Here is a 72,089-nt window from a genome sequence, read left to right as displayed (position 1 = left end):
TTTTTGTCTAGATCAGTGTTTCCCAACCTTGGCAACTTGAAGATATTTGGACTTCAACTCCCAGAATTCCCCAGCCAGCATTCGCTGGCTGGGGAATTCTGGGAGTTGAAGTCCAAATATCTTCAAGTTGCCAAGGTTAGGAAACACTGGTCTAGATGCAACTTGCTCAAACTCAGAGCAGCTGCTGCCAAAACTGAGCCAGGGAGTGTAAATTTTCCTCAAGAGTTTACAAGGGTTGTTGTCGGAGCGAGTGTTACATGTGCTTTCTTGAGTTGTACAAATCTGTGTGTAGTTCATGCCAGAATGAGGAATATAGCAAGACTAATAGCTGTAACAGAAGACTTATTCTCCTGGGGGATAATGAACAAGAAGCTATTGTAAAAAGTGAATTTGGAGAATTACAACAACTAAACTACGGAACTACTCCTTCACCCAAGGAGTGAAATAAGGATTTGTGGTATCTCCATGCCTCTTTAGACTTGGAGTAGTCCTTGACTTATAACTAGTGATGGGCGAACCCAACGGTGTTTGGGTTTGGCAAGTACAGACGAACTTTAGGCAAAATTTGGCTGAACCCGAACCGAACCTGAACCTGAACGGGGAATCCCACTAACAGATTCTGGGGGCGGAGCTTTGATGTCACGTATATCGGCAGGTTGCTAAGGACGCCAAGGTGATCACTTCCTGGATTCCATGGAATCCAGGAAGTGATCACCTTGGCGTCCTTAGCAACCTGCCGGTGACGTCAAGGCTTCGCCCCCAGAATCTCTTCGTGGGAGGGATTCCCCAGCTCCTTCAAGGAGAGGTCTTCACGTAAAAATAAACATTGTTATTTTTACGAAAAGGACACCACAGCGGCACTGCAAGCAAAGGGCGGTCCTTTCACGTAAAAATAAACATGGTGTTAATGTCTGAGATGCGGTATGGGTTCCAAACAGATGAGCTATATTCGAGGATGGGTCAGAAGGCGGTCCCATAAGTAACCTGGTCCTAAGCCATGTAGGGCTTTATAGATCATAACCAACACTTTAAATTGCATCCGGAGAGCAATCGGCAACCAATGTAGCTCACGGAGTGATGGTGAGATACATACATGCCTTGGAAGGCCCATAACAGCTCGCACGCCTGCATTTTACACTAACTGCACTCTCTGAACGTTCTTTAAAGGTAGCCCCATGTAGAAGGCATGGGGAGGTTTATATGTAATGTTCTCTGCCTGTCCAGTTGGTCCAGCAGGATGAGCCTAATAGTATGACTTTTCTATTAGGAATGACTTTGGAAGATGTAGGAAGAGCTGCAGACAAATCAACTTTCATGTTAAAGTCCACAGAAAGAGACAGGGAACTTACTTACTTACTTACTTACTTACTTACTTACTTACTTACTTACTTACTTACTTACTTACTTACTTATTTTGTCCAATACACAATGAGGGTTTTAGTGGGTATATATCTATATACACATAGTAAAATACATGATGAAGGTTATAGAGGAAATACTCATAGTAAAATATATCTAAGAAATAATAGAAAAAACATATAGTAATAGAACATATCAATGAAAGAATAGAAGAAGAGATATAGGAATAGAAGAAAGGTATAGGAGATATAGGAGAGCAATAGGACAGGGGACGGAAGGCACTCTAGTGCACTTGTACTCGCCCCTTACTGACCTGTTAGGAATCTGGATAGGTCAACCGTAGATAATCTAAGGGTAAAGTGTTGGTGATTTGGGGATGACACTATGGAGTCCGGTAATGAGTTCCACGCTTCGTCAACTCGGTTACTGAAGTCATATTTTTTGCAGTCAAGTTTGGAGCGGTTAATATTAAGTTTAAATCTGTTGTGTGCTCTTGTGTTGTTGTGGTTGAAGCTGAAGTAGTCGCCAACAGGCAGGACATTGCAGCATATGATCTTGTGGGCAATACTTAGATCTTGTTTAAGGCGTCTTAGTTCTAAACTTTCTAGGCCCAGGATTGAAAGTCTAGTCTCGTAGGGTATTCTATTTTGAGTGGAGGAGTGAAGGGCTCTTCTGGTGAAGTATCTTTGGACATTTTCAAGGGTGTTAATGTCTGAGATGCAATATGGGTTCCAAACAGATGAGCTGTATTCGAGGATGGGTCTGGCAAAAGTTTTGTAAGCTCTGGTAAGTAGTGTGAGATTGCCAGAGCAGAAGCTAAACTTGTGAAAAGCATTTCAGAAGGGGCCATCAATCCCTAATTTTCAAGGAAGTAAAAGGAGAGGAGGAGAGAAAAAATTTCAGACAAGCAAAATGCCGTTAATGTGACCTTACACTAAAGACAGAACTAGCCTTTATTGTCCTGCTTCTTCTCAATGAGGCCGTGCTGCCCAGATATTCTGACACAAACTTAAAAAAAAACAACCCTGTTCCATTCCCCCCCCTAAAAATATCAGTGGGCAGGTTTTGTATAACGACAGCTTTTAATTGCAACTTTGACAGGAATCCAAACGTCTCTAATTCCCTCCTCCCGACAGGCACACAATTTAAAAGCCACCTCTACCAGGAGAACTCTTTAGCGTGACCTCGCTTCACATTAGCTTATTTGTGGTTTTCTCTGCCTTCCAGCTTCTGTCCAACTTTAGCAGCCCACACTAGAATAGCTTCTGTTGAAGCCTTCCCAAAAACAATAATAATAACAGGGGAAAAAAAATTCCCCTGATATTCTTCCAAGCGCTACTCAGATTGAAATACTCTGGATTCTGCGTCTCTCTCTAATTTTTCCTGTCCAGGCAATCTATCCAAGGAGTCCCGACCAATGAAGGCTGAAGGCTGACTCCTATATAAACCTGCTGTTGTGCTCAACCTAGGATCTTTCCAGCTCAGCAAAGCAACTCAGCTTAGAAGTTCTTCCCCAGAGGTCCAGAGAGAAGCTTTCTGATCCACACGCCCCCACCCCCTAAAAAAAGACCTCCTGGAGCAATGACAGGACTCAAACTGGCCCTTGTCTTCATTCCTTTCGTCTTCATCGGCGTCTTGGCTCAAGGTATTGGTACACTCTAGATGTATGCATGTATTTAAGCATAAAACTTATCAGGAAAGACTTAATGAACTCAATCTGTATAGTCTGGAGGACAGTAGGGAAAAGGGGGACATGATCGAAACATTTAAATATGTGAAAGGGTTAAATAATTCCCTCAACACTGTCAGACTTTCTACTAAATCTGCACTTCTATTCTACTAGTTTTTCTCATCATTCTTTTCGCCCATTTCCTCCCATGTTGACTGTATGACTGTAACTTGTTGCTTATATCCTAAGAGTTTTATTAATATTGCTTCTTCATTGCTTATTTGACCCCTATGACAATCATTAAGTGTCGTACCACATGATTCTTGACAAATGTATATTTTATTTTATGTACGTTGAGAGTATATGCACCAAGACAAATTCCTTGTGTGTCCAATCACACTTGGTCAATAAAATTCTATTCTATTCTATTCTATTCTATTCTATAAGGTTCAGGAGGGAAGTGTTTTTCATAGAAAAGTGAACACAGGAACAAGGGGGCACAATCTGAGGTTAGTTGGGGGAAAGATCAGAAGCAATGTGAGAAAATATTTTACTGAAAGAGTAATAGTTGCTTGGAACAAACTTCCAGCAGAGGTGGTTGGTAAATCCACAGTAACTGAATCTAAACATGCCTGGGATAAACATATATCCATCCTAAGATAAAATACTGGAAATAGTATAAGGGCAGACAAGATGGACCATGAGGTCTTTTTCTGATGTCAATCTTGCATGTTTCTATTTGTGTGTATGAGGGTAGAGAAAAAGAGAGATCCCCCCCCCATATAACGTAACAGCCTTTTTAGAGATTTGCATAGCTACCTAGTGTACTAACACCTAGGAATTAAAATGGCAACAAGGTCCACAAATCTTCAAGGACAGGTGGAGGACGGGACTTAATTAATTTCTTTGTCTTCTGTCCCCAAGACAGCATATCTCACTCCATTGCTCCTATCTCCCCCACCCCACCTACAGCTACAATCCTGTGATGTAGGTTGGGCTTGCAAGAGGGCTGAGGCTAAATTACCATGCAGCTGCAATTAATGGAGAGTTGATAATTGTCCATAATTGCTAAATGATATGCTGCTGAGATCCAAGAGAGAGAAAGAATGGGAACGAATCTTTTCTTCTTTTCTAATGAGATCACAATTTTGAGGCTATAAAAGGAAAAGTCCTCTTCCTATGATTTGTGACCAGAACGACTATGGTAAGAGATAATGAGAGTGAGCTATTGTGTAGACAAAAGGCAAAGGATGGTCTTTAAGGCAAGTTGTAGCTCACTTGGAATGGTGACTGGCTTTTTCTATGGTGGAGAAAGATCTAATAACACAGTGATTAAGCATGGCCTTGATAGAGACAGATAATTATTGAAGGTGGGACAAGGAGAATGTTCTATTGAACTTTGATGAAAAACCATTGTGTTGCCCAGTCTTCATGAACTCAGATTGCTAGAGAGGACAGCTGTCCTGATCTTTTCTATGCAGATCGCCTCCTGTACAGATCATTGCACACCAAGACAACTAGACACAAGAATGTTTTTCCCCCGAGCGCCATCACTCTGCTAAACAAATAATTATCTCAACACTGACAAACTATTTACTAAATCTGCACTATTATTACTACTAGTTTTTTCTCATCATTCCTATCACCCATTTCTTCCCACTTATGACTGTATGACTGTAACTTGTTGCTTGTATCCTTACGGTTTTTATTAATATTGTTTCCTGATTGCCTATTTGTACCTTATGACAATCATGAAGTGTTGTACCTCATGATTCTTGACAAATGTATATTTTCTTTTATGTACGCTGAGAGCATACGCACCAATCATACTTGGCCAATAAAGAATTCTATTCTATTCTGTTCTGTCTTTTCCAATACTCCTCAGTCTGAGTGTTGTATTGGCAGTTCTGTGTTAGCAAATACTTCAAAAGAAAAGGATTTAGGGGTAATGATTTCTGACAGTCTCAAAATGGGTGAATAGTGCAGTCAGGCGGTAGGGAAAGCAAGTAGGATGCTTGGCTGCATAGCTAGAGGTATAACAAGCAGGAAGAGGGAGATTATGATCCCGCTATATAGAATGCTGGTGAGACCACATTTGGAATACTGTGTTCAGTTCTGGAGACCTCACCTACAAAAAGATATTGATAAAATTGAACGGGTCCAAAGATGGGCTACAAGAATGGTGGAAGGTCTTAAGCATAAAACGTATCAGGAAAGACTTAATGAACTCAATCAGTATAGTCTGGAGGACAGAAGGAAAAGGGGGGACATGATTGAAACATTTAAATATATTAAAGGGTTAAATAAGGTTCAGGAGGGAAGTGTTTTTAATAGGATAGTGAACACAAGAACAAGGGGACACAATCTGAAGTTAGTTGGGGGAAAGATCAAAAGCAACATGAGAAAATATTATTTTACTGAAAGAGTAGTAGATCCTTGGAACAAACTTCCAGCAGACGTGGTAGATAAATCCACAGTAACTGAATTTAAACATGCCTGGGATAAACATATATCCATCCTAAGATAAAATACAGAAAATAGTATAAGGGCAGACTAGATGGACCATGAGGTCTTTTTCTGCCGTCAGACTTCTATGTTTCTATGTTTCCTTTCCTGTCCTGTCCTGTCCTGTCCTGTCCTACCCTACCCTACCCTACCTTATCCTATCCTATCCTATCCTATTCTTTTTAGATCTATCCATATTTAGACCTATTTATTATAAACAAAGGGAGAGATGGAACCCTATTCATTTCAACAGTTCACTTCCCAATCAGTCCCTTGATACCAAAACTCAGACGTACCCTCCATGGGAAAAGGTGGTCTAGTTCCAAATTTTAAATACCGCAATGAAAACCACATATTTATTTATTTATTTTATTTATTTTATTTATTTTATTTATTTTATTTATTTTATTTATTTTATTTATTTTATTTATTTTATTTATTTTATTTATTTTATTTATTTTATTTATTTTATTTATTTTATTTATTTTATTTATTTTATTTATTTTATTTATTTTATTTATTTTATTTATTTATTTTATTTATTTTATTTATTTTATTTATTTTATTTATTTTATTTATTTATTTTATTTATTTTATTTATTTTATTTATTTTATTTATTTTATTTATTTTATTTATTTTATTTATTTTATTTATTTTATTTATTTTATTTATTTTATTTATTTTATTTATTTTATTTTATTTATTTTATTTATTTTATTTATTTTATTTATTTTATTTATTTTATTTATTTTATTTATTTTATTTATTTTATTTATTTTATTTATTTTATTTATTTTATTTATTTATTGGATTTGTATGCCGCCCCTCTCCGTAGACTCGGGGCGGCTAACAACAGTGATAAAAAACAGCATTCATTCATTCATTCATTCATTCATTCATTCGATGTTTATGCTGCCCTTCTCCTTAGACTCAGGGTGGCTTACAACATGTTAGCAGTAGCACTTTCTCACAAAGCTAGCATATTGCCCCCACAATCTGGGTCCCCATTTTACCCACCTCGGAAGGATGGAAGGCTGAGTCAACCTTGAGCCAGTGATGAGATTTGAGCTGCTGACCTACAGATCTACAATCAGCGATATATCCTGGTCCAGAAGAGACGCCAATTCAGACAGGCTCATAATCTGGCCCAGTCACTTTTAATGTTCTCACAACATGTAGTTTTCCGTCATGGTTTTAATGTAGGTGATTGTTTAGTAAAGCTAAGCAAAGGGAGGGGGCATTGAGGCAGAGGCTGATGACTTCTTAAACTGCTTCCAATCCATGAAACAGCAAACAACTATGCTGGCATGAGTTGCATTGCCTTCCTCTTCTATCCCTTGAATCGCAGCCGATGGATAGTGTTGCCTTTGCTGTTTCAATGTGGAAGATGTTAAGGAAGAAACAATTGGTGGGTATTTCAGGCTTCTCCTTTCCTGCTGAGTGTCATCCGCTGACAGGAAAAACAACCACCAGTCAATCTCTTTAACGTGTGGTGGGTCAGGCAAATGCAAGCTGGTATTTAGACGAAATGGTTTAACCACCTAGTCAAGTTGCCTAAGTAATCTGGGCCTAATGCTCGACACATTTAAATATGTTAAAGGGTTAAATAAGGTCCAGGAGGGAAGTGTTTTTAATAGGAAAGTGAACACAAGAACAAGGGGGCACAATCTGAGGTTAGTTGGGGGAAAGATCAGAAGCAACGTGAGAAAATATTATTTCACTTAAAGAGTAGTAGATCCTTGGAACAAACTTCCAGCAGACGTGGTTGGTAAATCCACAGTAACTGAATTTAAACATGCCTCCATTGTAAGATAAAATACAGGAAATAGTATAAGGGCAGACTAGATGGACCATGAGGTCTTTTTCTGCCGTCAGTCTTCTATGTTTCTATGTTTCTAAAAGAAACCCATCTCTAAAACTAGCCCAGCTGCAGAGGTACTTAGCTCTGGCTTTTGGGAGGAAAGTTGAGGGGAAGTCGATAAAACCCTAGCAAAACATTGCTACAGAGCACTGCACATCAAGACAACTAGACACAAGAACAGTTTTTCTCCAAACGCCATCACTCTGCTAAACAAATAATTCTCTCAACACTGTCAAACCTTTTACTAAGTCTGCACTTCTATTTCTACTAGATTTTTCTCATCAATCCTATCATCCTTTTCCTCCCACTTAGGACTGTATGACTGTAACTTGTTACTTGTATCCTAAGATTTTTGTTAATATTGATTGTTTCTTCATTGCTTATTTGACCCCTATATGACAATCATTAAGTGTTGTACCACATAATTCTTGACAAATGTATCTTTTTCTTTTATGTACACTGAGAGCATATACACCAAGACAAATTCCTTGTGGGTCCAATCATATTTGGCCAATAAAGAATTCTATTCTATTCTATTCTATTCTATTTTTTTTTAATTTTTTATAAATTTTATTTACAAATATAATACATAGTACATAGAATACATAAAACATTACATTACATTACATCCAGTAAGAAAAATAAGAAACACTGAAAACAAAAAACAAAAGAATACAAAACAGAACAAAAAACCCCAATGAAACCTATATATTAAAATAAAGGCGTGTACAGGATCAGTATCTATATTCTTCTGAAACTATGTAAATTTTCTTCAGATTCAGTAACAGTTTTTATCGAAAAAGAAAGAAAAGAAACAGACAGTTTGATTTTTTTAGACATTCAGCTCATTTGGTAAATCATAACATTATCTTACTTGCTCTTTTTGTTTTCATCAGGGATATATATATATATATATAAATTTTACATGTTCATATTGTAATTAGAGAGGATTTTTTCTTTTTTCTAGCCAGTGGTAGAGTAAATTCCAACAATCATAAAATTGTGAGTCATCTCTACCTTTAATTTTTAGGGTCAGTTTAGACATTTCTGCACATTGAGTTATTTTTTCTAATACCAATTCGTCTTGGGGGATTTCTACTTTTTTCCACATTTGAGCAAAAGCTAGTCTTGCTGCAGTAGTGATGTGAATAATCAAATAAATATAATGTTGGTTAAGTTGTTGGCTTATAATCCCTAGTAGAAAACATTCTGGACTTTTTTCTATGGTTATCTCTATTCTATTCTATTCTATTCTATTCTAATAACCTTGCATGATATTGTCCTTAGCAAAATGACAGACTTTGAAGATACCCTATAATAAAGTAGCATGCCTGGAGTCCCTCTGGCGTAAGTTTCTTGACCTGGCCTACCTTGAAAGACTGATGTGGCTTCTGTAGCGGTAGTGCTAGTGTAGGAGATGACCAGATGCTAGTGGGTTCCGACCATATTTTTCAGAGTATAAGACTCACCTAGACTTTAGAGGTTGAAAACAAGGAAAAAAGTATTCTGAACCAAATGGCGTAGTAATATATTATTTAATAATATAAAGGTGTAGCAGAATACTTTTTACAACCATGTACACCTTTTACAAACTTCAAACTTGCCAGCTTTAAGACTAGTGGACTTCAGCTCCCAGAATTCCTCTTCCAGTCATGCTAAACGGGGTAACCAGAAGCCAAAAACAGCCCCATTTTTGCCAAAAACAGGCCATTTTCCACCTATTTTTCCCGCAAAAATTGGATAGGCAAAGAGTCTGGGGAGCCTGCAAACAGCTCTTGGCTGCTGGAGGATGGCAAAAATGCCCCAATTTTTTGTGAAAAATGGGCCGTTTCCCCCTGTTTTTTCACCAAAATTGAGGCATTTTTTCCTTTCCTCAGTCCCGAGGAGCTGTCTTCAGGCTCCCCGAACCCTTTCCCCACCCCATTTTTGGGGAAAAAAAAAAAACACAGGTGAAATACAGCCCATTTTCTGCAAAAACAGAGGCATTTTTGCTTTTCCCCATCACCCAAGAGCTCTCTGCAGGTGGGGGGCAGGGCTTTGGGACGGCAAAAGTGGCTGCATTCAGTGTATAAGACACACTGACATTTCCACCCTCTTTGGGGGGAAAAGATGTATCTTATACTCCAAAAATACAGTACCTTGCTGCCAGTTTGCTTCCTCCCGTGGCATGTGGCTGCACCTCATGGGCGTGTGTGAGCTTTGGCATGTACGCAAGCGCGCATGTGCAGTGGCAAAAAAATTAAAAAGCAAACAACAAAAAACCTGAAAACAAGATGGCGACTGCATGCACAGTGCTGGAAACGCAGCTTCTGTACATGCTCAGAACAAAAATAAAATAAAATAAAATTTGAATAAAATAAAAAAAAATTTTTTAAAGATGGTGCCCACCACTGTTTTCTCTAATGTGCGCAGCGCGCTGGGGCGCAGACAAATATCAAACATGTCAAAGCGTTTTCCAAGCCCGCGCAGTGGAACCAGCGCTGTTTCTCCCCGCCCGACAGTTGATCTGCCCCTCCCAAGCTGTCGGCGGGGGAGAAACCCCCGGCTTCTCCGGCTCTGTCTGCGTGCCCACCTCCTCTGCGACCTCCCATGTCCTGAGGTCACATGTCTCCCTTTTGTTTCTAACTGATCCACGCCCAGGCATGAAAATGTGCTGCTCAGATACAGTAGTACCTCTAGATACGAGCTGCTCCACATGCGAGTATTCCAAGTTACGAGCCACGAGGGGAGAGAAATTTCTGTTCCAGACCCGAGCTCAAATTCGGGATACGAGCCGAGCGTCCACTAGGTGGCGCAAGAATCCTTGCTTCTGGTTATCTCGGAGAGGAAAAACAAAGTCTAAAGCCATTTGTTCCAGATACGAGTTGTTCGACATACAAGCTCACTTCTGGAACGAATTAAACTCGTATCTAGAGGTACTACTGTATTATACTTTTTCGCCCACACTGAAAAAAAATTAGAGGGAACCTTGGTGCCCACAGACCAGCACTGACCGAAGTGGATCAGCAACATCATTGTGATGTCACTAGCGGGTCGCTACTGGTTCACCTGAACTGTGAGGAACCCATCCCTGGAGTGGACTAGACTGAACCTGAAGGAGGGGTCTCACATGTCATCAGTCTAGACTCACTTCGCGCCCACATCAGGGATGAAATTTAAAAATTTTCCCTATTGGGTCTGTGGGCGTGGTTTGGTGGGCGTGGCAGGGGAAGGATACTACAAAATCTCCATTCCCATGTCACTCTGGGGCCAGCCAAAGGCGGTATTTGTCAGTTCTTCAGAGCCTGCAGAATTTTACCCAGGCTCACATGAGATCTAACTCCAGCCCGCCTTGAATTCCATTGATTCTTATATATATTTTATCATATATCATATCAAGATACTTGTTCTTCTTTTTAAATATAATAGGTTTTTTTTAAAAAAAATTGAGCAAGTGTGATTGGACACAAGGAATTTGTCTCAGTGTACATAAAAGATAAGTTTGTCAAGAATCATAAGGTACAAAATAATAATCCAGGTACAAATAAGCCTATGATTTATTTATTTTATTTATTTATTGTTAGAGTTGAAAGGGACCATGCAGGTCATCAAGTCCAACCCCCTGCCTGAGCAGGAATCCTAAAGCACCCCAGCCAAGTGGCAGTCCAATCTCCTCTTGAAAGTGTCCAGAGTTGGGGAGTTCACAAACTCCACAGGCAGGTTGTTCCACTGGTTGATTGCTCTGACCGTCAGGAAGTTCTTCCTTACTTCTAGGTTGAATCTCTCCTTGGTCAGCTTCCAGCCCTTGTTCCTCGTTCGGCCCTCTGGTGCTCTCGTGAATAGAGTGACCCCCTCCTCTCTGTGGCAACCCCTCATATACCTGTATACAGCTATCATGTCCCCTCTGGCCCTCCTTTTCTCAAGGCTATCCATGCCCAGTTCCCACAATCTCTCTTCGTAAGTTTTGGTTTCAAGTCCCCTAATCAGTTTGGTTGCTCTTTTCTGCACCTTCTCCAGAGTTTCAATGTCTCTTTTGAAGTATGGTGACCAGAACTGGATGCAGTACTCCAGATGTGGTCTGACCAGGGCATAGTAGAGTGGTATTAATACTTCCCTGGTCTTGGAGTGTATCCCTCTGTTGATGCAGCTTAGGATGGTGTTGGCTTTTTTGGCCGCTGCTGCACATTGCTGGCTCATGTTTAGTTGAGCATGTCTTGGTGCACATGCTCTCAGTGTACATAAAAGAAAAGATACGTTTGTCACAAATCATAAGGTACAAAATAATAATCCAGGTACAAATAAGCCCATGATGGCAAACCTATGGCACGTGTGCCACATGTGGCACATAGTGCCATATCTGAGAGTACACGAGGCATTGCCCTACGTCAGCTCCATTGTGTATGTGCCTGCTGGCCAGCTGTGTATGTGCCTGTGTGTATGTGCCTGTGGCCTTCCAGAGGGTGGGAGGAGGCTGCTTTTGCCCTCCTCAAACTTCAGGAAAGCCTCCAGAGCCTGTGGATGGCGAAAAACAGCCCAGTGGGCCTACGGAAAGTTGAACTACTGATAGGCCCATTGGGCTGTTTTTCGCCATCCAAAAGCTCCAGAGGCTTTCTTAAAACCTGCGGAGGGTTAAAAAACGGCCCAATGGGCCTACTGGAAGTTCTGAGGCTTCAGTGAGGTCTGTGTGCATGCGTGAGGGGGGGGGGGGCAGTGCGGGGTGGGGGGTTGTGCATGATTGCACAGAGGGAAGGCATTGCATTATGGATGTGAGCACATGTGTGCACACCGTCACAAATGTGTGTGCCCTTTTGGCACCCGAGCAAAAAAAGATTAGCCATCACTGAAATAAGCAATAAAATTGTATTAGGAAACAGTCAATATAAATTGTAAGGGTACAAGCAACAAAGTTAGTCATACACACATATAAATCTAATAAACAAACAAATAAATAAATAAATTTGTGGGAGGAGATGAGTGATGGGAACGATGAGAAGATTAATAGTGGTGCAGACTTAGTAAATAGTTTGACAGTGTTGAGGGAATTATTTGTTTAGCAGAGTGATGGCGTTTGGGGAAAAAACTGTTTTTGTGTCTAGTTGTTCTGGTGTGCAGTGCTCTATAGAGTCATTTTGAGGGTAGGAGTTGAAACAGTTTGTGTCCAGGATATGAAGGGTCTGTAAATGTTTTCACAGCCCTCTTTTTGACTTGTGCAATATACAGGCCCTCAATAGAAGGCAGGTTGGTAGCAATTGTTTTTTTTTTACCTGCAGTTCTGATTATCCTCTGAAGTCTGTGTCAGTCTTGTTGGGTTGCACACCCAAACCAGACAGTTAAAGAGGTGCAGATGACAGACTCAATGATTCTTCTAGTGCAGTGTTTCCCAACCTTGGCAACTTGAAGATATTTGGATTTCAACTCCCAGAATTCCCCAGCCAGCTGGCTGGGGAATTCTGGGAGTTGAAGTCCAAATATCTTCAAGTTGCCAAGGTTGGGAAACACTGCTCTAGAGAACTATATCAGCACTCCTTGGGCAGTTTGAGTTTCCTGAGTTGGTGCAGAAAGAACATTCTTTGTTGTGCTTTTTTGATGATGATTTCGATGTTAGGTGTTTATAAAATAACATTTGGAAACGTAACAGCACCCACAGGAGTCCAAAAAAAAGACAGAACAACAGCTTTAAAAATGTGGACCTAGCCACCATTGTGATTTTCCTGAACTTATTATTTATTTATTATTTATACATTAGTTATACTTATAGGCCGCCCAGCTCCTTCCGGAATCTATTTATTTATTAACTCCCCAGGGATGCTCCTTTTGGATGAGTAGAGAAGACAAAATTAAAAAAAAATATAGGACATTGAGGGGAAAAAGCGACATCTGCTTTTTTCTTTTTCTGGAAAGGGTCTTTTTTTAAAAGAAAAAAATTCATTCTTTCTTCCCTCTGCTGACATTTGCTCAGTTTATATCTCTGAATTGTGTGACCTTCAAGGTGAGGTAAATTTCAAATTCCCAGCATGAGGTTTAGCTGGTTCCGGAAGATTCCCAGCATGGCTGCACAGCAGGGAAAAGCTGTCTGATATATGTAGGGCAGGAGCTCTGTTGCTCTGCTCGGCAGTCGTCCCTGCCACTGGATTCATGTCCTTTCCTTCTTCCTTTTAATAATCAATACTGTCTGGGAAAGGAATATAAAAGAAACCAACATTTAGCCTTTTAAAGCAGGGTTTTCTCAAGCTTGCAATTTAAAAGCGTGTGGATTTCAATTCTTACAATTCCCCAGCCAGCTGAGAGAAACACGGTTTTAAATAATTATGGAATAAGCGAAGTAACTTTCTTCAGCCATTTAGTTTAAATGTCAGATATCTTTGCTGAGATCACTTTTTTCCATGATATCCTTTTTTAAAAAAAATAATAAAAAATAATTAAGGATTTAAAAAATAACATTCCATAAATAATTTCTACATTGACACCTTCCAACAACAAGCCCTTTAAATTGTCAGTATATCCTGCAGAGTTTTCATTTTAATCTATTATGAAATAGATATTGTTCTGTCAATCTAAATCTAAATTTAAAAAATCCTTTCTTTCTTTCTTTTTTGAGCAAATGGATTTTGTCAGAGACAAAAGATTATAAACTTTTTACTATTTTATTTTATTTGTTTATTTTGTCAAGTACGTATTGGTAATATACATACCAGTAGATATAACGTTGTTTATATACATGAGATGGATCCTGATAAGAGGGAACATTAGGACAGGGACGGTAGGCACGCTGCTGCATTTATGCACACCCCTTAAGTAAGTAATAAATAAGATATTAATATGTAATAACAAGCAGGAAGAGGGAGATTGTGATCCCCTTATATAGAGCGCTGGTGAGACCACATTTGGAATACTGTGTTCAGTTCTGGAGACCTCACCTACAAAAAGATATTGACAAAATTCGACGGGTCCAAAGACAGGCTACAAGAATGGTGGAAGGTCTTAAGCATAAAACGTATCAGGAAAGACTTCATGAACTCAATCTGTATAGTCTGGAGGACAGAAGGAAAAGGGGGGACATGATCGAAACATTTAAATATGTTAAAGGGTTAAATAAGGTCCAGGAGGGAATTGTTTTTAATAGGAAAGTGAACACAAGAATAAGGGGACACAATTTGAGGTCAGTTGGGGGAAAGATCAAAAGCAACATGAGGAAATATTATTTTACTGAAAGAGTAGTAGATGCTTGGAACAAACTTCCAGCAGACGTGGTTGGTAAATCCACAGTAACTGAAGTTAAACATGCCTGGGATAAACACATATCCATTGTAAGATAGAATACAGGAAATAGTATAAGGGCAGAATAGATGGACCATGAGGTCTTTTTCTGCCGTCAGACTTCTATGTTTCTATGTTTCTAAGACATTATCCAAATATTTCCACTGATGTCCATGCTGGCATCTTTGCCAAAAGGTAGATAATAATTTGCTGTAAAGTTAATATAGCAACACAGAAGCCGGATCGCATTATTTTGACTTTGTAATTAGGCTCTATGATTTCAGCTGATGGGAATTGTAGTTCGACAGTATAGAAGGGGACAAGGCTAGAGGTATACATAACTTAAGGTGACCCAACATCCCGCTTTTGGTGGGACAGTCCCGCTTTTGGGCAATTTGTCCCACATCTCGCAACGTTTTTAAAAAGTCCCAATTTTTTAAAAACGCGATGTTTGGTCACCTTAAGCAAAGGGGAAGGGTCAGGGCAATCCACGACGGGCTTGGGCTTGGAGATGTTGGCCGGGAGGAGCACCACCTCCCACGTCCGACATCCGAAGATCTGGCTGCGAGGAGGCAGCTCCGGGCTCCGCTGGTGACCGAGCGTGTTGCTCCCCCCTCAAGTAGTAGAAGAGCATAGCCAAGGGGTGGAGGGTGCAGAATACCTCAAGCAGGTGGCAAACCTTCGGCAGCAAAGAGCCGGGCAGCTCCATCCTGGAGAGCGAACTTTTTTTTACTCAGCCGAGTCACGTGGAGACGCCTCATGGCTGCATCTGGGAGCAAGGCACGGCAGAGCTACAGCCCTGCAAAGGCAACGCTCGCCTACCAGCTGCTTGCAGCCTACTCGCCGGGGGGAAAGGAGGAAAGTTGGGGGAAAGATCAAAAGCAACATGAGAAAATATTATTTTACTGAAAGAGTAGTAGATCCTTGGAACAAACTTCCAGCAGACGTAGATAAATCCACAGTAGCTGAATTTAAACATGCCTGGAATAAACATAGATCCATTCTAAGATAAAATACAGGAAATAGTATAAGGACAGACTAGATGGACCATGAGGTCCTTTTCTGCGGTCAGTCTTCTATGTTTCTATGTTTCTATAATGTCAGGCTGAGGCTCTTCATCCTCCTCTTCCTCAGCTGCTACTGTTGGGGTGAAAGTTGTGCCCAATTGAGTCCCATCCGATCCTGCTGGCGATGCAGCCCCTCGGCTCCCAAGCTCGGCGGGATATAAGGTGCATTGAAGGGTTAACATACACAGATCAGTATGGGCCCCTATGCACTTTTGCCGCCACATCTGATTGACTCTTGGATTGAGAGTTAGGGACTAGCCCAAAATCAGCCAATGAGCTTCCAAGACTGAGGGGGCGAGGACTCCTAGCAAATGAGTTTCTCTGTTTCTTATCCAGCATCTTCTTCGATGCAGCTGGTGAAATTCCATTTCAGTCTGGCCATTGGGCGCTGTTATTATTTTTAATGGCAGTGCTGTGATATAATGAATCTTAAATGGCTGAGTTTTATGGTCTTCAATTTATCCGACAGATACCACTTGGGAGTTCTGTCTGGTAGTAAGAGAGTATTCTGGTTTAATAAATCAAGTCTCCACTGATGAAGCAGACATCCTGTTAAAGGGTGGCCAATTTGTTTTACATGTACAGTGAGACCTCGTCTTACAAACCCCTCATCATACAAACTTTTCGAGATACAAACCCGGGGTTTAAGATTTTTTTGCCGCTTCTTCCAAACTATTTTCACCTTACAAACCCAAGCTTCCGCCACTGGGATGCTCCACCTCTGGACTTCTGTTGCCAGCGAAGCGCCCGTTTTTACGCTGCTGGGATTTCCTTGAGGCTCCCCTCCATGGGAAACACCACCTCCGGACTTCCGTGTTTTTGCAATGCTGCAGGGGAATCCCAGCAGCGCAAAAATGGGTGCTTCACTGGCAACGGAAGTCCGGAGGTGGGGTTTCCCAGTGAGGGGAGCCTCAGCGAAATCGCAGCATCACAACAACACGGAAGTCCGGAGGTGGGGTTTCAAGGACATCCGTGTTTTTGCGATGCTGCAATTTTGCTGAGGCTCCCCTCGCTGGGAAACCCCACCTCCAGACTTCCGTTGCCAGCGAAGCGGCCGTTTTTGCGCTGCTGGGATTCCCCTGCTGGCATTCCCATGCAGCATCACAAAAACACAGAAGTCCAGAGGTGTGTTTCCCCATGGAGGGGAGCCTCAGGGGAATCCCAGCAGCGCAAAAACGGGCGCTTCAGCTGGCAAAAGTTTGGGTTTGCACGCATTAATCACTTTTCCATTGATTCCTATGGGAAACATTGTTTCATCTTACAAACCTTTCACCTTACAAACCTCGTCCTGGAACCAATTAAGTTTGTAAGACGAGGTATCATTGTATATGTATTTGACATACACTTTATATAGTAGATAATGTATATTTTTGTGTGTCTGTGTGTAATATGTATGCACACATCTGGCATATATACATAGAATTAAATAGTATATTTTGGATGTTCAGTAATAATAAGGGAAATTGTATCTCTTTCAGGCGAGGAGAGGCCAGGCACCCTAACCAAAACCCAAACCTAAACCCTTGATGTGAGTGACATCAAGTTGGCCACCTTTAAGCCAGTCACATAACCTTTAAGCCACCACCACCCCATCGCATGATCGTCAAGCCACTCCCACCTGGTCACATGGCTGGCAAGCCACACCCACAAAATAAGCCACACCCACAGTGCGGTTGTAAACAATTTTTGCAGCCCTTCACTGATACTACATAAATTTGTGGTCCCATAGTCAGCTTTGGTTGTTTCCCTGAGGAAAAATTAGGAGCTTTCAGAGGATTCCTTTTTAATTTCATTTGCATTTCGGGATGTATGGCTCCTTACCTATTATATCTGCCCGTCAAAAATTGTATAGGTATTTAATAAATAATGCAGCTGGATTTCCAACAAGAACTGGATGGGTTAGTTGAATAAATAAACCCAGTCAGAATATACTTGGCCTAGGAGTGTTGTCTAGAGCCAGTGAGGTATATATTATTCAGTAAGCCACTGCTTAACCACAAAGTATAAAAATATTATTTTTTATTTGAACTTGTGGCTTTCTTCACAGATCCGCAGATGAAAAATGACTCCGAGGCAGCCAAGACAAAACGACTGAATAAACATAGAAAAGGGATAAAAGCCAGGATACGTCTTGATGAAAAAACAGTCGGTGGGTCATCTTTTTTAAAAAATATGAAGGCTAATTCATGATTTGAAGAAATTACTATATACAGGTCTGCTCACAAGGACAGCAAAGAGTTAATATGGTGTCTGTGAACAGCCAAGCAAAGCCCCACCTGTTTTTAATGTATGTGATGTCATATACTGTATCTATAAAGGGGCAAGGTTTTGATTGCAGTTCTGGGCACCAAGTTGACTTTTTTGACCACCCTGGTGGACACTCTTGGTATTGCAAGCTACACTTCATGCCTAGCATTCCATTCTATTGACTTGTCTTTTGTTTAGTTCTTCTTAATTCTGCTTTGATTTCTTCTTAATTGTGCTTAGATTAGAAAAGAACATAAATAATTTCAAAATTGGAATCGATAGCTTTCTGTGCTTTGCTTTTTTTGTTTTTACAACTCTCCTCCTTCTCTTAGAAAACGACTCTGAAATCATTAAAAGATGAAGCTTTATTTTCAAGAAAAGTTTTACTTTTCTTGAAAATAAAGTTTTAGGAGTAGGAAAAATTTCATTCCAGGTAGTCCTCAATTTACAATCTCAACTGAGCCCCAAATTTCATTTGCTAAGCAAAACAACTGGTGAGTGAGTTTTGCCCCATTTTATGACAGTTGTTCAATGGATTATTCCAGTTGTTAAGTTACTAACATGGTTGTTATAACCATGTTTCCCTTTGACTTCGGTTGCCAGAAAGCCACAAAAGGTGATCACATGACCACTGGACACTACAACCGTCATAAATATGGGCCAGTTGTCAGGTGTGTAAATTTTGAACACGTGACCGTGGGGATGCTACAATGGCTGTAAGTGTGAAAAACGGTAAAAGGTCACTTTTTTCAGCTGCTTTATAACCACAGGTGGGTTCCACTTACCTTTGCCACCAGTTCGCATTGCAACATTTTGCGCATGCATCCACTTATGCAATTTGGCTTCCGTGCATGCTCAGTAGCAGCACTCAGCCTGAAACACAGCTGAGGAGTTGATCAGCTGTGCTTCGGGCGAAAAATAAAGATCGGTATTTTTCAAGCAGCGGAAGAGGAGAAGCTATCCGAATGGGAAAAGTCAGTAAAAATTTCCCCAAAAAAAGATGGCGGCACCCACATACTGGCACCGACTATGACATCACCACTGGGTCGCTTCCAGCAATCTGGTCCGCACTGGGAGTCAAGCACCCCTGGTTATAACCTTGAACGGTCACTAGATGAATGGTTGTAAATTGAGGACTACGTGTACAGTAAGAATCTTCGTTAACAATTGCTGTGTTTGTATAATATATGCCTGAAGCACAAGAATCCTTAGTCTATACCAGTGATGGCGAACCTTTTTTTCCTTGGGTGCCGAAGGACTGTGGACGCATGCTATCGCAGATGTGTGAGTGCCCACACCCATAATTCAATGCCTAGGGAGGATGAAAACAGCTTCCCCTGCCTCCTGGAGGCCATTTGGAGGCCGGAAATGGCCTGTTTCCCAACTTCTGCTGGGCCCTGTAGGCTCGTGTTTCGCCCTCCCCAGGCTTCAAAGGCTTCCCTGGAGCTGGGGGGGGGGAAACGCCCTCCCACATCCCCCCAGAGTCAAAACTCCCCTCCCAAAGCCTCTGTGTGAGCCAAAAGTCAGCTGGGCAGTACACACATGCACACTGGAGCTGAGCTAGGGCAATAGCTCGCGTGCCAGCAGATATGGCTCCGCGTGCCACCTGTGGCACCCGTGCCATAGGTTCACCATCATTGGCCTGTACAATTGATTTATTCTGACATTGTTGCTTATTATTATATTTTCTTTATTTTTGTTGTTGTGTAGGGGAATTGGGGCATCATATAAATTTGAAAGAGAAATGAAGTGGAGAAAGCTCATTGGAATACTGCCTTTCTTATGTAGATTATGAATTATTTTTTCCTCCCTTGTTTTGACACCCTGAAATCCATGTCCTAATAAATGGGGATTCTTGATTTCGTCATGTACCCATCAGGCAAGGGTTCCTCATCTCCAGTGCTACTGGTACGCTCCCGGAGACTGGCGCAGGCATGCAGGCATCCAGCGCACGGGCGTGTGGGCGTCGGCCCAAGGTTTGGCTTCTGCGCATGCACCAAAAGCATAATCTTGCACAAGGATGCCCATGTGTGTGAAATTTCACTGCTTTTTGGCTATTTCTTTGCTTCCGTGCATGTGTGGAAGCAAAAAACTGCCAAAAATCGGTGAAATCTCGCGCACACAAGCTTCCTCGCACAAATTTTGGTTTTGGTGCATGCACAGAAGCTGAATCTTGCGCAGGCATGCATGTGCACATGTCAGGGATGCGGAGATGCATGCACATTTCCATTTCTGCTACCATACTATAGTGTGGCCTGTACCAGATGCACCTCATTACTGGTACCCAGTAATGGGCAGCCAAAATTTTTACTGCCACACTGTGGGTGTGGCTTATTTTGTGGGTGTGGCTTAATGGTCATGTGACTGGGTAGGAGTGGCTTGCCGGCCATGTAATCAGATGGGAGTGGCTTGAACAATCATCGTTCAAGTGAACTGTTAAGTCCTCGACTTACAACCTCACCAGTGTTGCTCACTGCATTGACAATTTGCTTCGTATTTCCCGCGCTCTCCTTCCTGGGTCACCCCACCTGCCTTAGGCTGGGTAGCTAGGCGAACGGGTGCTGCCAGAAGCATAAATGCTGCCAGCGCCGCTACCACCCACACCTTCTGCTTGCACCTCAGGCGGGAGGTGGCTGCGTGAGGCTGGAGGGGATCCGGGCAGGAGAGAGAGAAGCTTGTCCAAGGCCAGGAAGGAGGAAAGAGGAAAAAAGCAAGGAGCGCAGACGCAGCAGCAGCAGAAGGAGAAAAAAGGAGAGCTGAACTCAGACCAGTAATCCAGGAAGTGACAGCTGCCGATCATCTGGAACTGCACAAGCATCTTCATTTCCGCCAGTGGAACTGCGTTCCACCCCATCCTGCCTTCTGCCCACCCCTGCTGGTACTCATCTGTGAAATGGCCCTCTTTCTGGATGGCCTGGTGTGGAAAGCCTCGTTGTAGAGTAGCAGCCCTCCGCATCAGTAGTAGGTTCTAAAATCCTTTTACTATCAGTTCACTCGTGGTCGTGCATGCGCAGAAGCGTTCCAGGCAAGTGGGCGGAGCCTCCTACAATCCGCTGTACCAGTTCTAAGAACCACGCCGAACTGGGAGCAACCCACTGCTGCTATGCACACCACAAAGAGTTTTATTTATTTATTTATTGTTAGAGTTGGAAGGGACCATGCAGGTCATCAAGTCCAACCTCCTGCCTGAGCAGGAATCCTATAGCACCCCAGCCAAATGGCAGTCCTCTTAAAAATGTCCAGAGTATTGGAGTTCACAACATCCGCTGGAAGGTTGTTCCACTGGTTGATCGCTCTGACCGTCAGGAAGTACTTCCTTATTTCCAGGCTGAATCTCTCCTTGGTCAGTTTTCATCCGTTGTTCCTCGTCCGGCCCTCTGGTGCCCTGGAGAATAAAGTGACCCCCTCCTCTCTGTGGCAACCCCTCGTATACCTGTAGACTGCTATCATGTCCGCTCTGGCCCTCCTTTTCTCTAGGCTATCCATGCCCAGTTCCCGCAATCTCTCTTTGTAAGTCTTGGTTTCTAGTCCCCTAATCATTTTGGTTGGTCTTTTCTGCATCTTCTCCAGAGTTTCAATGTCTTTTTTGAAGTGTGGTGACCAGTGTTCCCTCTAATTTTTTTTTGGGGTGGGCAGAAAAGTATAGTGTCTGAGCGGCAGTCCCTTTGGGACTGGCCGGCACAGAAATTGTTGAGTCCTATGTAAATAGTTGCTCCTATGTAAAGAAATGCTGTCTCTATGCAAGCTGTGTAAAAATAGAAGTCGCGCCTGATTGGCTCAGACGCTGACAGTTCTCTTTTGGCGGGAGCCGCAAAAGTATAAAAGGAGCGCTTGTTCTCTGTTAAAGTCAGACGCGTTCCAGCTGAATGTCACTTGTCTTAAAGAGCTGAATAAAGGAACCGTCTTGTTAGCCTCCTGTCTCTGGACTCTTCACTGGCGACGTCGGACGGAAGAACCACGCTCTCACCATGAACAACCTTCCAGTCGGCCGGGCTCCTGAGTTCTTCGATCCGGAGAAAACCTCCTGGGACGCCTACATGGCCAAGTTCGAGATCTTCCTCGAAGCTGCCGGGATGAGGGACGCCGACACCGAACGGAAGCGGGCAATCTTCCTGAACTACTGCGGCTCAGAGATATTCGATCTCGCCCAGACTCTAACCGATCCGCTACCGGCCAACTCCGTCGCTTGGGACGTCCTGAAAACCAAGCTCGCCGCCCACTTCAAGCCCATGAAGCCAGCCGTCGTGTTCCGGCACCAGTTTTCCAGAATGGGCCAGCTCGAATCCGAGTCAATAAACCAGTACGCTACACGACTTCGTACGGTGCTGTCAAAATGTAAATTTGACAACCCAGAAGCTCGCCTCACCGATGCCCTCATTTTCGGCATGAAAAATGCTACGGTCCGCAACAAGCTCCTCACAGAAGACGAGCCTTCTCTCCAAGCAGTAATCAAGCTGGCACAAACCGCAGAAGTCGCCGACGCTGCTGCCAAGGAGTTGAAGAAACATGACAAGCAGGAAGTCGTCGCCCAGATCGACTCCAAAGCTTCCCGCGCCGAGGCCCCAGACGACCTCAGCCCACCTGCCTTCTCCGAGGACAGCTGTTTCCTGCTGCAACAGGACCAGTCAAGACAACCCAGATACCCTCGCCCCGTCGCCCCCTGCTCCGGCTGCCGAGGGAACCATCCGCGCCAACGCTGCCCTTTTCGGGACGCCATCTGCCACCGCTGCAATCGCCGGGGCCACATCGCCGAAGCCTGCAGAGCCCCCATGCCAGAAGACTCTTTTTCCACCCTGCGGCCTCCTCGGTTCCAGACTCAAACAGCTCAACCGTGCGAAAACCGACTTCCTCGGTTTTCCGGCCGCAGAAACTACTCAACCGTCAACCGCGACTACGCAAGAGGTAAAAAACATTTTTCCGTAAATAGCACGGCAACAACAAACAGGAGCAAAATCATAATTTCGCTGCTCCTAAACAACAAGCCGTGCAACATGGAACTGGACACTGGGTCTAAGTATACCATTATGCCATGGGAAAAGCTAAAATTGTACATGCCTAGTCTCTCAAAATCTGATCTTATGCATACTACTTTAGTAATTAAGGATTTTCAAGGGGGAATAATACCAGTATTGGGAAAGGTAAATGTGCCAATTATGTTAAAAAATGTCAAATGTAACCTCCCTTTGATTGTTGTTGCAGGGGCTAGGCACTCTCTTCTGGGATTGGCATGGATGGATCCTTTGGGTATTGAAATCTCTGGTATTTGTAATGTCAAATCTGATGACATTCCCAACTTCTTGCAGGAATTCCCTGAGGTCTTTAGCTCCACTTTGGGGTCTTACAAAGGGCCACCTATCTCCTTTTCTATTGACCCTAAGGTCCCCTCTGTCAGGCTCAAACCCCGTAGGGTTCCCCTACCGCTTCTTCCAAAGCTTGATCTACAGCTTGACAAGCTTATAGGCCAGGGCATTTTAGTCCCCGTGGATCAAGGGCCTTGGGAAACACCCATAGTCACGCCTTTAAAGCCTGATGGCTCTTTGAGGGTTTGCGCTGACTATAAGTCAACGCTTAATAAGGCCCTCCAACATCACCCTTACCCCATTCCAGTGGTGCAACAACTTCTTCACTCCCTGGGGGAAGGGGAAGTGTTCGCCAAGATCGATTTGGCGCAAGCTTGTCAACAGCTCCCTGTTGATGAGCCAACCGCACTCGCGCAGACTATTGTCACTCACAGGGGGGCGTTTAAATGTACCAGATTGCAATTTGGAGTAAGCATAGCCCCTGGGATTTTTCAAAGCATAATGGAACGCTTGTTGTCAGGAATTAAGGGCACTATTCCCTATTTTGATGACATATTGATTTCAGGAGAAAACCAATCTCAACTCAACCAGAGAATAAGGGAGGTATTACATAGACTGCAAACTAAAGGTCTAAGAATCAAACCAGACAAGTGCGTTTGGGGAACTAGCAGTGTGGAATTCTTAGGGTATAGGATTGATGGCGAAGGCATCCACCCCACTACTAAAAAATTAAAAGCCATTAGAGAAGCCCCAGAGCCACGGAATAAGACAGAATTGCAGGCATTTTTAGGCCTTCTAAATTTTTATTCTGTTTTTTTAAAGCAGAAGGCAACAGCAGCAGAACCTCTACACCGGCTGCTTCAGAAGGGAACTCCTTGGACATGGGGGAGAACTGAGCACGAAGCCTTTTCGCAAATAAAGCAGTTGTTAACTTCCAAAAGTGTGGTAGTTCAGTATAGCACTTTGCTACCCGTCAGGCTTACGTGCGATGCGTCCCCGTATGGGGTCGGGGGAGGGGGTCTTGGCACATGTCTTGCCAAATAATACAGAAGCCCCAATTGCTTTCTTTTCCAGGACAATGACTAGTACTGAGATAAATTACAGCCAGCTGGATAAAGAGGCTCTAGCTATAGTGGCTGGGGTAAAAAAGTTTCATAACTACCTTTTTGGCAGGAAATTTGAGTTAGTCACTGACCACACACCCTTGCTAGGCCTGCTAGCCCCTAATAAACCAACACCTACGTTTATGTCTCCTAGACTAATCAGATGGGCATTGTTTCTTTCAGGTTACCAGTATGAGCTTATTCATAAAGGAGGTAAAGCCATCAACCACGCAGATGGTCTAAGTAGGTGCCCCATGGCAGAAATAGTTGAGGACCCAGCCCCATCTGCTGATGTTTTAATTCTAGAGCTTGAGGATAACCCACTAACAACAGCAAAAGAGGTTGCTGACCACACTCAGCAAGATCAGATTTTACAAAAGGTGGTAAATTGTGTACTCAAGGGGTGGCATAACGATTCTTTAGAAGCAAACTTAATTGAGTTTAAAAACAAAAGACTGGAACTGTCATATGTAAAGGGTTGTCTGTTGTGGGGTGATAGAGTAATCATTCCTGAAAGTCTAAGGACTAAAGTACTCACTACGTTACATGTGGGCCATCCTGGTATTGTCAGGATGAAGGGCTTAGCTAGGGGGCACTTATGGTGGCCTGGTCTGGATACAGACATTGAAGGGTGGATAGCCAAGTGTGACCCATGCCAAGAGTCACGGCCAAATCCCCCCAAAACAGCTCCAGTTGAGTGGGAGCAACCTGCAGGGCCTTGGTCCAGGGTCCAATTTGATTTTGCAGGGCTAGTGGGGTCTCAATATTTCTTGATAGTGGTAGATGCATTTTCAAGGTGGGTTGAAATTATTGCAATGAATAATATAACCACTAGTGCTACAATTAAGGTTCTGCGCCATTTGTTTGCCACCCATGGCTGTCCTGACATCTTAGTGTCAGACAATGGGCCCCAATTGACAGCCAGGCAATTTGAATTGTTCTTGGATAACTTGGGGGTCAGACATGCTCTCATCTCGCCTTACTCGCCATGGGCTAACGGGTTGGCAGAACGGTACGTTCGGGTGGCAAAAGAGGCATTGCGCAGGTCAGGCCCTGGGGATGTACAACAGCATCTGGACCAATTTTTGTTAACACAACATATTACACCTAACTCTCTCACACACAAAAGTCCTGCTGAAATCCTAATGGGAAGGAAACTTAGATCCCCACTGGATAGATTACACCCAAGGTATTGTACTCATAATTCTAGGTATGTAAATCCTGAAAGACAATTGTACTTGGGTCAAAGTATTTTTGCAAAAATTTTTGATGGGGGGTTAAATTGGATGAAGGGAACAATTGTACAGCAAACAGCTCCTAAAACTTATATTGTAAAATTGGATGATGGCCGATTGTGGAGAAGGCACATCGATCATTTACGAAGGCGCATTGAGGCCTCCCCTTTACAACCCGCTAATACAGACTCTTCCCCCCTACTAGACTTTAACGCGCAACCCATCTTAATGGACATACAAATGGACTTACCAAGACGGGAAAGGTCCTCCAGCGATGTCGAGCCATCTTCGTCCTCGGAGGTCGGTGTTGTGCCTGCCCACTCAACACAGCAGGCCAGAGCTCAGCCTCGGCCCCAGCCGCACTGTGGAGGTACTAGCGAACCGACCTCCACCGTTGAAAGCGAGGACTCGAATGATCTGCGCAGGTCAGAAAGAACTCTGCGTAGACCAAGCCGATTGGAGGACTTTGTCACATGGCTGGCAGATTGACTTGTCTCTGACTAAGGAGGGAGGGGTGTTGAGTCCTATGTAAATAGTTGCTCCTATGTAAAAAAATGCTGTCTCTATGCAAGCTGTGTAAAAATAGAAGTCGCGCCTGATTGGCTCAGACGCTGACAGTTCTCTTTTGGCGGGAGCCGCAAAAGTATAAAAGGAGCGCTTGTTCTCTGTTAAAGTCAGACGCGTTCCAGCTGAATGTCACTTGTCTTAAAGAGCTGAATAAAGGAACCGTCTTGTTAGCCTCCTGTCTCTGGACTCTTCAGAAATATTAAATAAATAAACAAACAAACAAACAAACAAATAAAAAACCCACCCTGTTTTGCCTCAGAGAATTTCAAAATAAAATACTGTACTGTGTGTCTATAACAGTGAGCTCATAATAGGGCAACTCTATCAATATCAAAATGCCACTTAAATAGTTGAGCTAGTTTCAAAATAGATTTTGATTTTCTTTCTCTCTTCCTTACTCCCATTCTTTTTCTTTCTCTTTTCCTTCCTCTCTTTTTTCTATCTGTTTCTCTCTCTTCCTCTCTCTCTCTCCTTCCCTCTCACTCTTTCCCTCTCGGCTTCTGGGCAGGTTTGGAAAACTCTGAGTTATTGATGATTTTTAAGTGAGCGATTGCTCACTGCTCAGCTTAGAGGGAACTATGGTGGGGACCAGAACTGAACACAGTACTCCAGGTGTGGTCTGACCAGGGCGTAGTGCAGTGGTATTAAGACGTCCCTGGTCTTGGAGTGTATTCCCCTATTGATGCAGCTTAGGATTGTATTGGCTTTTTTGGCCACTGCTGCACATTGTTGGCTCATGTTTAGTTGATTATCCACCAAGATTCCGAGGTCTCTTTCGCCGTAGCTACTGCTGAGAGGGGTTTCTCCCAGTTACGGGAGTCTTTTTCCTCCTCTTCTACCTGCAGGGGAATGGACCTCTTGGTTCAATGTGGACCATCCTGGAGGTGAAGGGGATTTCGAGACGCTGGAGGCCATCCGGTTCTACTACCCCGAGCGCATCTGTGCCCGGCCATTCTCTATCCAAGCCCGCACCACAAAGTGGGAACTGCCGAAGGAAGTGGGGGAAGTCGTGCGCTTCAGCCCCCAAGAAGGCTTCCAATGCCTCAATAAGGAGCAGCCCAGCAATAGGACCTGCTCTAACTATCACGTCCGATTCCTCTGCCCTGTGGGTAAGTGTGAAATAAACAATTTATCGGTGGAACAACTTGCCTCCAGAAGTTGTGTGTGCTCCAATACTGGAAGTTTCCCCTTAACTGGACAACCGTTTGTCTGAAATAATAATAATTAATAATAATAATTTATTGGATCTGTATGCCACCCCTCTCCGCAGACTCAGGGCGGCTAGCAACAATGATAAAACAACATGAACAATCCAATAATAAAAAACAACTAAAAACCCTTATTATAAAACCAAACATACACACAAACATGCCATGCCTAACTTATAATGGCCTAGGGGGAAGGAATATCTCAACTTCCCCATGCCTGGTGGTATAAGTGAGTCTTGAGTAGTTTACGAAAGACAGGGAGGGTGGGGGCAATTCTAATCTCCTGGGGGAGTTGGTTCCAGAGGGCCGGGGCCGCCACAGAGAAGGCTCTTCCCCTGGGGCCCACCAAACGACATTGTTTAGTCGACGGGACCCGGAGAAGACCAACTCTGTGGGACCTTATCGGTCGCTGGGATTCGTGCGGTATAGGAATCTCCAAATATTGTGGGTGCTCCAATGCTGGAGATTTTTAAAGAAAAGACTGGGCGGCTCACAATAACCATAACAGCTAAAAGAACAGTATAAAATGTAACAAGATAAAACAGCAAATACTATAAAATATATTACTCCAAAAAAGAAAAGAAAAAGGGAACACTCAAATAACACTTCCTAGATGTGAATGAATGAAATATTCTCATTGGATACTTTGTTCTGTACAAAGTTGAATTTGCACAACAATTGTCAATCAGTATTGCTTCCTAAGTGGACAGTTTGATTTCACAGAAGTTTGGTTTACTTATATTGTGTTGTTTAAGTGTTCCCTTTATTTTTTTGAGCAGTGTATATAAATAACCCAAAAAAAGCATGCATACACTCAATCATTCCTAGTCCCATGCCTGATGGAAAAGCCAGGTCTTAACAGCCTTGCTGAAGACCAGTAGGGTGGGAATGGTACGGATCTCTGGGGGCAGTTGATTCCAAAGGGTCAGAGCCACCACAGAGAAGGCCCTTCCCTGTGGCCCCACCAGCCAACATTGTTTGGCAGACGGGAAGGTCAGCCCTGTGGGCCCTTATTGGCCGTTGAAAGGTAGGCAGAAGGCGGTCCCGTAAGTAGTCTGGTCCTGAGCCATGTAGGGCTTTAAAGATCATAACCAACACCTTGAATTGCGTCCGGAGACCGATTGGTAACCAATGCAGCTCACGTAGACTTGGAGTAATACTATGCTATCGCTCGTGCAGCCGCATTTATTGCTTGAGCAGGAGGTTGGACTAGAAGACCTCCAAGGTCTCTTTCAACTCTGTCATTCTGTCATTCTATCTGATTTTTATGGCCATGGTATAAAAAGTATGATAAATCTAGGCTTTCTTGAGCAGCCCAGGATAATTGACAAGGCAACTGATAGTCTTTTAATTAGTTGTGTTTTTTTAGTTGTCGAAATTCTGGCAACTCAGGGAGATCTGGAGGTACAGACATTTTTAAAAGCAGTTTTTGATCATCAAATTACCTACAAGCATCTCAGTTTTTATTGGATCCATGACAGCCAAATGTACCTCCCTCCTAGTGGTAGTTAGTCAGCCTTTGCTCCAAGAGTAAACTAAGAAATATGGGTCAATACCTCTTAGTTTTTTTATTTGTACCCAAAGAAACAAACAATATATTCTTTTCAAGAGTTCTCTTTCGTGCCTTCATAGCCAAAAAGAGAGTATAAATAAATAAATAAATAAATAAATACGGTTTTAATAGTTTTATTTTTGATTATTATTATTATTATTATTATCATTATTATTTATTAGATTTGTATGTCGCCCCTCTCCGCAGACTCGGAGAGACTGCTCTTAATGATAGCCATCATTAAAAAAAAAACCTTTTTTGTATTGAGTGGGTTTTTGGGGGCTGGGAGGGAAGGGTTGAGACTTTTAATTTTGTAAGCCACCCAGAGATATAGAAGTCAGATAGGCAACAACAACAACAACAACAACAATAATAATAATAATAATAATAAAAAAATAAAAATAAAATAAAATATATAAAATATAAAAAACAAAACACGATAAAATAAAATAATAAAATCTAAAAATAAAGTTTAAATAAAATAATAAAATATAAAGTAAAAATGAAGTAAAAATAAAATAAATAATAATAAAATAATAAAATAAAATCTAAAAATAAAGTTAAAATAAAATAGAATAAAAAATAAAATAAAATAATTAAAATAAAGTAAAAGTAAAGTTAAAGTTATAGCCGCCCAGAGTCTACGGAGAGAGGCGGCATACAAATCTAATAAATAAATAAAATAAAATAAAATAAAATTGATTGGATTCTAGGTCCCCACGAAAGAAGACATCTTCAACCTAACTTAATCTCGGAAGAAAAGACTTGGGCATCACTTGTAAAGAGTTTATAGCCCAAACCATCAGAGTTCTAGATGTGTCCATTCACTTCCCCTTCATTTGTTCTGCCCAACAGATCCTGTGCAGAAGCCGGGATGGTCAACTTGGTCTCCCTGGAGCCCCTGTTCCCAAACAGCCTGCGGCCTCAGCGGCATTCAAACCAGACACCGGACCTGTCTGAAGAACTCTGCGCCAGGGCAGGGACAGCTGTCCAAATGTCCTGGGAAATCCATGGAACGTCGGACCTGCAGATCTGAGCCCTGCCAAGGTTCGTTTTTGGCCCTCAACCTACTTTAATTTCTTATTGGGATTGGGGTGCAGAAACATGGGGATCAGGTGGCAATTAAGATATTTCGGATCATTTCTGACCAAGAATTTAGACAAAGTTTGTCCAAAAGGTGCATTTTTTCAGACTTTCTAGAAATTCGTGTTGCCTCTTGAAAAAAGCATCTTTGGGATAACCATGAGCTGGCTGACTGAGAATTTCCATAAACATTTAGACAAAGTTTGTATGGTTTTTCTTACTGCCAAAATGTAGACGGGCTGCAAGAATGGTGGAAGGTCTTAAGCATAAAACGTATCAGGAAAGACTTAATTAACTCAATCTTTATAGTCTGGAGGACAGAAGGAAAAGGGAGGACATGATCGAAACATTTAAATATGTTAAAGGGTTAAATAAGGTTCAGGAGGGAAGTGTTTTTAATAGGAAAGTGAACACAAGAACAAGGGGACACAATCTGAAGTTAGTTGGGGGAAAGATCAAAAGCAACGTGAGAAAATATTATTTCACTGAAAGAGTAGTTGATCCTTGGAACAAACTTCCAGCAGACGTGGTTGGTAAATCCACAGTAACTGAATTTAAACATGCCTGGGATAAACATAGATCCATTGTAAGATAAAATACAGGAAGTAGTATAAGGGAAGACTAGATGGACCATGAGGTCTTTTTCTGCCATCAGACTTCTATGTTTCTATGTCTCTAAGAAAGACTCTCCGCTCCCCTCCTTTTTATTTCAACCCCTCCCCCCCCCGACATTTTCCCACCCAACTTCCTGTCTCTGAATTCCAATTCTTTTTTGCTACCTTTGTTAAGAAGTGTGTAGAGTGATCTGTGAGTGGTCAAAGATAGTACACAGAGGAAATCATGGAAGTCTAGCTGATAGTTCACAGATACAAGTAATAATTCAGTAATACAATTTATTTACATTAAGTGTATAAAATATTATTTACTTTAGCAAAATATCTTAGTCAAGAACAGTCCTAGTCATACATAGTTAAATCAGTCAATACAGTAACTCTCAATACATACTAAAAGCTTACTTGTCCAGTTTACAAATACATAAACCATCATTTGAACACACAGTTCTTACTGCAGCAGAGTCACAAAGACAAAACAGAAAAGAGAAGAGAATAGCCTCTGGGTCCCTCTTATGGCAATCCATAACACTAGCTCTTAAAGCAATAGTGTTCTAATACATGTAAGCATACATTGTTTGTCTATTTTATGTATTGCCAAATCCAACTAGCCTTAAACAAGATCTAAGTATTGCCCACAAGACCATATGCTGCAACGTCCTGCCTGTCGGCGACTACTTCAGCTTCAACTACAACAACACAAGAGCACACAACAGATTTAAACTTAATATTAACTGCTCCAAACTTGACTGTAAAAAATATGACTTCAGTAACCGAGTTGCCAAAGCGTGGAACTCATTACCGGACTCCATAGTGTCATCCCAAAACCCCCAACACTTTACCCTTAGATTATCTACGGTTGACCTATCCAGATTCCTAAGAGGTCAGTAAGGGGCGAGTACAAATGCACTAGAGTGCCTTCCATCCCCTGTCCTATTGCTCTCCTATATCTCCTATTCCTTTCTTCTATTCCTATATCTCTTCTTCTATTCTTTCATTGATATGTTCTATTACTATATCTTCTTTTCTATTATTTCTTAGATACAGTATATTTTACTATGAGTATCTCCTCTATAACCTTCATCATGCATTTTACTATGTGTATATAGATATATACCCACTAAAACCCTCATTGTGTATTGGACAAAATAAAATAAAATAAAATAAATAAATAAATAAATAAATAAATAAATAAATAAATGTACATAGTACTAACAACCTTCAGGTCAGTTTTGATTCCTGGCCATTGCCTTATTGCTAAGGTTGAGAGAGAATGATTGGCCCAAAGTCACCCAAACTAATTTGGGTCTAGGGCAGAACTAGAATTCAGAGCTTCCCACTGTTTCTAGCCTGATGCCTTAGCTACTATCCCAAACTGGCTCTCAAGTTCTAAAATGCCATCTAGATTATTATTTTTTCCCTGCGAAGCTGCTGACATTTTTCAAGACACGAGAATTCTCTACTTGCCTGGGCAGTGAACACAGCTCTACCACGCCCAGGCCTGGGGTCAAGACATCACCTGCAAGGAATGTCAGCAATGGCCTTGCGGTCTCTAAAGGGCCAGAGAGCTTCTGTTTTTATGGGAAAAGCAATTTTTAATTAACATCATCCCTGCCAAGGTTTTCTGCCAAGTACGTTTTTGGGCAAGCATGAAACATTTTTGTCCAGAGATCTGACACTCGATCCTTTGTTCTGATGTGGCTAAGAGGTGAATTTGACCCTAAGTACACAGACATCTATCAACTTTGTCTAAATTCTTTGTAAAAAAAACAAAAAAAAGATCCAAAATATCAGCCCAGCACAGTGTGTTTTCTTGAAGTTGGTGATGGCAATTCCAGGGATGGTAGTTGACTTGTGATGCCCAACAAGGGATTCCAAGTGAGAAAAGCATGTGCCACTAACAATAAAAAATTGAACAAATAAAATTCTCCTGCCCTTTGCGATTTGCTATTCAGTTTTTCTTCCTTCTAAACCTCTGAAGGACAATGGGTTTAATCCTGCCAGCGTATTTATTATATTTTATTTATGAGGACCCAGTATATTTCCTATACCTTATAATAATGATGCTGCTCCTGGAAACTATACCTGCCACAGAAAAACTATATACATTTTTGAAATCAGAACAAAAAAATGATTCAGAAAGGTACAAGGTCAACTGTGATGATTACAAATATATATATATTTGGGCCAAGAGGCAAAAGAAAAGGAGCTGTGATGTTCCTTCAATACACCAGGGTGATTCGACACAAAAATATGTAACCCTTCCCTGGTGTAGAGCTGAAGGGATTGGATACTGTAGCCTAGAGGTGAATTCTCTGCTTTACAAGGCAAAGGTTGCAGGTTCAAGTCCCAATGAGGGTATGGCTAGCTGATGAGGCCAAAATAAGGCCAAAATAGATCTATCCTAGCCTCCCTTAATTTTCAAATTCAGCAAAAAACAACAACAACAACAACAACACATGTGACACACACACACACACATATATATATGTCACATGTTTTTTTGCTGAATTTGAAAATTAAGGGAGACTAGGATAGATCTATTTCGGCCTTATTTTGGCCTCATCAGCTAGCCATACCCACTGGTATTATATATTATAGCCCTGTGCTATTAATGCTAGTGGCTTCTCTCGCCCCCAGAACTCAAGTGGAGCCAATGGGGAGCCTGGAGCCCTTGCTCAGAAACGTGTGGCACTGGCGGGAAGCAAGTGCGTCGTCGAAGCTGTCAAAAAACTAAGTACTCATATTGTGTGGGGCGTCCCTTGGAAGTGAAGATATGCGCCAATGTGTCTTGTCCAGGTAATGACAAGAATTTCTCTGATTATTTCACCTTTATTCAAAAGTCATGTGGCTCGTATGCAAATTTCTGGGGCCCTCACTGCCTTCATCATCATTTAATGACCCCCATAATCCCTTGCGGGGTGGAGCTGGGCAACTGAATGGAGCAGTCTGCATTGGTTGCCGATCAGTTTCCGGTCACAATTCAAAGTGTTGGTTATGACCTATTAAGCCCTTCATGGCATCGGACCAGAATATCTCCGGGACCGCCTTCTGCCGCATGACTCCCAGCAACCGGTTAGGTCCCACAGAGTTGGCCTTCTCCGGGTCCCATCGACAAAACAATGTCATCTGGTGGGACCCAGGGGAAGAGCCTTCTCTGTGGAGGCCCCAGCCCTCTGGAATCAACTTCCCCTGGAAATTAGGACTGCCCCCATCCTCCTTGCCTTTCGCAAACTCCTCAAAACCCACCTCTGCCGTCAGGCATGGGGAAATTGATTCCCCTGGGCCGTTTCCACTTTATGTATGGTCTGCATGAGATGTATGATTATTTTTATGTTAAGGGATTTAAACTGTTTTTTAAATATTGGATTTGTACTGTTTTTTCTTGTTGTGAGTACTCGGAGAGGGGTGGCATACAAATCTAAATAATAATAATAATAATAATAATAATAATAATAATAATAATACTAATAATAATAATAATAATAATAATAATAATAATAATGGCCTGATGCGCTTCCTGCCACCAATGTTTTGTTCAGTAGATATATTCTCATTGTGCCCAGAGAGAGAAATACCTGCCTCTACCTAAGATCGAACTCACAGCCTCCTGATTGTGAGGGGAGAGCTCCACCTCTAGGCCACTGCACCACTCTTTTCCCCCAATAAGTGAACGCACATGCACATGCGAGATTTCGCTTCTGCACTTGTGCCTGAAGTGAAATCTTGTGCGATTTCTGTGATTTTCACCAATTTTTTGCTTCTGCTCATGTGCGGAACCAAAAATATCAACGAAAGTTGCCGAAATTGCACATGATTTTGCTTCGGGCACATGTACAGAAGCGAAATCTCACAGTGTGCCCCCACTGGCCCCTGGGAAGCACCGAGGAGGCATACTGGTAGGTGCCAACAATGGCGGCCTTTCACTGTGTGGCCCCCGCCACTGTCCCCACCATAAATTCTTACAGGCAACATTTCTGTTAAATCTGCATGTTGAACACTTAAATTTGGAAAATTTTCAGGATGAATACCGAAGAAGATAAGCCAGGACTTTAATAAATCTTAGAAAAGTGTTGGTTATGACCTATAAAGCCCTTCATGGCACCGGGCCAGATTATCTCAGGGGCCGCCTTCTGCCGCACGAATCCCAGCGACCAGTTAGGTCCCACAGAGTGGGCCTTCTCTGGGTCCCGTCAACTAAACAATGCTGTTTGGCGGGACCCAGGGGAAGAGCCTTCTCTGTGGCGGCCCCGGCCCTCTGGAACCAACTCCCCCCAGAGATTAGAATAGCCCCCATCCTCCTTGCCTTTCGCAAGCTCCTCAAAACCCACCTCTGCCGTCAGGCATGGGGGAATTAAGATAATCTTTCCCCCTAGGCTTCTACAATTTATGCATGGTATGTTTGTATGTATGATTGGTTTTTATAACAAGGGTTTTTAGCTGTTGTAGTAATGGATTTTTTACATTCTGTTTTTTGTCACTGTTGTTAGCCGCCCCGAGTCCATGGAGAGGGGTGGCATACAAATCCAATCAATCAATCAATAAAATAAAATAAAATAAAATAAAATAAAATAAAATAAAATAAAATAAAATAAAATAAAATAAAATAAAATAAAATAAAATAAAATAAAATAAAATAAAATAAAATAAAATAAAATAAAATAAAATAAAATAAAATAAAATAAAATAAAATAAAATAAAATAAAATAAAATAAAATAAAATAAAATAAAATAAAATAAAATAAAATAAAATAAAATAAAATAAAATAAAATAAAATAAAATAAAATAAAATAAAATAAAATAAAATAAAATAAAATAAAATAAAATAAAATAAAAGGCTCCTAAATTCTTACAATGTCATGAGGAGACAAGCCCATTTAGCTGGAGGAATCCTAGCAGCAGGGAAGGTTCATGTCCCCAAATTCAGTTCACCAGAAAGCTGGAAAAGGCTTTATAGGCCTTATAGGCCTCATAGGCCTTTCCCCCACACTCCCACCCTTCAGAATCCTCACCAAAATCTCGCAAAGGGACATGCATGTATGTGAGATTTCGGTGATTTTTTTTTGCTTCTGCACATGCGCAAAAGCAAAAAATCACTGAAATCTCATGTGTTTACGTCCCCTCACAAGATCTTGCTTCTATGGCAGAACCAAAAACACACGGGGGCACATACGTGTGCACGCAAGATAACCAAAGCTGTGCGTGCAGCACACTGATCGCAACCGGTGCGGCATCCTTTATCGTACCAGTAGCAACCCACTTCTGCCGGGGAAGGGGGCATAATTAGCAAGGCGAAATCAATGTTTATATTTCTGCTCCTTGCAAAAGGAAGCGATTAGGAGCACACAATGGCGAATACACATTGAAAAGCTTGGATTGGTGCCAGGAAGCTTAAGTGCTCCTGGCTGCTTAGGATACAAAAGGAGACTCATGGCAATTTCAGATAGCAGCAGAAGCCTTGGGGCCTGGGTGCTAATGAACTAATCAGGATTACAGAGCTGAGCTGATTTGCGACATAGCCTGTACTCAAAAGAAAAGCAGTTTAGGAAGAGACAGGTTGACCAGCAATCTCTCCTCTTCCAAGGGAAGAAATTCTCCCTGAAAGGGAGGGCAAAAAAAATACAAGTTAGGTGGTTTATTATTGTTGTTGTTGTTGTTGTTGTTGTTGTTGTTGTTGTTGTTGTTATTATTATTATTATTATTATTATTATTATTATTATTATTCTGTCAGTACAACACAGCAAACGAGATCACTATGCTGGATTTCGTATTTCATCACCAGTCGGGTGCTTCCCAAGCACCTAGGACTGCGTGATGTAGCGGCGAATTATCTTTGCCAAGCCCAGTAAAGCGGCCTTTTGCAATTGACAGATGGAGATTTTGTCAATTCCGATGGTTTTCAAATGTCCGCTGAGATCCTTTGGCACTGTGCCCAGCGTGCCAAGTACCACTGGGACCACTTTCACTGGCTTATGCCAGAGTCGTTGCAGCTTGATTTTTAGATCTTCGTATTTCACTAATTTCTCTAGCTGCTTCTCCTCAATTCTGCTGTCCCCTGGGATTGCGATGTCGATGATCCATACTTTCTTTTTCTCCACAATCAGGATGTCTGGTGTGTTATGCTTCAGAATTCGGTCAGTCTGAAGTCGGAAGTCCCACAGTAGTTTTGCTTGCTCATTTTCAACCACTTTTTCGGGCTTATGATCCCACCAGTTCACGGAGAGGGGCGGCATACAAATCCAATAAATAAATACAGTAAATAAATAAATAATTTCTCTAGCTGCTTCTCCTCCTATTATTATTTAGATTTGTTAGATGCAGGACAGGCGTTTTTTGTCTTTGGCTGAAGAAAGGTGACCCCGGCACCTCCTATTTTGCAATATTTGCTAACTCACGGCTCACTCCAGGAGCTTCGTCATGGATGGGTTCAAGGATGGCTCAGCCTTCCATCCTTCCCAGGTGGATAAAATGAGGACCCAGATTGTTTTGGGCAATATGCTGATCCTGTAAACCACTCAGAGAGGTCTGTAAAAGCACTGTGAAGCGGTGAAATGCTACTGGTCCAGCTTGGTTGGGGTGTAGTGGTAATGGTGGCTGCCAATCAGGAGGGGATTGCTACTTACCACCACTACCGGTGTGATATGCGCACAGCTTTGGGTCGCCGGCATGCATTCATGTGCGTCCCAGTGAGATTTCGCTTCTGCTTGTGCACAGGAAGCAAAATCTTGAAAGAGGATGCATGTGTGTGCGAGATTTTGTCAATTTTTTTTTGCTTCCGTACATGTGCACAAGGAAAAAATTGCCGAAATGTGGGACACGCGCATTTCCCCTTACGGGTTTTTGCTTCCTGCCCATGCGCAGAAGCAAAATTCTCGCTGGGACACGCCAGAGACACAGAGCTGTGTGCGCAGCTCCATTTTCGCTACTAGTGCGCAGTGTGGCCCATACTGTGTAGGAACCCGATACTGCTGTTGGTGGTTCAGAGAACTGGTAGCGGCAGCATGAGACTCCGCCCACCTGTCCAAATGCCGCCATTTTCTTTTTTAACCCCCTACACATGCGCAAAGCCTTCTGTGCATGCGCAGAGGGTGAACAAATGTGTGTGATGGTAGATTTCACCGCTGCTTGAGAAGCTGTATATTAATCAAAGTCAGAGGCATCAAATTTATGGCCCATCCCTGGACACACACCTGGACACCCACACACAAACATACAGAGAGAGAGAGAGAGGGAGGGACACCTCCGAAGTCAAACACAACCCTAAATGCAACCCACAACCCTAATGCAACCCTAATGAAATTGAATTTGACACCCCTGATCTAAGAGATACTGCTGTTGTTATCGTCCATGATTCCTGGCAGCCCCTCTGTTGAGAGTTTATCTATCTATCTGTCTGTCTGTCTGTCTGTCTGTCTGTCCGTCCGTCCGTCCGTCCGTCCGTCCATCCGTCCATCCGTCCAAACCCACCCACCCATCCATCCATCCATCCATCCATCCATCCTACTTATATGCCACCCAACTCCCGAGGGACTCTGGGCAGCTCCCAACAAAGAAAAACAATATTTTAAAGCAGTTTAAAATACTTAACTAAAAACCCTAATCAAAAAAACATACATAACATTCACTATCACTCGCGACTGGATCTGGACGGTATCTCATTCGATCAAGGGCCCAGGCCTGCCGGAAGCGCCACGTCTTTACAGCTTTGCGGAAGGCCGGTAAGTGGGGAGGCTATGGATCTCCGAGGCAGCTGGTTCTAGAGAGCTGGGGCCGCCACAGAGAAGGCCCTTCTCCACGGTCCGGCCAGTCAACATTGTTTGACTGATGGGAACTGAAGAAGGCCAACTCTGTGAGCTCTTATTTCTTCATCTCTGTTAAAAAGATAGCAGACCTCAATTGTCTTTAAGTCCCCATTGGTTCCTCCCCTTCTCTAACAAGCCCTGATTCTTTTTAAAAGAAAAATAATTTTCATTGAACAATTTTAAAAACAACAGTTAAATATAAATAAACAAACATCCAGAAGACACCACATAACATAAGATAACAAAACCTAAACAGTTAATATTGATATGTTCCCGAATCTATCTCCCAAGTGCAAAAAGGAAAACGGAACATTTTACCACCAGTGATGGATCTGTCCAGAGATTTAAAAATATTGGAACACGGTAGGGGAATGGCTAGAAGAAATCACAAAAGAAGAAGTTGAGAAAAAACCAGCATTATTTTTATTGGGTATTTTTAATAAGAAGTATAAAAAAGAAGTCCAGTATTTGATTATCCATATTTATCCATATGTATTGGCAGTTCTGTGTTAGCAAAAACTTCAGAAGAGAAGGATTTAGGGGTAGTGATTTCAGTTCTGGAGACCTCACCTACAAAAAGATATTGATAAAATTGAACGGGTCCAAAGACGGGCTACAAGAATGGTGGAAGGTCTTAAGCAGGAAAGACTTAATGAACTCAATCTGTATAGTCTGGAGGACAGAAGGAAAAGGGGGGACGTGATCGAAACATTTAAATATGTCAAAGGGTTAAATAAGGTTCAGGTGGGAAGTGTTCTTAATAGGAAAGTGAACACAAGAACAAGGGGACACAATCTGAAGTTAGTTGGGGGAAAGATCAAAAGCAACATGAGAAAATATTATTTTACTGAAAGAGTAGTAGATCCTTGGAACAAACTTCCAGCAGACGTGGTTGGTAAATCCACAGTAACTGAATTTAAACATGCCTGGGATAAACATATATGCATCCTAAGATAAAATACAGAAAATAGTATAAGGGCAGACGAGATGGACCATGAGGTCTTTTTCTGCCGTCAGTCTTCTATGTTTCTATGTTTCTATTTTGACAGTGGCAAGGATCATATATGCCCAAATATTGGAAAAGTGAAAAAATATTGGGATGGTAATTAAAAAAGGTGATGGATTGGGCAGAGATGGATATGCTGTTAAGAAAACTGGATGGGAAGGAGGATCCGGGCTACTATAAAATATGGGAGAACTTTTATAATTGGTTAACAAGCCCTGACTCTTAATGCTCCCTCTTGGTTCTCTTCTAGCTTGCCAGATGAGCTGCGCCATCGGCATCCCCAACAAGGATTGTACTGGCTGCATTTGTCCCAACCACACACTCTTGGGTACAGTGCGGCGGGCCGATGGGATGCCCCTTGCTGATGCCCAGCTATCCCTGGCAGACCAGCCTGGTCTCACCCCCTTGGCCCAAAGCGATCGTTGGGGTCAGTTCACCATCCATGGCCTCTGTGCTGGCAATAGCACCACCATCAGTGCTAAGCTTGAGCGCTTTGCACCGGCTAGTGCCTCATCGGTGGTCAATGGCTCTGGGACTTCTTTGGTGGAGATCATACTGCACAGACTGGGTAAGTGCGCTGTGGGGGCCAGGCTGGGGGGAGGAAAATTGTGGTCGTAAGTAAAGGACTTTGTGTTCCTGATCTGCAGGCTGAATGTCTACAGTACCCCCAAAATATGGGAAGTTAGAAATACGTTAAGTTAGTTAACTTAAATTAGTTAGTTAAGTTCAGGGATGGGCTACTGCCCGGACTAGGGTGGGGGAACGCAGTGGGGTAGCAAAAATGGAGCTCCACCCCAGAGCATCCAATTTGCACTGAAACATGTTCAAAGAAAATGCATAAGCCATGCCCACAGTGTGGTAGTAAAAATTTTGGTAGCCCTCCACTGGTTAAGTTACTTAACTAAGTTAAGTTAGAAGTTAGAACTACTTAGAACTATGTCACCTTAAACACGGCCTAAGCATAGCCCATAAAATCATCTGCTACAACGTCCTTCCCGTCAACATCTATTTCAGCTTCATCCATAATAATACACAAGCACACGACAGATACAAACTGAAACCGCTCCAAACTTGACTGTAGGAAATATGACTTTAGCAACCGAGTAGTTAATGCGTGGAACTGTCTACCTGACTCTGTGATATCATCACGTAACCCCCAAAACTTTACCCTTAAACTATTCACTGTTGACGTCACCTGATTCATAAGAGGTCAATAAGGGGCGTGCATAAGTGCACCAGAGTACCTACCGTCCCCTGTCCTAATGTTTCTCTATTATTAATACGAATAGCATGTATATAAACATGTTTATATCTTTGTATACTATCAAGTACAATATGTACTTGACTAACTAACTAACTAACTAACTAACTAACTAAACAGACAGACATAGATAATAATAATAATAATAATAATTATTATTATTATTATTATTATTATTATTTATTGGATTTTTATGTCGCCCCTCTCCGTAGACTCGGTGCGGCTAACAACAATGATAAAAACAATTATAAAAACAATAATAGATAGATAGATAGATAGATAGATAGATAGATAGATAGATAGATAGATAGATAGATAGATAGATGTAATAGATAGATGGATAGATGGATGGATGGACGGACGGACGGACGGACAGGCAGACAGACGGATAGATAAGTTTGCTTTACTTTACTGTGCAGCGCCCACCCACAGCATAGAGTAGAGTAGAGTAGACAGGAAACCCTACAGCAGTGATGGTGAACCTTTTTTGTTCGGGTGCCAAAAGGGGGGAGCACAGGAGGGGTTGTGCATGTGCGTGACCCCCCCGCGCGCATTCATGCATGATTTCCCCCCCCTCCCCCGCTCCCAGTATGCATTCCCGTTTTTCGCTTTCCCCAGGCTTTGGAGTTTTTCTAGAAGCCTGGGGAGGGTGAAAACAGTCTCCCCCACCCTTGATTGGCCAGCGAGGTAACCCAAAAGCAGGCTGAGTTTGTACTTGGCCAGAAAAAAAGACAACCCTGACCTTGTGAAACAGGATATAGTGTGACCGCCTCTGCTAGATGTAAACTTTATTGTGTAACACTTCCCTGAAAGTCATAAAGACCTGACAAATTACACAGGATTCAATTCTGGAATTAATATTAGAAATGTCCTAGCTAAATTGGATGTCGGCTAGCCAATTTGGACATATCAAACCCATAAAACACCGAAGGAAAGGTGAAGGGAAAACTCATCATCCATAAATTGCCTGTTTTGGTGAGACAAATGTACTTTTGTCAGATTAATATTTTTGTTTGTCCCTTCCTTTCCCTGTTTCATTCCCTCTGTCTTCCTTTCCTTTCCTTTCCTTTCCTTCCCATCCCATCCCATCTTTCCTTTCTTCTCCTCCTCCTTTCCTTTTTCTTTCTTTCCTTCTTTCTTTTCCTTTCCTTTCTTTTCCTTTACTTCTTTCCTCCTTTCCTTTCTCATCCTTTCCATCCCATCTCTCCTTTCCTCTCCTCCTCCTTTTTCTTTCTTTCCTTCTTTCTTTTCCTTTCCTTTCTTTTCCTTTACTTCTTTCCTCCTTTCCTTTCTCATCCTTTCCATCCCATCCCATCTCTCCTTTCCTCTCCTCCCCCTTTCCTTCTTTCCTTTCCTTTTCCTTTCCTTCTTTCCTTTCCTCCTTTCTTTTCCTTTCCTTTCCTTCCCATCCCATCCCATCCCATCTCATCTCATCTCATCTTTCCTTTCTTCTCCTCCTCCTTTCCTTTTTCTTTCTTTCCTTCTTTCTTTTCCTTTCCTTTCTTTTCCTTTCCTTCTTTCCTCCTTTCCTTTCTCATCCTTTCCATCCCATCCCATCTCTCCTTTCCTCTCCTCCCCCTTTCCTTCTTTCCTTTCCTTTTCCTTTCCTTCTTTCCTTTCCTCCTTTCTTTTCCTTTCCTTCCCTTCCCATCCATGGCAGAACAACTTTACATGGTGACCAGTCCTGAATCAAAAGTGAGGATGGTTGGAGAAAAAGTGAGGCTGTGCTGCAGTGCCCAAGGCAACCCTGGACCCCAAAAATATTACTGGTGAGTCGTGTTGAATTAAGGAGAACAGAGAAAAACTCATACTGTAACTTGAACTTCTTTGCAGGAGGAAGTTGTAATCGCAACCTTGGAACTTGCATTACTTGCTCTTGTTTTTAAACAGGAATTTGTTGTGTATTATTCAGCACCCCAGTTCGATAAGTCAGTGCTATGCACCATTTTGCACACGAGAAGACTAAGAGCTGATGCTAGCCAACAGGAAAAACTAAATCCCTGACAGGCGTTTTCTGCATCTCTTTACTGCCACCTGGTGATCAACTGTTTTTTTGCTGTCTAGATTTCAAGCAGGTCTAACATTTCATGGGGAAAGCAAAATTCAAATTTATTGTTTTTCAATTTTAAACTTGCCAACCTTAATTGAGACTCTGAGAAGTTTAAGAACATCATATTTTTAAAAATGAGCAAACAAAGAAAGATCGGGTTAAGTAAGCCCCAAAACAAACTATTAAAAATGAATCTCAGCAACTGGTTAGGTGCCACAGAGTTGGCCTTCTCCAGATCCCGTCAACTAGACAATGCTGGTTGGCAGAGCCAAGGGGAAGAGCCTTCTCTGTGGGGGGGCCGGTGCTCTGGAATCAACTCCCCTGGGAGATTCATACTGCCCCTACCCTCCCTGCCTTCCTCAAGAGTCTCAAGACTCTTGGGGCCATTAGATTCTTGCCCTCTGGATGATGAATGGCTTGAGAGAAACTGATTGAATGGGAATGACTGGTTTTATAAGGGTTTTTAGTTTTAGATTTTATATTTAATTAATTGGACCCGAAATGTTATGTCTTGTTTTATTATATGTTCTGAGCAGCCCTGAGTCCTCGGAGAGGGGCGGCATAAAAGTCAGATAGATAGATAGATAGATAGATAGATAGATAGATAGATGGATGGATGGATGGATGGATGGATGGATGGATGGATGGATGGATGGATGGATGGATAGATAGATAGATATTTAGATAGATAGATAGATAGATAGATAGATATTTAGATAGATATTTAGATAGATAGATAGATAGATAGATAGATAGATATTTAGATAGATATTTAGATATTTAGATAGATAGATAGATAGATAAATAGATAGATAGATAGATATTTAGATAGATAGATAAATAAATATTAATGTCAGTCTATCCTGACACCTGACACTCACCTGAGTCCCTCTAGTCTAAAACAACTTTTCAGTAGATGCAAGAGACATTTGTGGAAACTTGGGACACCCTCATCAATGAGTCCAATAAAGGCTGCCAACAAGAACTGGCCTTTATTTCTCCTAAACTCAGCTAGGTTTTATAGGGCCAAATAACACATTAAACTATTCCATATAAACTTCTTTGAAAAACAAGTCTATAAAAAGTTGAGATTATACAATTGGGGAACATGGATCAAAGCCTTTTCTGAAAATGTCACTGAAATATCCCGTGTGAAAAAAATAAAGGAACTCTTTGTGTGTGCGTTTGTGGATGCAAGCAGAGACACACACATATACACACCAAGAGGATCGCAGAACATTTCAAGTTATAGGTTCAACTGAGGTTAAAGCAGTTTCAAAGCCAGGATAACAAAAGAGAAACACCTGGTTCTTTGGCTTTGTTCTCTTTTCTGTTCAACCTGATCTGCCCTCCTGCCATACCACCACTTGTGAATTGAACGGCGATTCTTTTTTTAAAAAAATTCAAAACCAACAACAGGGTGAGCTGAAGGTGAAGATGATGGGTGGAAATGAGGCTTTATCTAGATATATTTTTTAAGTCCAAAGAATACCAGAGTCCAAGGACTGTCTTAGACTTGGCAAGTGAAATACATCCTAGAGAATAGCGAACGAGACAAGCAGCATTTGCTGCCAAGAATATACTTACTTACTTACTTACTTACTTACTTACTTACTTACTTACTTACTTACTTACTTACTTACTTACTTACTTACTTACTTACTTATTGGATTTGTATGCCGCCCCTCTCCGTGGACTGGGGGCAGCTAACAACAGTGACAAAAACAGAATGTAAAAATCCAATACTATAATATCTAAAACCCCTTGTTATAAATAACATATAGTCCTACTGACTATATTCATATAGTCAGTAGGAACTGAGCATTTTTCTTTTTTTCTTTTGCCATAATTTTTATTTATTTTCTTGTATTTACACCTTAATATTTTCAGGGAAATCGACATCCATATATTTACATTCATAATAGTAAATTGTATATACAATTATTCTTTGTCGTCTTTTCTCTTTCCCACATCCATAGTAACATAGAAACATAGAAGATTGACGGCAGAAAAAGACCTCATGGTCCATCTAGTCTGCCCTTATACTATTTCCTGTATTTTATCTTAGGATGGATATATGTTTATCCCAGGCAGGTTTAAATTCAGTAACTGTGGCTTTACCAACCACGTCTGCTGGAAGTTTGTTCCAAGCATCTACTACTCTTTCAGTAAAATAATATTTTCTCACGTTGCTTCTGATCTTTTCCCCAACTAACCTCAGATTGTGCTCCCTTGTTCTTGTGTTCACTTTCCTATTAAAAACACTTCCCTCCTGAACCTTATTTAACCCTTTGACATATTTAAATGTTTCGATCATGTCCCCCCTTTCCCTTTTGTCCTCCAGACTATACAGATTGACTCTTTCCTGATAACTTTTATGCTTAAGACCTTCCACCATTTTTGTAGCCCATCTTTGGACCTGCTCTATTTTGTCAATATCTTTTTATAGCACTGAAGGTCTCCAGCACTGAACACAGTATTCCAAATATGGTCTCACCAGCGCTATATACAGCGGGATCACAATCTCCCTCTTCCTGCTCCATCTCCATCCGTCTCCTACTGATTTTCTTTTTGGTGTCAATTTATACTATTTAGTCCAAGTGTTATAATAGTACAAGTATTTTTGGTTGTTCAGCTCCATCGTTAGCTTGTCCAATTCCATGCAATCATAATTTTTTTTAATAACCTCGTTCTTCAAGGGTATCTGAGGATCTTTCCATCGTTGTGCGTAAATGATTCCAGCCGCTGTCCCTATGTGTAGTATTAAATACTTAGTATTTTGGGGGCATGATTTTTTTGGTAATACCTAGTAGAAAAAGTTCTGGTGTAAATTCAATTATAGTATCAATCATTCTTTGCAACCATTTATGGATTTCCTTCAGTTTTGTTTTTTTTTTTTGCTTTGGGGCACTTCCACCATAAATGAAAGAAGGTGCCCTGCTGAGCATTTTTCTATTAGAGTTTATCAATACAAAGAAAATTAAGAAAATGTAGAAAAAGTGAAGAAAAAGAAGTGCAAAGGTATAGAAAAAATATAAAATATATAAAATATGACTGTCCACTCCCTCGAGGAAAGTAAAACTTCAGAAACCTTAAAACCCTCTATAATATCTCAATAAGGAGAAGATCTCTTCTTCCCATATCAACCCTTATAATAAATAACCAAATTATAAAAAGTCGTAAAGATGCTTTTTCAAAAGGCAACTGGTCTTCGTTTTTCCTTAAAGACGTCCTGTCTTCCATCCATGAAAAGCAGCTTCTTCCAATTCTGACTTCAGTGAACTGAAGAAGTTTCTTGGATGAGGAGCAAAAAGTCTTCAAGGAGACACAAAGTCCAATTGCCTTTTGAAAAAGCACTTTTGGGACAACCGTGATCTGGATGATTGAAAATCTCCATAGACAAAAAAAATCATAATTCAACCCTAATTTGCAAATGGGACATAATAACATATTGTATTTTAAACTTAATCTAATAAGAACATTTTGCATTCCAACCTACCGCTTTCTCTAAAAAAAATAAAGGAAATTTTGCTTAAGCAGCAGCTTGATTGTGGCAATCCTTACATTTATTTGCTTCATCTTAAAATCTCAGTGTGTCAGGCGCAAAACAGTGAAGAAAAGTTATGGCTTAATGAAAACTGACTTTTGAAGGTTTGGGGAGTGGAAACAGTGTATGGATCTGACCAAGGGAGAAGGTAATTGCTGCCAATTCAAATATGAGTTGTTTTCTTTTTTCCTTTCTGCCTCTCTCCATCACCTTCCTCTGTTTCTCTAGGTATCACAATGGAACGCTTCTGAACTGGAGAACATACAATTATAGCAGGAGCTTAGTGTTACGTGATTTGAAAACTCACCAAGCTGGATTATACCACTGCAAAGCCAGCAATGACCACAGTTCAATCAAATCCTCTGCTGCCCGTTTGACAGTAATAAGTAAGTAGCTGCTATTTTTGTGACAGGGCCTTCTTGAAAGTATCTGGTTTCGGGATAATGTGGTTTCTTTGAGCTTTGGCTCAGTATTGGGGGAACATAGCCACTGTTTTATATGAATCATAATGCGTGCCTTATTTATTTGGATTCCTAAAGTTACCCACCCACCTGCAACTCTGGGCAGCTTATAAAGAAAGATCATCATAATTTTTTGTGTGTTGTGGCCTTTGAGTTCAGTGTTGAATTTTACAGGACCCCCAATATGTTTTGAGATTGAAATCTTACTTGGTGCTGGAGGTAAAAGTGTTGGCAATGACCTTTAAAGCCCTACATGGCATTGGACCAGAATACCTCCGGAACCGCCTTCTACCACACGAATCCCAGCAGCCGATAAGGTCCCACAGAGTTGGCCTTCTCTGGGTCCCGTCGACCAAACAATGTTGTTTGGCAGGGCCCAGGGGAAGAGCCTTCTCTGTGGCGGCCCCGGCCCTCTGGAATCAACTCCCCCCAGAGATTAGAATGGCCCCCACCCTCCTTGTCTTTCGCAAATTACTCAAGACCCACCTTTATTGCCAGGCATGGGGGAATTGAGACATCCTCCCCCAGGTTTCTATATTTTATGTTTGATATTTATGTGTTGTATGGTTTTAATGGCTGGGGTTTTAGATATGTTTTATTTTTAATATTAGATTTGTTTCACTGTTATATTGTTTCTATTATTGTTGTGAGCCACCCCGAGTCTTCGGGGAGGGGCGGCATACAAATCTAATAAATAATAATAATAATAATAATAATAATAATAATAATAATATGCAGTATTACCTTCTCAGGAACAAAAGATGGACTGAGAAGCCCTTCTGCCAAGATGGATTCTCTTTCATTTCATTTCATTTCATTTATTGGATTTATATGCCGCCCCTCTCCGAAAACTCGGGGCGGCTAACAACAATCATGAACAATGTACAGTAAAAAATCCAATACTAAAAAACTAACTTAAGACCCCTAATATATAAAACCAACATACGTACAAACATACCATACATACAGTTGTATCAGCCTAGGGGGAGAAGAAGTCTTAATTCCCCCATGCCTGGCGGCAGAGGTGGGTTTTGAGTAGCTTACGAAAGGCAAGGAGAGTAGGGGCAATTCTAATCTCTGGGGGGAGTTGGTTCCAGGGGGCCGGGGCCGCCACAGAGAAGGCTCTTCTCCTGGGTCCCGCCAAGTGGCATTGTTTCGTTGACGGGACCCGGAGAAGACCCACTCTGTGGGACCTAACTGGCCGCTGGGATTCGTGCGGCAGAAGGCGGTTCCTGAGATAATCTGGTCCGGTGCCATGAAGGGCTTTATAGGTCATAACCAACACTTTGAATTGTGACCGGAAACTGATCGGCAACCAATGCAGACTGCGGAGTGTTGGTGTGACATGGGCATATTTGGGAAAGCCCATGATTGCTCTCGCAGCTGCATTCTGCACGATCTGAAGTTTCCGAACACTTTTCAAAGGTAGCCCCATGTAGAGAGCGTTACAGTAGTCGAGCCTCGAGGTGATGAGGGCATGAGTGACTGTGAGCAGTGACTCCCGGTCCAAATAGGGTCGCAACTGATGCACCAGGCGAACCTGGGCGAACGCCCCCCTCGCCACAGCTGAAAGATGTTTCTCTAATGTGAGCTGTGGATCGAGGAGGACGCCCAAGTTGCGAACCCTCTCTGAGGGGGTCAATGTTTCTCCCCCCAGGGTAATGGACGGACAGATGGAATTGTCCTTGGGAGGCAAGACCCACAGCCACTCCGTCTTGTCTGGATTGAGTTTGAGTTTGTTGACACCCATCCAGGCCCCAACAGCCTCCAGGCACCGGCACATCACTTCCGCTGCTTCGTTGACTGGACATGGGGTGGAGATGTAAAGCTGGGTATCATCGGCGTATTGATGATACCTCACCCCATGCCCTTGGATGATCTCGCCCAGCGGTTTCATGTAGATGTTAAATAGCAGGGGGGAGAGGACCGACCCCTGAGGCACCCCACAAGGGAGAAACCTAGAGGTCGACCTCTGACCCCCCACTAACACCGACTGCGACCGACCGGAGAGGTAGGAGGAGAACCACTGGAGAACAGTGCCTCCCACTCCCAACCCCTCCAGCCGGCGCAGAAGGATACCATGGTCGATGGTATCGAAAGCCGCTGAGAGGTCAAGAAGCACCAGGACAGAGGACAAGCCCCTGTCCCGGGCCCGCCAGAGATCATCCATCAACGCGACCAAAGCAGTTTCCGTGCTGTAACCGGGCCTGAAACCCGACTGCTGGGAACCTAGATAATCGGCTTCTTCCAAGGACCGCTGGAGCTGGAGTGCCACCACCTTCTCGACAACCTTCCCCATGAAGGGAAGGTTGGAGACTGGACGATAGTTGTTGAGTACGGCTGGGTCCAGGGAGGGCTTCTTGAGGAGGGGGCGCACGAGCGCTTCTTTATAGAGTGTTGGAAAAACTCCCCTCCCCAAGGAAGCGTTGGTAATCTCCTGGGCCCAGCTCCGTGTCACCTCTCGACTGGCCGAAACCAACCAAGAGGGACACGGATCCAGTGAACAGGTGGCAGAACTCACAGCTCCAATGGCCTTGTCCACTTCATCAGGTGTCACCAAGTCAAACTCCTCCCAGACAGATGGACAAAGACGTTTAGCCCCAGTCACCTCGACTGACTCGTTGTCAGTCGACTCTGTTTTACAATTGGAGTCGAGGTCGGCCCGGATCCGAGCGATTTTATCAGCGAAAAACGTGTTAAAGTCCTCGGCACTACTCTGTAAGGGCTCCCCAACTCCCCCCTGATTAAGAAGGGAGCGGGTTACCCTAAACAGAGCGGCCGGGCGGGATTCCGCTGATGCAATCAAGGCGGAATGATACGCGCATCTTGCCGCCTTGAGCGCCACTTTGTAAGTCTTAATAAAAGCTCTTACAAGTGTTCGATCGGATTCGGACTTACTCTTCCTCCATCGCTTCTCTAGACGTCTCTTCTGGCGCTTCAACTCCCGGAGCTCCTCGTTGAACCATGGAGCTCTACGGGGTCTAGCGCCACGGAGAGGTCGCAGCGGCGCAATTCGGTCAAGGGCCTCCGCTGCAGCCTTGTTCCAGGCCTCAGCCAGAGACTCTGCCAGACTGCGGACGAGTGTATCTGGAAAAACCCCAAGCGCCTTCTGGAAACCTTCTGGATCCATCAGGCGTCTGGGGCGGAACATCTTAATTGTAATATTGCAGCAGCCCCTTTTGTCTGTTACTTATATCTTCTGCTAAATTTATTTTATTTGTTTGTTTTTGTCAAGTACGTATGGATAGTATATAAAGAAATAACACTGTTCATATACATGATATTGGTATTAATAAGAAAGAAACTTAGGACAGGGATGGGAGGCACATTGGTGCATGTATGCATGCCCCTTTCTAACCTCTTAGGAATTGGGAGAGGTTAACAGTGCAGAGTCTAAGAGTAAAGTTTTGGGGGTTAGAATATTACAGAGTCTGGTAATCTTGAGTTCCATGCATCAACTACTCGGTTACAAAAGTCGTATTTCCTGCAGTCTGGTTTAGAACAGTTTACATTAAGTTTGCATCTGTTGTGTGCTCGTGTGTTGTTGTGGTTGAAGCTGAAGTAGTCGTTAACAGGAAGGACGTTGTAGCAGACGATTTTATGGGCTATGCTTAGATCGTGTTTTAGGCGACGTAGTTCTAAGCTTTCTAAACCTACGATTGTAAGTCTAGTTGTGTAAGATATTCTGTTGCGAGTGGAGGAGTGGAGGGCTCTTCTAGTAGAGTATCTCTGGACATTTTCTAGAGTGTTTATGTCCGAAATGCAGTGTGGGTTCCAGACTGATGAGCTATATTCAAGGATTGGTCTGGCGAAAGTTTTGTATACTCTGGTTAGTAGTGTGAGATTACCGGAGCAGAAGCTACGTAGGATTAGGTTAACAACTCTTGAAGCCTTTTTGGTGATGTTGTTGCAGTGGGCTTTGGCACTTAGGTCATTTGATATGAATATTCCAAAGTCTTTTACAGAGCAAGAGTTGTCTGTAAGGTCTTGTTTATTCAGCTTGTATTTGTATTTACGAATCTAGTATAACTGGGTCTTAGCCAATGGTAAAATTCATTTTTTTATGTGTGTATGTTATGTGTGTATGACTTGGTGGGTGTGGTGTGGCTTAGTAGGCATGGCAGGGGAAAGATACTGCAAAATCCCTATTCCCTCCCCACTCTGGGGCCCAGCCAGAGGTGGTATTTGCCAGATCTCCAAACTACTGAAAATTTCCACTACTGGTTGTCTGGAACCCGTCAGAATTGTTAAGTGTTAAGGAGTGTGCAGAGTTATCTCTGAGTAGTCCAAGATACTCATACACCTGGGAAACGGGGAGTTTTTGCAGAAATCCAGCTGATAATCCAGAGATGCTAGAAATAATTCAGTAATACATTCAGTATGTAAAATATTATTTACTTTTACAAATATCTTAGTCAAGAACAATCTTAGTCATACACAATTGCACCAGTCAGTAACTCTCTATACATATACAATTTTGAAAATTTATTTATTTATTTATTTATTTATTTCGTCAAGCATGTATTAGATAACAGATAAAAGAAGACAATAGGACAATAGGCACAATGGTGCGCTTATGCACGCCCTTTACAAACCTATTAGAAAAGAGGAGAGGTCAATTGTAGACAATGTAAGATTAAATATTTATTTATTTGTTTGTTTGTTTGTTTATTTGCTTGTCTATTTATTTATGTATTTATTGTTTGTTTATTTGTTTATCTATCTATCTATCTATCTATCTATCTATCTATCTATCTATCTATCTATCTATCTATCTATCTATCTATTGGAGTTGCATGCCCCCCCCTCTCCGAGGACTCTAAGATTAATCTAAGATTAAAGATTTTGATACTATAAGCCTTACTTGTTCAGTTTACAAATACATTAAACCATCACTTGAACACATAGTTCTTACAACATAGTCACAAAGACAAACTAGCAGAGAATAATCAGAGAGAGAAAGAATGATGCTTCTGGCTCCCTCTTATGGCAATCCATAAAATTAGCTCTTAAAGCAATAGTGTTCTATTAAATGTAAGCATACATCGTTGGTTTATTTTATATATTGCCAAACCCAACTAGTTATGTACATAACCCTAACAAGAACCTGCTGGATTTCACCCCTGGCTTTAGCAGAATACTCACCCTCTTCTTCTTCTTCTTTCAGGCCCAGATGCTCCAGCATGTAGAGCCCGGCCAGAGGAATACCTCATAAAACTCCCTGACGATTGTTTTCAAGAGGCAACAGGTTCCCACTTTTACAATGTTGGTCATTGCCCCAGTGCTCCCTGTGCTGGAAACTCTTCAGATGGCCTGCGGTGCCAAGACGCCACTCAGCATTGTTGTGGGACACAACGCATGGAAGTGAGAGAGATCCACTGCAGCGGCTACATCCTTCCCGTCAAAGTGGTTGCAGAGTGTGGTTGTACCACCTGTACTCGGCCCAAAGTCCTGGTTCGGGGCAAAGCATCAGCAGCTGACGATGGCGAACCCCTCCGCTTTGGTGAGATCTACCTGGGCGCAGAGAAAATTGGCTTCACCGGGTATAAAGGCACATTCACCATAGAGGTGCCACCCGACAGAGAGAGACTTGTGGTCAGGTTTGTGGACCGGATGCAGAAATTTGTAGATGCTGTCAAGGTTTTCCCACTTGACCAGCGTGGTGGGGCTGTTTACCAGGAAGTCAAACTGATGAGGAAGAAGAAGCCCGTTGACCTGGCCTCAATGGCATCGAATACTATTCCATTGGGAGAAGTGTCTGGAGAAAATCCCATTGGGGAGATCGCCATCCCACCTGGATCTTTCTTCCGATCTGATGGGCAGGTCTATAATGGGACCGTCAAGGCAAGCATTACTTTTGTGGACCCACGGGACATTGGTACAGTGGACACTGCCTCCAGCGACCTGAATTTCATCAATGCCGAGGGGGATCTCTTCCCTCTCCGGACATACGGCATGTTTTCTATGGATTTCTGGGAAGAAGAAACACACCGGGGCTTAGAAATGGGACGTGTGGAGATAAAGATGGACACGGACCTCATCAAAACTCCGGAACATACGGAGAAAATGAAACTCTGGTCCCTCAACCCTATAACGGGCCTTTGGGAGGAAGAAGCGTCTCTCAAGGTGTCCAAGAAGAAACGCAAGAAACGGGAAGAGAGAAATTTCCTGATTGGAAACTTGGAAGTCCGGGAAAGGCGCCTGTTCAATCTGGATGTTGCAGAAAGCCGCCGCTGCTTCGTCAAAGTCAGAACATACATCAATGAAAAGTTCTACCCTAGTGAGCAGCTGGAAGGAGTTGTTGTGACTCTCATCAATCTTGAGCCCAGGCCTGGTTATCCTTCTAACCCTCGGGCCTGGGGCCGATTTGACAGTGTGGTGACAGGTCCCAACGGCGCTTGTTTACCTGCTTTCTGTGACAGCGAGAGGGCTGATGCCTACACAGCCTATGTCACAGCCACCATGGGGGGAGAAGAACTGGAGGCTGTTCCTTCAAGCCCAAAGCTCTACCCTCGGGCTATCGGAGTTTCTCAGCCTTACCTCAACAAACTTGGCTACCAGAGAACTGACCATGATGACCCTGCCCTAAAAAAGACAGCTTTCAGGATCAACCTTGCCAAACCCAACCAGAACAATATCGACGAGACCAACGGGCCCATTTATGCCTATCGAAATCTGAAGGATTGTGACCAGGCTCCCGTCACGGCCAACCACTTCCGGTTTTACCGAGTGGAGGAGGACAAGTATGAATATAACGTCGTGCCTTTTAAAGAGACGGACCTGACCACATGGACGGGAGACTACCTCTCTTGGTGGCCGAACCCTCAAGAATTCCGTGCCTGCTATATCAAAGTGAAGATTAATGGGCCGCACGAATACATGGTGAGGTCGCGGAATGTGGGTGGCAGTCATCCAAGGACTCGGGGACAACTGTACGGCCTAAGAGATTCCCGTAGCATCCGGGACGTTGAGATACATAACAGCTCGGCAGCCTGCGTTGAATTCAAATGCAGCGGGATGTTGTTTGACCAAGAAATGGTGGACAGGACTGTAGTATCTGTCATCCCACAAGGGAGCTGCCACCGTACGGCTGTCAACAGCTACTTGAGGGAGTATCTAAGCCGTCACCCGCCTCTGGTGGAAAATAACGACACTATGTCTTTCAACATGCTGGCGCCAGTGGATCCCTTGGGTCACAACTATGGCATCTACACCGTGACTGACCAGAATCCGCACCTTGCCAAGGAGATTGCAATTGGGCGCTGTTTTTCTGGCACCTCGGACGGGTTTTCGCGCGAGATGAAGTCTGACCAGGGCACAGCTCTGACTTTTACCTGTTACGAAAAGCCAGTCGGGACAAAGAGCTTCTTCCAACGCTTGCTTGAATCCCCGTCCCAGACGCTGACCGAGATGCGTCGTGAGATGAGAGCCAACGAACAACTCCGGGGCCCTTCTCAAGTGGTGTCTTACCCATCTGGATCACGGACTGCGTTTCCTACACAGCGCCGTCCTAGCCGCCGAAGAAGGGTGGGTACATCTCCGATCCAACAGTGAGCAGCATGAAGAAACATTTGTGAATCTTTGTGATCCAACCGCACTCTGCAGCGTCTCAAGATGGGTATCGGAGTGGGCAAGGTCCGCTGCAGCGGGCTTTATTCCCACGGCCTTCAGAATCCATCTTAAAATGTACCACATCATAAAGCACATTCTGCCAATCTCCATAATACAATGTCATAAATCTCCCTTCTGGGTTCCAGTTGTAGACTTGCTGCGTCCTGAGACTTCTAAGCTACTACCATGCCATCTTCAGGGGCATTCCTAGGGGGTCAAAGTCAAGATGGCTCCCACCCCTGTGCAATGAAAGCCACACCCCTTTTATGCAAAAAAGGGGGTGGAGTTTCAACTGGAAAGTCCCATTCACCATCCCGGGTGATCTCTATGCTTTTGTACTTTGTATTTTTCTAAGGAAAATGGTTTCTTGTGTAACATTCCTTTTCTGCTCTGTTCACTTTTTTTTCCTGGATTACAATTTAGCTACAGCCTGATTCAGAACTGAAGTACACACAATTAGCTCTTTTCATCCCCCCCTCCCCCGGCCCCACTATTGGCCCATTTCTTTGCCTTTCTTTGCATCACTGCTCAATGGACATTCAGTCAAGGCATTCCTCAAAGTTCCCATTGATTTCCAGAGCCATCTTGGCACCTACACTGGGGAACCTAAATCTGAGCTTCCCACCCAGTTGAAAGTTCACATGCCTTGCGCCCCCCCCCCAAAAAAAATTGTCACCTTGCCCACTCAGATTGTGCCAGCATGGTAAGTCCTTCTTCCGCTTCCCCCCAGGTGGTGGACATAAGATGGCCTTGAACTTCTCGAAAGAATGCTTTGTGGCTGCATCTGCTCCCTTATGAAATCACCCCTCCCAAGCTCCCATAAATATCAGGCCTTCTACAGATAGTGTGGCAAGCCGTTGATTTATACACCGGCTTGACACATTTCTTGATGAAAGGGATTTAACACACATGGAGCATCTCTTGCCTCTGCAGTTTAACAATCCTCCCGTCAATCTCATGTCATCAACACAAAGCAGGAGTGAAACACTCCACAAACAGTCGTGGACTTATGACTGGTTGCTTAGCGATCGTTTAACATTACGATAGCAACAGCAGCAGCACTTAGACATACAGTGTTCCCTCGATTTTCGCGGGTTCAAACTTCGCGAATAGCCTATACCACGGTTTTTCAAAAAATATTAATTAAAAAATACTTCGCGGGGTTTTTTCCTATACCACGGTTTTTCCCACCCAGTGACATCATATGTCATCTCCAAACTAATAATTTTTGCAAATAAATAACAAAAATAATAATTATTGTTAATAAATAATTATGTTTATAAATATCAGGTTCACTAAGTGTCTTATTCAATGGTGAGTACCAGTAATAATAGTGAGTAAATGGTTGTTAAGGGAATGGGAAATGGTAATTTAGGGGTTTAAAGTCTTAAGGGATGGCTTGTGATACTGTCCATAGCCAAAAATGGTGTATTTACTTCCGCATCTCTACTTCGCGGAAATTCGACTTTTGCGGGCGGTCTCGGAACGCATCCCCCGTGGAAATCGAGGGAACACTGTATACCGCTTCACAGTGCTTTACAGCCCTCTCACAGCAGTTTACAGAGTCACCATATGACACCATGATGAACCCTGAAAAGGGGAATTAAGACCCAGATTCAAAATTATAACAGCCAAGGCACCCATCACAATTGTGACCGTATTTTGGGCCCTTTGCAACTGGCTGGCATTTATGGCTATTTGCAGCATTCTGTAGTGACATGACCATAATTTACAGTCCAAACTCCATCCCTGGAAACTGGTATTTACTTCCAGGATCCTACAAACACTGCAATGGGTTTGCTTAAAAACCACAGCAGTTCCCTGTTGTTAAACTCAAATGTCTATTTCTCAGAAAATGTCTAAGTTAATATCAGTCTGCATTATTGGACCATTTCCAAGGTTCTTTTTTTTTTTTTGTCTGTGTGTTTTAGTAGTGTGGGTAAACACCACACACACAAAAAAGATTCTTATCATAGCACATACACTGATTTTCTCAGCCTGAGGGTGTTTGGGAAATGTACAAAGAATCTCTACAGAGAAGTGTTGGAAATTGTCCACTTTTCTGTTCTTTGAGGTTCTTTGTGCAGTTTTCAGATAACTTCGTGCTGAGAAAAACCAATGTATGTGCTATATGGTGTTCTGTCTGGGTCCCCCCAGAAGCCAACACCAACCAAAAAGAGTATCCAGACACACTGGTAAAAAGCAAAGGCAGTTTATATAAAGTCCAAGCAAACACAGGTAACAAAAACTGTTCTTACAGACAGGAACACTCTGAAGCTTCACAGAGATTTCACGAAGGCCAGGCAATAAAACAGGATTCTTGCTGGCAAAAACAACGCTGGAGATAATAAAACCCACGCCTCCCCCAAGTCTTCCAGACTTCTAGGCCACAAGCCAAGATCAGAGACGCCAAGAATCGAAGCAAGGTCACAGGACTCCCAGTTGATAACTCTCCACAAGACTGTAAGGGCGGGCCTGCCTTTTCAACCCTGCTGAGGAGAACCACACCCAAACCCAGCTGTTGCCAATTCAGGGATGTAAATACCTTTCTAATTCGTCCCTTCTTTGAGCTGCACGGCGCTGCCTCATGTCTATTATAGCCTGTGCGTCTTCATCCAATGAATCCAGGCTACTAGCTGGGGAGAGCCCCCCCTCCGGGGGTCTCAGGCTGCTCTCCCTCCTCCTCTTCCTGACGTTCCTCTCCCCCGTCTGCCTGATCCTCCCCCTCCTGGTCACTGTCCTCCTCCTCTGGGCATGGATCCGGCAGAGATCCAGCCGGTCCCTGAGGAGCCTCAGGCTGAATCACAACATATGGTGACAATCTTTTTTGTGTGGTGTTGAACCACAGTAAAACACACACACACAGAGAGAGAATTTTAATATGGACCATCACACAATGCTATCAAAATTGTCTCTTCTTTGTAATGTTTTATTAACAAATGCATACCTATAATAGGTATTATGGATGGGGATGTGGGAAAGTATAATAAAATATTGAAAAAAACACGCTACAGTATTTCTCCATCCTGCTCTGTTTTGTCTTTAGATATTAATAAAATAAGAGAGGGTTGCTAATAAAATTTCATCTTTGGCCCATCTGGTTTGGAACTCAAAATTTGGGTCCATGTTTGGATTTGAAGGTGGAGAATTGAAGGGGCAGAAGACAAAGAGAAAAGAGTCTTGGGAAATGGGATGATAAGCATGAAAGGCTCCTGCTTCTTCGCAGCCAGGAAACCTGGTTAGATCTCCAAATTATTTGTTGCAAAATATATTATTCTGTTTTTCCCATAAGAACATAAGAACGTAAGAAGAGCCATGCTGAATCAGGCCAAAGCCCATCGAGTCCAGCATTCCGTGTCACGCAGTGGCCCACCAATTGTCCATGGGGATCTTGAGCAGAAAGAGAAGGCAAAACCCTCCCTTTCCCTTGACCCCCAACAAATGGTCCCCAAGGGAATCCTGCCTGCCTCAACCAACATAGAGGTGGCACATGGACATCCGTTTCAATAACCACTGATACACTTGGCATCCATGAATCTGTCTAATCCTGCCTTGAAGCTATCCAGGCTGACAGCAGTCATGACCTCTTCTGGAAGTGAATTCCATAAACCAAGGACCCTCTGGGTGAAGAAATATTTCCCTTAATTTGTCCTCACTTTCTTACCTATGAGCTTTAGGGAGTGCCCCCTCGTCCTAGTATTGTGTCATAGAGAAAAGAATTTTTCTCTATCCACCTTTTCTATCCCATGCTTGATTTTATACACTTCGATCAAGTCACCCCTTAAACGCCGTCTTTCAAGGCTGAAGAGACCAAAGCATTGCAACCTGGTTTCATAAGGGAGGTGCTTTAATAATAATAATAATAATAATAATAATAACAACAACAACAACAACAACAACAACAGAGTGAAAATGGCCAAAAAGAAGGCCGGAGATCAGCTGGCGAACACGCACATGCATGCTGGAACTGCTATAGGGCAATGCCTCTTGTGCCCTCAAAGATATGGCTCCACATGCCACCTGTGGCACACATGCCATGGGTTTGCCATCACTGCCCTAGACTGAGCTTTAGGCATTCCAATCAGTTAAAAAAAAACTGTGAGTTTTCTTTCTTTTTTAATATTATTCATGGGAGGAAGTCCCAACAGAAACATGTTCTCTGTTTAGGCTACATTTAGCATGGATTGCTTTCAGCTAGAAATTTTCCTCCCTGGAAAAGACTTAATGAACTCAATCTGTATAGTCTGGAGGACAGAAGGGAAAGGGGGGGACATGATCAAAACATTTAAATATGTTAAAGGGTTAAAAAAGGTTCAGGAGGGAAGTGTTTTTAATAGGAAAGTGAACACAAGAACAAGGGGGCACCATCTGAGGTTAGTTGGGGGAAAGATCAGAAGCAAGGTGAGAAAATATTATTTTACTGAAAGAGTAGTAGATGCTTGGAACAAACTTCCAGCAGATGTGTTTTGTAAATCCACAGTAACTGAATGTAAACATGCCTGGGATAAACATATATCCATCCTAAGATAAAATACAGGAAATAGTATAAGGACAGACTAGATGGACTATGAGGTCTTTTTTCTGCTGTCAGCCTTCTATGTTTCTATGAAATTCAGCAGAACTGAACCTCCAAACCGAGGGACGTGCTTCCTTGTCCACCTCCACCGGGTGGAAGGAATCAAGCTTTACAAGACACCTCTAAACTCAGAGTCTGTGGTTTGGCATCCTCTGTGCCTCCGTTTTCTCCATCCTGCTCTGTTTATCCGGGAGCAATAATGAGAAAAGCAGGCCAGGCTGTTAAGAGGAAGAAGGCAGCAAATTCCCGGTGCTTGGAAAGCTCTCGAGTTGGCCTCGATTGCTCTTGTACCTACAAGAGCACAAAAAAGGAGAAAGGACCAACGTCAACCGCTCGCTCCCTTCCAGCTTCCCCATTGTTCTGGCCAAATGCTAACCGCGATTACCTGCCTTGACATATGGCCTAAACCCAATACAAATGTACAAGTCTTTGGCGGCCTTCGGTTGGCTCTCCTTGCTGGCATTCTTCATTGCCACAAAGGAACAACGGCTCACCCAGATGCCGACAATGCTCAATGGTTTCTGAAGGCCAGGTGGTGCTTGCTAGCTAAGAGCAGAGGCTAAGGAGAGAAAGAACAAGAACGCAGAGTGGTGGGGACTCACAAATGTTGCCTTTTTTATGCCGCGTGGGCAGCTATTTCCCAGCGACCGATTAGACCCCAGAGAGTTGGCCATGTCCGAGTTCTATCAGCCAACAATGCCAGCTGGTGGGACGATGGGGAAGGGCCTTCTTTGTGGTGGCTCCGGTTCACTAGAATCAACTCCCCCCCCCCAGAGATTTGCACCCTCCCCACCCTCCTGGCCTTCCGGAAGGCTGTGAAAACATGGGTTTGCTGGCAGGCCTACAGCCGTTAAAATACATTTTAAAACACCTTTGTGCTACATTATGAGCAAAACATTTTTGTTCTAAGATCATGAAGAAAATTGTAAACAGGAAAGTCGGGTGGGCAGATGGCGACTATTATCTCAGTAAAAAAACCCGTGCAATGCTCACCTTCTACAGATAAAGTTTATGCAACCACAGACAAAATAAAAATGCAAAAAATAAAATTATAAAAACACAATCAAGGACAGCCAGCTACAACCAAAACTAGTTCAGGAATGCCCATCCCACCCACCCATTGAAGAAATGTTTACATGTGACACACTTTTGTGTGTGTGTGTGTGTGTGTGTGTGTGTGTGTGTGTACATATATGTGAATGTACAATCTGCCAGAAGCCATGGGAGGAGCAAGACAAGACAAAATTCTAGCGACTGAATTGATAGTCACACATTAATGCTAATTATCTGAAAATGAAAATACGTATCCAATTTGTAACATCAGATTACAGATTATAGATTGTTAGAGTTGGAAGGGACCTTGTAGGTCATCTAGTCCAACCCCCGGCTCAAGCAGGAGTCCCTACACTATTTCAGACAGATGGCAGTCCAATCTTCCTTTGAAAGTCTCAAGTGTTGAAATAGGGTCATATTATCATCAATGGTGGATCTGTAGCAAAGTTAAGTTATATTGGAAAATGATAGAAAAAATAATAAAAGAAATAGTATTGCAAGAGATAGAAAAAACCCTGGAATTCTACTTACTGGGTATAACAAAACAGAAATATAAGAAAGATATTCTTTATCTAGTTATTCATATTTTGACCGCGGCCAGGATAGTGTATGCGCAAAATTGGAAAGGGGAAAATATTCCCAAAGAGGAAGAGGTAATTAAGAAAATATTAGACTGTGTTGAGATGGATATGATGACAAGACGGTTAAATAACCAAGAGGAATCAGAATTCTATGTTATTTGGAATAAGGTGTATATATATGGATAAATAAGAAGAAAAGTTAAATGGTAAACCTATGTGAGAATTATAAATATATTACAATGATTTATCTTCTCTTTTTCTTTTTCTTTATATGAATTTTTTTTTATTATAAGGTTGAATAAAATTTCTTCTTTTCATTTAAATTAATATGTTGACTTAAGGTATTAATAATGTATTCTTTTTCTGTAAAGAATTTTGACTTCTATGACAAGAGGGGAAAATGTAACCCCTACTTCATGTGAAATGTTTGTTTGTATGTTTGTTAATTTTTATGAAAACTCAATAAAGTTTTATTTAAAAAAAAAAGAAAGTCTCAAGTGTTGGAGCTCTCACAACCTCCGCAGGCAACTTTTGTTCCACTGGCTGATCGCTCTCACCGTCAGAAAGTTCCTCCTTATTTCCAGGTTGAATCTCTCCTTGGTCAGCTTCCATCCATTATTCCTTGTCTGGCCTTCTGGTGCTTTGGAAAACAGCCTGACCCCCTTCCTCTCTGTGGCAGCCCTTCAAATATTGGAATGCTGCTATCCCCCCTGGTCCTTCTCTTTGCTAGACTGGCCATGCCCAGTTCCTACAACTGCTTTTCATATGTTATAATTTCCAGCCCCCTAATCATCCTCTCCTCTGAACGTTCTCTAGAGTATCAATATCTTTTTTGTAGTGTGGATGCAGTACGCTCGGTGTGGTTTCCTAACAATGAGAAATTTCCTAACAATGAGAAAATTAACCAGTGGAACAGCTTGCCTCCAGAAGTTGTGAATGCTCCAACCCTGGAAGTTTTAAAGAAGATGTTGGATAACCATTTGTCTGAAAGTGGTTAGGGCCTCCTGCCTGTTGTGGTTAGCTCTGGCCCAGCTCCTGCCCCAAGGACTGTGGATGTGGGGGAGACATCCACATGCTGCAGGCCTGTTTTGCCCCCGGTGGAATCTGATGATGAAGGCTCCTCTGACCAAGAAGACATGAGTGACAGGGAGGAGGAGAGTGTGGCAGACAGCTCAGAAGGAGATCGATTATCTAGCTCCTCCTTGGATTCAGAACAAGAGTTAATGATACAGCCACGCATGCGGAGAGCGATGCATAGGCAACAACTGAGAGATTATTATCAAAGAAAATGAGGCCACCTGTGGTTGGGTGGAGCTGTGGTAATTAGTGAGGCTGCTATAAATAGCAGCCTGTGGGTTTGGCCATTGTGGAGGATTATCTGATCATTGTGTTTCATGACTGCTTTGCTGACTTTGACCTTTTGTGTGCTGATTTTTCCCTGCTTTGAAACTAACCCAGAGCAAAGTGTGTTTCACTTTGTGAAAGAAGAAGGCCTGTGAATTGCCTCACAGCTGCAAGCTAAGTATCACAGAACTGATAAGGGACTTGTACAAATTACCAATTTGTTTGGAGACAAGTGCTCTTTGCTATACAAAAAGAGTGCTCTGTTTATTTGCATTTTTGGTATAAAGAACATTGTTTTGAATTTTCAAATGTGTGTGTGTCTGAAATTGTATCTGTGCATTTTTGGGAGGATTCTACCAGAGGGCTCGACAGAACACTGCCCAAGCAGGGGGTCGGACTAGAAGACCTCCAGGGTCCCTTTCTACTCTGTTCTGTTCCATTCCATTCTATTCCATTCCTGCCTTTATATGAAAGTTGCTTGGGGGACTTTAGATCAGTTGTTCTTTCTCAACCCAACTCAACTCACAAGTTGTTGTTGTAGAGGCAACAGGAGGAGGAGGGGGGAGGAGGAGGAAGCATATTGCCCCCAACAATTTGCCTCCTCATTTTACTGACCTCGGAAGGATGGAAGTCAACCTTGAGCCCCGTCAGAATCGAACGCCAGACTGTGGGCAGAGTTAGCCTGCAGCACTCTCTTCTAACCACTGTGTCACCAGGGCTCTGTATGTTGGCCGCCTTGTTTGACTTTTAACAATAATAAAGGCAGATTACATAGACAGAAATGAGAAGGCTACTCTGGAAGATTGGGAACGGAGCTTTTTTTTTAAAAAAAAAATGTTTATTGAATATATACATTAAAAACAGGGTACCGAAAAGTAAATGGAATATATATAATGTACATTCTAGCAATTATAATTTACTTATATAGTACGCGTAAGTGGGGAAGGAGAAAAGAAGAAGAGGAGGAGGTTGGGGAAGAAGGGGAAGAGATACGAGGGGAGGAAGGATAGGAAATTAGAGCAAAGAAGAATAGTAAGAAGAGTGTAGAGGACCAGCGTTAGAGCTGGGGCTTCAATGATTTGCGGCCTGTGGTTTAAACATATAAGTGGTGTAGATTTCCCTAAAGTTTTATCCATATGTGTTTGACGTAGTTGCTAGTGCCAACACCTATCAGTGATTTAAGGGTTTATTCATTCAGTTTCCTTGTAGTTCGAAATTTGTGTCGATCGATGTTCACTGTTTGTCCTTTCAATTTGATATTATGATTCGTGTCGTAGATTGCTGGTTTTACATGTTGTTTTTGTTAGATATTTTTCTTGGTGAATAATTTCTTTTTTTTAACCAATGGTACCATTTGTCCCAGGCCTTGTAGAAATCTGTCTCATCCCTATTTTGCAGTTCCATTGTTAACTTGGAAATTTCTGCACATTCCATTATTTTAATCAAAAGAGATAATGTAAAATAATGCACTTGGGGAAAAGGAATCCTCAATCTGAGTATTGCATTGGCAGTTCTGTGTTAGCAAAAACTTCAGAAGAGAAGGATTTAGGGGTAGTGATTTCTGACAGTCTCAAAATGGGTGAGCAGTGAGGTCGGGCAGTAGGAAAAGCAAGTAGGATGCTTGGCTGCATAGCTAGAGGTATAACAAGCAGGAAGAGGGAGATTGTGATCCCCTTATATAGAGCGCTGGTGAGACCACATTTGGAATACTGTGTTCAGTTCTGGAGACCTCACCTACAAAAAGATATTGACAAAATTGAACGGGTCCAAAGACGGGCCACAAGAATGGTGGAAGGTCTTAAGCATAAAACGTATCAGGAAAGAATTAATGAACTCAATCTGTATAGTCTGGAGGACAGAAGGAAAGGGGGGGGGGACATGATAGAAACATTTAAATATGTTAAAGGGTTAAATAAGGTTCAGGAGGGAAGTGTTTTTAATAGGAAAGTGAACACAAGAACAAGGGGACACAATATGAAGTTAGTTGGGGGAAAGATCAAAAGCAACATGAGAAAATATTATTTTACTGAAAGAGTAGTAGATCCTTGGAACAAACTTCCAGCAGACGTGGTAGATAAATCCACAGTAACTGAATTTAAACATGCCTGGGATAAACATATATCCATCCTAAGATAAAATACAGAAAATAGTATCAGGGCAGACTAGATGGACCATGAGGTCTTTTTCTGCCATCAGACTTCTATGTTTCTATGTTTCTAAAATGGTTGGGTTTTTTTCCTGTTTCCAGTATTGCACATATAGAATCCTCGCAGCTGTAATAATGTGAATACATTATTACAGCAGGGAACGGAGCTGTATCACTATGCCTTGGGAAAGCATTGTATTTCCCCGTCCACCCTTAAAATAGACCCTAGGCTTTGCTCTGTTCCGTGTGAATTCCACACAGTTGTCTGGCCCAAAGCCTGACAGTAAAACACCCACCTCTCACCTCTGGACAAAGGATCGCTCAACGAAAGACAAAGGGGCCCTTCAGGATGAAATGAACTGGGCAACGTTGAACATTCTTTCGTCTCTCAAGGGACGTGATTTGAGTTTAAATGGATGGGTGGACAGACATGCTGATATTTCAGTCTGTGATTCAGCTTCTCTCTATTAGTATAGGAAATCCTTGAGGGGGGAGAAACAGACCCATGGGAGACAGGCAATTGGCCCAGTCTCTCCCCCTTCCCCCATGTGTGTGTGTTGTGGGTGTGGGTGTGTAGTCCTTATGAAGTAGGTTTCTGCAATTGCAATAGTTAAAATGCTTAGGAAGTACTGTATGTATAATATTCTGAGAATAAACTTATACAGAGTAGATATGGCAGGGTGTTGTGGTTAGCTCTGGCCCAGCTCTTGCCCCAAGGATTGTGGATGTGGGGGAGACATCCACATGCCGCAGGCCTGTTTTGCTCCCGGTGGAATCTGCTGATGAAGGCTCCTCTGACCAAGAAGACATGAGTGATAGGGAGGAGGAGAGTGGGGCAGACAGCTCGGAAGGAGATCAATTATCTAGCTCCTCCTTGGATTCGGAACAAGAGTTAATGATACAGCCATGCATATGGAGAGCGATGCATAGGCAGCAACAACTGAGAGATTATTATCAAAGAAAATGAGGCCACCTGTGGTTGGGTGGGGCTGTGGTAATTAGTGAGGCTGCTATAAAGAGCAGTGTGTGGATTTGGCCATTGTGGAGGATTATCTGATTGTTGTGTTTCGTGCCTGCCTTGCTGACTTTGACCTTGGTGTGTTGCTTTTTCCCCGCTTTGAAACTAAACCAGAGCAAAGTGTGTTTCACTTTGTGAAAGAAGAAGGACTGTGAATTGCCTCACAGCTGCAAGCTAAGTATCTCAGAACTGATAAGGGACTTGTACCAATTACCACTTTGTTTGGAGACAAGTGCTCTTTGCTATGCAAAAAGAGGGCTTAGTTTAAGTGAATTTTCATTATAAAGAAAATTGTTTTGAATTTTCAAATGTGTGTGTGTCTGAAATTTGTACCTGTGAATTTTCAGGAGGATTCTACCAGAGAGCCCGACAGAACAGCAGTGGTAGCTATTCAGGCAATAAACCAGACTAATACAAGTAGAGTATATTTATTTATTTATTTTATTGATTTATTTGTCAAACAATTATAGGGTGATAATTTGTACATATTAAACATTAGATAAGTAATGATAAAAAGTAAACAATAGGACATGGCCAGTAGGCACAATGGTGCGCTTATGCACACCCTATAAGTATAACTATTACTTACACATATTCAATAGTAGTAAGTAAACATTCCACTTCATAAATATACAAGTCAAGCAATCATATACAAACCAAATATCAGAATATACAATTCTATATATACAACAGCTAAATAACAACAAGAACAACTGAGTTGGAAGGGATCTTGGAGGTCTTCTAGTCCAACCCCCTGCCTAGGCAGTAAACCCTACACTACTTCAGACAGGTGGTTATCCAACATCTGCTTAAAAACTTCCAGTTTTGGGGCATTCACAACTTCTGGAGGCAAGCTGTTCCACTGATCAACCGTTCAGACACTCAGGAAATTTCTAATGATAATAAACTTCTAATAAACTAATAATATTCCCCTTCAGAAAACACAGTTCTATATACAAATATAATTCTGTAATTCTTCTCTCCTGCAGAACACACAGTTCTATATAATGCCATAAGTATTACTTACATACATAATACATAGACCAACATTTAGCACACAGCAAGTCTATAGTATAGTCACACAGACAAAACTGTGCAATATAGTGCAATAGTAAGCATTAGCAACAATAACAGAGGAAAACATACCTGAAACCCTTTTTTAAAAAATATTTTTTTTATTTAAAACAAAACAGACATATAAAAAAACATACAAACGTAAAAGAAAAATACACATATCCGGGATGATTTACATCCCGATTTTCATTAGAAGCACATACGGAGTTGTATATGTTTTTACATCAATTCTTAAATCAGCCTCAGAGGGTGCGCCAGTAGTGCTGAACACGAGTGGCCCTTCACTGCATTTGATGAATGGGTCCAAAGACGGGCTACAAAAAAGGTGGAAGGTCTTAAGCATAAAACGTATCAGGAAAGACTTCATGAACTCAACCTGTATATTCTGGAGGACAGAAGGAAAAGGGGGGACATGATCGAAACATTTAAACATGTTAGAGGGTTAAATAAGGTTCAGGAGGGAAGTGTTTTTAATAGGAAAGTGAACACAAGAACAAGGGGACACAATCTGAAGTTAGTTGGGGGAAAGATTAGAAGTAACATGAGAAAATATTATTTTACTGAAAGAGTAGTAGATCCTTGGAACAAACTTCCAGCAGACCTGGTTGGTAAATCCACAGTCACTGAATTTAAACATGCCTGGGATAAACATAGATCCATCCTAAGATAAAATACAGGAAATAGTATAAGGGCAGACTAGATGGACCATGAGGTCTTTTTCTGCCGTCAATCTTCTATGTTTCTATGTTAAATCCATAGCAATAGAGGGCGGGATTGCCCCCCGGGTGGGTAGGTGAGGTGTGCTACTATCAGTTCGCCCAAACCAATCCAAACCGGCTGAATCCCACCTCTGCTATACTGTATACCATTCACTGGGGAAGGTTACATCAGATGATTGGTCTTTCCAAGTCAGCGTAATCTTCTCTGCTTGGCAATGAGTCTCATAAGTCTCAGTGGAAAGATGTCTTTTCCAGCCCTGGCTACCAATCTGTTTTGCTGCCAAGGCGGTAAGCAAATAATGAACTTATGGACAAATTCTTAATAAACCAAGATAAATGATTGAACACTGATAACCCAATGCCAGATGAAAGACAAGATTAAACTCAGTTGTTATTTACTTTCTCCTCACAAAGCATGAAATAAAAATAAGTTAATATATTGTTATTTAACACTTGTTGTGATTAGATTTTTTTTTCTTCTTTAGTATTTGTTGCCTTTATTTTATCTATTTGTTTTTGTTTTGTTTTGTTTTGGTTTGGTTTGGTTTGGTTTGGATTTTTTTTTGTTTTTTTTTGTTTTTTGTTTTTTATTATGTTTCTTTTTGATTATATATATTTATGTATTATATTTGTGTATTATATGAGGTCTCTTTTTTATTGTATGTTATATGTTTTTAATGAAGAAATTTAATAAAAATTTATTTTAAGTAGAAAAATTTAAAAAATTTTTTTTAAAAAAAGCTTGGAATGGAGTTGAATTAAATGGCTGTTTCCTCCAATCAGGACTGTAACTTTTCGAATTTTACAAACCACCCCTGCCCTCTGCTTATGAAATTCATGGTCCAGTTATCCAATTAGTCACAGAATCGCCAATTATTTCCCCAGCTCCCATAGTCATTATTGGAAGATTGGATTCAGCAGTGGCTCAGTTAGAGGAGATATCCCGGATCGTATTCAGAGTGGTGAAAGAACCCTGGAAAATTCGGTAGAAGAAGATCCTGTCAAAGAGAAAATAGTTTGTAATATAATTGTCCTGGATGCAGAGTAAGGTCTATGGCCAGCTGGCCATCAACAAGAACACATCCATTTGAAGTATTTGAAGCAGAAGTCAGATTTTTAAAGAAATATATAGAAATAAAAATAGACATAACAGAGTTGGAAGGGACCTTGGAGGTCTTCTAGTCCAGCCACCTGTAGGAAACCCTACACTACTTCAGACAAATGGTTATCCAACATCTTCTTAAAAACTCCTAGTGTTGGAGCATTCACAATTTCTGGAGGCAAGCTGTTCCACTGACTAATTGTTCTGTCAGGAAATTTCTCCTTAGTTCTAAGTTGCTTCTCTCCTTGATTAGTTTCCACCCATTGCTTATGATTGAAAAGCCTCACTTCTGTTTAAATTTCATCTTGAAAAGAAGAAAACAGCAATCAGGGGAAAGGCGGGAGGAGGAGGAAGAAGAAGAGGAGGCCTTTTGATTCTTATATACAAAGAAAGGAAAGAGGAGGAGGAGGACAAAGAGAAGATTTTGCTTCTTAAACATATCCCCACTTAACTAACAATTGGTCAAATGAGAGACAGGTAGGCACCCTCCTCAAGAAGCCTTCCCTGAACCCAGCCATTCTTAACAACTATTGGCCATGTTTATTTTTACGTGAAAGGACCGTCCTTTGCTTGCAGCACTGCTAAAAATAATGTTTATTTTTACGTGAAGACCTCCCTTTGAAGGAGCTTGGGAATCCCTCCCACGAAGAGATTCCTGGGGGGGGAGCTTTGACGTCACCGGCAGGTTGCTAAGGATGCCAAGGTGATCACTTCCTGGATTCCATGGAATCCAGGAAGTGATCACCTTGACGTCCTTAGCAACCTGCTGGTGATGTCAAAACTCCGAACGCCGAACACGACCCTGAACTTTGCCCGAAGTTTAAAAAAATTTCGGGTTCATGTTCAACATACCGAACACCGCAAAATTCGGTACGGACCCGAATTGTGCGAGTTCGGTTCGCCCATCACTACTTACAACCATTTCTCACAATTACAACTATTTCAATATCCACATAGTCATGTGATCAAAATTTGGATGACAACACCTTTAAAATTTCACCACCAAAGATGCTGATTTTCATTGTAAGCCGCCCAGAGTCCTCTGGGAGTTGGGCGCCATATAAATAAATATATAGACAGTTGCAGTGTCCCAGGGTCATGTGATCAATTTTTGTGACCTTCTGACAAGCAGAGTCCCTATGGGAAGCCACATTCACTTAACAACTGCATTGATTCATTTAACAACCATGGCAAGAAAGCTCATCAAATGGGACAAAACTCACTTAAGAAATGTCTCCCTTAGTGTTCTGTCGGGCTCTCTGGTAGACTCCTCCCAAAAATTCACAGGTACAAATTTTAGACACACACACGTTTGAAAATTCAAAACAATGTTCTTTATACCAAAAATGCAAATAAACAGAGCACTCTTTTTGTATAGCAAAGAGCACTCGTCTCCAAACAAACTGGTAATTTGTACAAGTCCCTTATCAGTTCTGTGATACTTAGCTTGCAGCTGTGAGGCAATTCACAGGCCTTCTTCTTTCACAAAGTGAAACACACTTTGCCCTGGTTTAGTTTCAAAGCGGGGAAAAGCAGCACACAAAAGGTCAAAGTCAGTAAAGCAGTCACGAAACACTGCAGATAATCCTCCACAATGGCCAAACCCACAGGCTGCTATTTATAGCAGCCTCACTAATTACCACAGCCCCACCCAACCACAGGTGGCCTCATTTTCTTTGATAATAATCTCTCAGTTGTTGTTGCCTATGCATCGCTCTCCGCATGCGTGGCTGTATCATTAACTCTTGTTCTGAATCCAAGGAGGAGCTAGATAATTGATCTCCTTCTGAGCTGTCTGCCACACTCTCCTCCTCCCTATCACTCATGTCTTCTTGGTCAGAGGAGCCTTCATCATCAGATTCCACTGGGGGCAAAACAGGCCTGCAGCATGTGGATGTCTCCCCCACATCCACAGTCCTTAGGGCAGGAGCTGGGCCAGAGCTAACCACAACACTTAGCAACATAAAATTTAGGGCTCAATTGTGGTCGTTAAGTCGAGGAATATGCTTGAATATGCTTATCAAAATTCAAAATATATAATTTTTTCCTTCCCATTTATCCTGTTTTTATAACATTTTCTTTGCGCTTTTCCTAACACACGCTCATTTGCACACGGGTCTGTGTTTTCTTATATCTCTGGCGCATATTCAGTGGCCTGGAGAAACAATTAAATGGAGAAAAATGCTGATTTTGAAATATAGCTACATTTCGATCTACGTCTTCAGAGAAAGAAATGAGAAACAGGGTGGGTGGGTTAAAATGAAAATCTAATTTCTCCCCCCAATTCTAACAATAACAACTGGGCATGCTTCAAACACCCTTCAGATTCCAAAATGGATTCTGACTGGTTCCAAGGACAACCAAGGCAGAAAAGGCCGAGCAAATTCCACACACAGTTGGTTTTTAGATCTTCTCGTCAAGATGTGTATAAATCAGGCTGCCTCCTATTACCCCTCTGGGGGTATATCATTTACAACCACAAGCCTGCTTCCAGGAAAAGAGGACTTATCTTGATTTTGTTCAAGATTCCCTGGCATCCTTAACCATCCCAATATTTGAATAATGAATACTAAAAATGGCACTGCTTTCAAAAAACTTTGATGTTAGCAGGTCAGCCATTTGTAAACTTTCAGGTTCTCCAGATGTTTTCTTAAAGAATTGGGCTTCAAGGAAGGAAAGAGCTTAAAGTACATTTTTGTTTGAGGTTGGGGTAGGAAACCAATGACGTTTACCTCTGATTTATGTTATATAGGTTTTAATACCACAATGCTGTTCTTTACAGTACTATTAATTCTCTATAGAGAGGAGTTCATAGAAACATAGAAACATAGAAGACTGACGGCAGAAAAAGACCTCATGGTCCATCTAGTCTGCCCTTATACTATTTCCTGTATTTTATCTTATAATGGATATATGTTTATCCCAGGCATGTTTAAATTCAGTTACTGTGGATTTACCAACCACGTCTGCTGGAAGTTTGTTCCAAGGATCTACTACTCTTTCAGTCAAATAATATTTTCTCATGTTGCTTTTGATCTTTCCCCCAACTAACTTCAGATTGTGTCCCCTTGTTCTTGTGTTCACTTTCCTATTAAAAACACTTCCCTCCTGGACCTTATTTAACCCTGTTGTGTTCTTTCTTTAACGTATTTAAATGTTTCGATCATGTCCCCCCTTTTCCTTCTGTCCTCCAGACTATACAGATTGAGTTCATGAAGTCTTTCCTGATACGTTTTATGCTTAAGACCTTCCACCATTCTTGTAGCCCGTCTTTGGACCCGTTCAATTTTGTCAATATCTTTTTGTAGGTGAGGTCTCCAGAACTGAACACAGTATTCCAAATGTGGTCTCACCAGCGCTCTATATAAGGGGATCACAATCTCCCTCTTCCTGCTTGTTATACCTCTAGCTATGCAGCCAAGCATCCTACTTGCTTTTCCTACTGCCTGACCACACTGCTCACCCATTTTGAGACTGTCAGAAATCATTACCCCTAAATCCTTCTCTTCTGAAGTTTTTGCTAACACAGAACTGCCAATGCAATACTCAGATTGAGGATTCCTTTTCCCCAAGTGCATTATTTTACATTTGGAAACATTATGCACTTGGGGAAAAGGAATAAACAAGGTTTTAACAACTATTTAGTGTACATAAATAGTGTCAACCCCTTAGCTAGGCCAGGCAAGACCAGGAAATCAATCCCACAGAAGGTTAAAACTACCATATTTTTCAGACTATAAGACACACCTAGATTTAGAGGAGGAAAATAAGGGGAAAAATAGTTTTTGGCCTCTGTGCGTCCCGTGTTTGCCCACCGCAGCCCCCAGAAGCATTTTGCAGGCCAAAAAACCAGCCCGTTGTTGGCTTCCCAAACCCTCCGTGAATCCCATTTTTGCCCAAAAGTGCCCATTTTTGGCCTGCAGAGTGCTTCCAGGAGCTGGAAAGGATCAAAATGGGATGTGTGGAAGGTTGAGGAGGCCAAAAGCAGGCCTATTTTGGGGGGAAACGAGCCTGGTTTTGGCAAAAAACAGGATATGCAGAGCACTGGAGAGTTTTGGGGGCCAGGGAGGGTGAAAACGCAACAAACACATGGAGAGTTCAGTCGGCCAAAAACAGGATGTGCAGAACACTGT

General features: G+C 42.3%; 1 protein-coding gene across 1 annotated transcript; it reads left to right on the top strand.

The window, feature by feature from the left end:
- The first annotated feature begins 15,390 nt into the window (after positions 1–15,390).
- Positions 15,391–54,416, top strand: CILP2 (cartilage intermediate layer protein 2). The gene is made up of 9 exons (XM_070736857.1): positions 15,391–15,493; positions 17,746–17,847; positions 26,996–27,259; positions 29,766–29,957; positions 33,245–33,403; positions 39,664–39,981; positions 42,335–42,443; positions 46,500–46,657; positions 51,900–54,416. Exons 1-9 carry the CDS (start codon positions 15,391–15,393, stop codon positions 54,284–54,286), a joined length of 3,792 nt encoding a protein of 1,263 aa, XP_070592958.1. The 3' UTR covers positions 54,287–54,416.
- Positions 54,417–72,089: the final 17,673 nt, after the last annotated feature.

The sequence above is a fragment of the Erythrolamprus reginae genome, chromosome 1 (genome assembly GCF_031021105.1).
Source record: "Erythrolamprus reginae isolate rEryReg1 chromosome 1, rEryReg1.hap1, whole genome shotgun sequence".
Taxonomy (NCBI): Eukaryota; Metazoa; Chordata; class Lepidosauria; order Squamata; family Dipsadidae; genus Erythrolamprus; species Erythrolamprus reginae.
The sequence above is the reverse complement of the archived record's forward strand: the minus strand, read 5'-3'. Positions and strand labels throughout refer to the sequence as shown.

Excerpts from the sequence above, each read along its gene's own strand:
- CILP2 (XM_070736857.1), top strand. The coding sequence starts at position 15,391 with ATGGCTGCATCTGGGAGCAAGGCACGGCAGAGCTACAGCCCTGCAAAG. Across the intron at positions 17,848-26,995 it reads TCTTGATGAAAAAACAGTCG|GGGAATGGACCTCTTGGTTC; the intron begins GTGGGTCATCTT and ends TTCTACCTGCAG. Across the intron at positions 33,404-39,663 it reads CGCCAATGTGTCTTGTCCAG|CTTGCCAGATGAGCTGCGCC; the intron begins GTAATGACAAGA and ends GTTCTCTTCTAG.